A 59691-nucleotide genomic window follows, 5' to 3' on the forward strand; every position below is an offset into this window, starting at 1 on the left:
CAGGGCACGAGGCCCGGGGCTCAGCTGGTCGGACCTCGCCCTCGGCCCCGCTCGCCCCTCACGGGTGTGCTCCCGGGAGCCGGCTCCAGTGCCCCCCACACAGACGGCTGTCCGCTGTTGCAGGGAGACGGACCACAGACGGCGGAGCAGCCGGGGCAGCAGCGGCGGCGAGGCCCCGCGTACAAGGAGCAGCCTCGGGGAACACGGAGCAGCCCCGGGGAACGCGGAGCATCCCCGGGGAACACGGAGCAGCCCCGGGGAACGCGGAGCAGCTGCAGGGAACACGGAGCAGCCCCGGGGAACGCGGAGCCGCTGGCACGCACCTGGGCCGGCCCCGCCCTCGAGGTCCCCCCTGAAGGCAAACTCGGCGTCGTCCACCCCCGAGGGGAGACACCCAGACGCTCAGCCTGCTTTGGACGAGAGTGGGACAGGGACGCCACGGCCACCTGGGAGGGCCCCTGTCACCTCGGGGGCAGCCCACTCAGGGGCGCCAGCCTGGGCTCTTGTCCCACTTGTCCCACACAGCCGCTCAGGCTGCTCCAGGGGGGCAGCCAGGGGGGGCCCCTCTCCGGAGACCACGGTGCCTGTCGCTCCACAGCTGGACCCTCCCCCAGGGCCACGCCCACAGCCCTGTCCGGGTCCCTGTGCTCCACCGCCTTTCCTCACGTTCAGGGGTGCTAGAGCAGGACCCCCGAAGTGGGGCCCACGCAGGGTTCTAGCCGCATCTTCCCTGCCCCCTGGGAGGAGTCGGAGTGTGCCTCTGACCCGCCCGTTCTCCTCCGTAAGGAAAACCATGTGCTCCCGGCTCCTGCCAGAGTTACGACAGCTGACGCGCTGCCAGTGCCGGCTGTGAGTGCTGGGCACGGGGTCCACGCGTCTCCCTGACGCCTGTTTACGTTCCTGCAGTCTGTGCTCAGACACCCCTCACGCGCCTGCAGGGCGCACGGGGCCCCAGGGCGTGCTGATCAGGGGGGTGGGGGCCGGGCCCCTGCTGTGGACACCTGTAGCCCCCCACCCCGGGAGCCGCTGCGCCCTCTCTGCTCTGCTTCCCGCCGGCCCCGGAGCCCGGCTGGTGGGGACCCCGCCGCCAGTGAACTCCCACCTCGACGCCCCTGAACTTGGCCCCCGACACCGACAGGGAAAGTGGATGCCCCAGAGAGCTGCCCTGGCGGGGAGTCAGTCCCCGCCCCTGAGGGTCCAGCGAACCGCCCCCACGGCCCCTGGCAAGCAGGTTCTCAGGCTGGTGAGCACTCGGCCAGCCTCTGCTGGGACACCGCCGACAGATGGGTGCCAGTCCTGCTGCTCCGCACGCTCACACACGTGTGCACGCACACACGCACACGTGACCCCGTCCGCACCACACACTTGGCAGCTGAACCAAAACTGTGCTCCCTGCCCCCACCCCCCGCCCAGGGCATCGCTCCACACCCTCCATACACCCCCCTCCCCACGAGCCCTGAGCAGCAGCCCCACTCACCGGCCCCCCTTCGAGGGAAGATCCTCTTCTGCAAACTCATCCCGGGGGCCTTGGGAGACAGAGGAGGAGTCCTCACGAGCCGGGTCCAGACGCCAGGGGATCGGTGGCAGCTTCTAGGGCGGACAGGATCGGAAAGCGAGTTAGAACGACCAAGACACTCTCCGTTAGGACTGCTTTCCCTCAGCAGGCGGGCGGGCGGGCGGGCAGGCGGGGAGGGAGGGGAAAAACTCCCTGCCCCGCTGCCAGCAAGTCTCCGAGGCCCAGGGCAGCCGCCTCCAGCTCCTGCCCGGCTCGCGCAGCAGCGTGCCTGGAAGCGGTGTGACTCCGCCGCGTGCGCCCTCAGACCCCGAGCCTCCCCCCGCGCCGCAGACAGACGGGCAGAGCCACACGCTGTCCCCCGGACCCGGAGTCCCTCAAGAGCGAGCGGGCCGGGCACAGCCCTGTCTGAGGTCCCTGGGAGGTGTGGGGGGGAGTGCCCGAGCCCTGGACCGTGCCCTTGGCTCCCCACCCCGCCCTCCTCCTCCTCAGCGCGTCCCCGTGTGTCTGTGCAATCTGTGCAGGAAACACACACAGCACCTCAGATCCTTGCCCGACACCGAGGTGATTCATTCTCTCCTCCACACACGCGCACACACAGCGCCTGTGTAGTCCGAGTGAAAACGCCTTTCACACGGCCCGCGCGGCGCTGGGGCCGAGGACTCGTGAATGCAGCCTGTGTCCCCAGAAAGGGCGGCCGGGCTCGGGCGAGTGCGGGCTGGCGTCCACCAAGACAAACAGGCCCCCCGCCCGCCCGCCCGCGTCCGGACCGGGAGGGCCCAGAGCTTGGTGGCTGCCGGCCCGGCCAGAGTGGCGGGGCTCCGAGGTCGGTTCAGCCTCGTCCACCCCAGCTCCCCATGCGCCTGCTCCTGCCGGGAGAGTCTATTTTTAGACTTGGACAGACGGACTATTATTTTAAACGACCAATTTGATTGCCGGGTTAAATAAATCCTTGGATTCCCCACCAAAAGACCAAAAAAACAAACAAACAAAACAAAAAACAATGAGTGGGCAGAGAGTCAGAGCTGGAAACTGGGGAAGCACAGGGAGGGTTTGGGGACGCGACCACGTGAGACCGGGCGGGCGGGCAAGCCTGGCAGGTGAGAGAATGGCACCAGGGAAGCGAGAGACAGCCAGGCCCTGAGTCGTCCGATTCTGTGCATGTGCGAGGGGCAACGGCAACACACACGCAGCCCCCTGTCCCCGCCCACGGCTGCCCCGGGCGCCCGGACACCCCACGGGGCCTCCCAGAGCCGCGGGCTTCACGCCCTGCCACCGTGCTGTGCTCAGACCAGGTCCGGTCACCGTGACCCCTCTCCCCACCCCGCTCACCCAGCACATCTGCAGGGGTCACGTTCCCTGCGGCAGCACCGCCGGTTGCCAGGAAACGCCTGCTGTCAGCAGCTGGAGTCAGAACAGCTCCCTACCCCCAGTGCCTCCCCCGGGGGAGGTGGCTGTGGAGCCCCAGCAGCTTGACCTTGCTCTGAGACACCCTATCGTCCAGCCCCGCGACTGCAGGTGTGCACGAGGCCGCAGCTGTGCCCAGCATGGGCCCCAGCCACGACAGCCGGTGACTCCGAGGAGACCCCCCTCAGGCGGGGGGGCCGGGGGGGCGGAAGAGGGGGCTGCTTCACGGAAATTAAAGTGACTGACCATCCCGGGATGGGGTGTGTGTGTGTTACACTGGGAGATGAATTAACCTGGTCACACGCTCAGGGGGTACGGGGTGAGCCACAGACACGAAAGGAAGTTTAGAGAAGGCACGCTGAGCCGCCGGAGAGCCACCCGCGCGCCCCCCCCCCCCCCCCCGGCGTCAGCCCACACACAGCTCAAGGACGGCCTTCGCTCTCAGTCCACACCCTGAAGAGGATGACGGGAAAAGTCAACTTGAAGTCCCATCCTTGCCGCTGGGGCTCCCGGGCAGACCTTGTGAAGTCAGTAGCAAAGGCTGGAGGTTTGAAAGTCGCGGCCTCTGACCCTGTGAACCGAGCTTTGACGAAGGAATGATTATTTGCAGTAGCGGGCGGAATACTGCCCCCCCCCCCCGATGTCCACCCCTGTTCTGGGAGCCGTGAGTATGTGACCTGACTCGGCGGGAGGGGTGCCAACAACCGTCCACCCGTGGGAACTGTTCTGGACTCGCTGGCCCCACGTCCGCGGAAGCCACGCGGCCCCCTCGGACGGTGAACCCGGCCGTGGCCAGGGCTGCAGGTGCTTCTGCGGCCGGGAACTCAAGGGCGTGGATCCCCCGCCCGCCAGCCCCGCACAGAGGAAGGTTAGCTCTGCCAGCACCTGGGTTTTTCCCAGGTGAGACCCACTTGGGACTTTTTTTGTGTAAACGGCCTATCAGCTACCTGTCCAAATGTGTGTAAAGGTTACCTGGCCAATGGATGGTGAGTGTTTATTTCTTTTCCTCTGATTTTCCTCACTTGTTCTTTGCCCCCAAAAGGGGCAGGTGTGACTCTCAGGGAAGAAAGAAGGTGGGGACGTGTGTGCAGGACGCTGTCGTCCTGGAGGGGCCACAGCGTGTCCCCCACTCAGAGCCGCACCTTCCGCATTCTTCTGCTGCGTGCGTGACGGAGGGGACCTTTCTGTCCCCTGGGGTCTGCAGCAAAGGATGGGAGACGACCCGCCGAGACCACCCACACTGCCCTGCGCCCTCCAGGCCTCTGCCCTGCCCCCACAGCAGTGCCCCTCCCCCGGCCCTCCAGGGCGGGGGTCCCAGGGCTGTGTACTTGTTGGACTCCCCACCCCGCACTCAGCCGGCCCCCCTGGGTGGCACTCACCTCAGAGGGCTATATCACCTGCCCTGGCTGGTCCTTGCGTGCCCCCACCCCCCGGGGTTACAGACAGACACCCCCATCCCGAGCCAATTCTGACCAGGCAGCCAGGATGCCAGGGGCTCAGGGAGTCTGGCCGGCACGCCCACGATGCCCCTCACCGCAGTGGGTGTGGGGTTTGCATGCCTGGGTCAAGCCCTGCGCGTCCTGTTCCCAGGGACGGGCCTGGCTGGCCAAGCCCGCTCCCTGCCCCACGGACGGGCCCATCTGCACCCCGCCGGACCTGCGCCTGCCTGGGCCGTGTCCCACGGAGCGTTGGCCCCCTCCCGGGCACTGGGCCGTGCCGCCAGCCCTGCTCCCTCCTCCCCAAGCGCGAGCGGCTGCCCAACCGGGCTCCAGCACAGGCTGCCCCCGGGACGGACCGCCCCGCGCACGTCCAGCTCCCCGAGGGCCCGTGCTGTCCTGGGGTCCGCCCCACGGTGGGCGGCCCAGGGAACACTGCCTACCGCTCTTGCTGACGTCCGCACGTCGTATCGAGCATTCGGGAGCCGTCTGAGCCGCCGCCAGGGCCACCGACCTCAGAGGCTTCTCTCCCCCTCCCCTGGGGCCCCGTGCGGCCGGCGGCCTCCGCCACGGTCTTGGACCCTGGCCACTTCCCGCACACTCTCACAGACGCAGCTGCCACGTGGCTCGGAGGGACGAGGGACAGCCTGCATGATGGTGACCCCAAAGGAGCTGAGTGGGGGTGCTCAGGGAACACTAGTGGACTGTTTTCCAGCCTAATGGGTCATCGTTAACCTGAACGCCTTCATCCTGTGGATGGCAGATGCAGCTAGAAATCAGTTTTCTTACTCAACGCGCCCCTTCGTTTCTAAATACCGTCTGCCTGTAAAATTCGCTTTCGCACTCCAGGTTACAGACAGCCTGGGAGGCCAACGTATGGCACTTAGGATGCTTCAAGGTTTTCCGGGCGCTCCTCTAAAGGACACGTGGAGCCTCCTGCCGCGTTCACAGACAGGCGTCAGCACGGGCGGCCATCCCCCCCGCCCCACAGCCCTGAAACTCGGGCCGTCTCTGGCGGCCCTGGAAGCCACAGACACTGCGGAACCACTGACCACCCGCCGGTGAGGGTCGGTTCTCGCCCTGGACCTGTCAACGAGGACCTCTCCCCAGTCACCATTTCATCCACACCGTGTCACAGTGTCTCGGTCAGGAACCGCACATGGAAATACGTGGGTCTGAAGGGCCTGCCCGACGTGCCCCCAGGCGGGAAGACAGCCATCCGCACTGCTCACTCCAAGCCCCAGGCGAGCGCAGTCTCGGAGCCGTGGAGTCAGAGCCGGGATGGCTTGGGGTGGGCTTTCCCACGTGGTCTGCAAATGGCTAGCCTGACCCGAGGCCCCCGGCCCACGTCCTCCCTGCAACGTCAACAGGTGGGCCCACCGGCGTGAGGCTGTTCGGGCTGAAGGCAGCGTGGCGCACCTGCCCCCCGGCCCCAGCCCCTGCGTCTCCACGCCCCCTCAGCACCCCCCGGAGCTCAGCTGAGCACCTCCGGGAGCCCCGTCCTCTGAGCGTGCGCATGGGGGGGCTGAAGACGAGACGGAGAAATGACGTGCTCAGAGACAAAGGCTCCCAGAAACGGCGAGCGGCCTAAAGGCCCCCAGGACCACCCCCGTCTGCCACGGGGTCCCCTGCAACCAGCCCCTAGCGACCAGCCCGCAGCGCACTGAGACGCCCGAGCAGGGGGACACACGCTGCCCCCAACATGGCAGACGGACAGGACTGGCTTTACCGGCCTTTCACACGCTTCATACTGTTTTGAAAACACATTCACAAGGATCTCATGGTTTTGATTTATGGTGAAATATTTTCTGTAGACCTAGAGGCACAAGGGTTTATTCTGAAATCCTGTCATTGTTTCATTGCAAAGGTTGTGCGTTATGTTCGTACATACGTGTTTCACAGACGTACACACAGACACACAGACACACACACACACGTTTTCCATTACTTACCCACGGCCACTACGCAAAATGCCACAAACCCTGAGCTGACTGTGTGTGAGCGCCCACGAGCAACCCACAGCGAGCACGGGCCATGGGGGCACCCGACGCCGGGTGTCAGCAACTCGGTTTCAGCAACGAGGGCTCCCGGGCACCTGCACTGAGCTGGGCACCAGGTGGCCCACGGACCCGCCCTCCGGTGTCACCCTCTTCTGCCCCACAGGTCGGCCCCGTGCCCCTGCTCGCTGTGACGGGGACCTCTCCACGGATTCTGGCTCCTGGGGCTGCCTCGGAGCCCACCCTCCCACGGAGCTTCCCAGCGCCCTGTGACCACATGTCCATCTGTCCACTGGGAGGGCAGCGAGGACGCTGAGGGCAGGAACCATCAGCCCTGTGTCCCCTCACGCGCTCAGCGCCTGCCACGCAGCACAGACCCCGAGTGTTCCGAGCTCTCGGAACGACGACGAGGGCGGCTGGAGACGAACCTGCGGCTGCTGGAACAGAGCCCGCAGGGGGAGTGGCTGGAGCGGGGTGGGGGAGCAGTGGGAGGGGGCGGGGCTCGGGCATAAGGAGTCGGGGCATCCGCTGGGCCCCAGAGGGCAGAGACGCCCGGCGGGCGGGCACGCAAGTGGAGACACCGGACGTCAGGAGAGGGGTCTGGGTGGGCACAGACGCCGGGGTGTCGGCAGCGCGTAGAAGAAGCCGCCACTCGAGACCAAGGGTTCAGGCAGAAGACGACCCGGGAGGGCAGTGAGGTCTGTGGCTCAGGATGAGGCCTCAGGGAACCCCAACGTGCAAGGGGCAGGCGACGGAGGAGACGGGCAGCGTCGGGGCGGAGAAGAGGACAGCGAGAGAGAGAAGGAAAGCCACCCCAGCATAGAAGCCGGCACAGAAGGGAGGGAGGCACCACACCGCACCGTGGTTAGGTCTTCTCTGGCTTCGGGACAAAACCCGTGAGCCCCAGGAACCTTTGGCAATCATCTGGCCTCCCATCTTTCTTGGAGAAAAACCTAGCGTCCAGCACCCCTGGGATTCAGCAGCTGTCATTCCTAGGGTGCTGAGAGAGGGATGGGCGGGGGACAGACAGACGGCCGTAACGGAGGATCTGGTCAGCAATTCAACCGATTTCTCAAGCCCTGTGCTGACTCGTACGGCCCACAGCCCTCTTCCCATAAACCGACATCCCTGTGCATCTGAGTGAAAATGTAACCCATGTGTTCGTGCTTCATTGGCTCTTCATGTAACCAAATGCCGAGCTGTCGCTGTCTGGTGTCCAGGAGCCCATCTGAGGAGCCTCTGCAGCCAGAAGTCATGAGGTGCCAAGGAAATGAAAAGGAGGCAGGCCTCGCGCGGCCAGCCCCACCCGCAGTCCCAGGTGGTCGGCAGGGGTGACAAGGTGCCGCGCGGGAGACAGAGGCCTCCCATCTGCCCCTTCCAGGGTCAGACCCACACCCTGAGCCCCAGGCCGCATCTGACACTCAAGCAGATGCCCCAGCAAAGAGGCGGTGCCTGGGCAGCACGGTCACTTATGAAACCACTCGGTTGCTGTCGGACACTCAGATTACTGGCAGTTGGATGTCACGACCAAAGTTAACACAGTTACCTCTGCCCCTAAATTCTGCCTCCACCTCTGACCACTGCTGAGGGCATGTTTCCAGAAACAGAAATGCTGGACAGAACGGATAACCGTGCTGGCAGGCTGCGCTCTGGGATAACTGCACGCCGTCACCCTTTGCACCTGCCCCTCCCAGGCATCGCTCACCACCAGTGAACTGATCCAAGGGAACGGCAGGAAGCTGTCAGAGGCACGCTTGCGAGGCGTCCTTCGTATAATGTGGGAGGCTAGTCACTTCACAGATTTAAAACTGTGCCATCGAACAGCCGTCGTACACAAGCACACACTCAGTTTCACTCAGACTACGAGAGAGGCGTGATGTGCGTCACACCGGGCGGAAGAGCAGGTGCAGCTGGGAGACAAGGATCCGAGCCCAACAGGAGGCTATGGCTCTCCCAGGCACGCAGTCTGACGCCCGTCGGGCCACGCTGGGGGTGGCCCCTTCCAGGGGGTGACTCAGGGTCCGGGCCGTTTCCCGGGGAGACGACCTGCAGTCCCACCCGCTGGCGGCACCCAGCTCGCACGCACCCAGCCTGGGGTTCTCTCGGTCCTGACGACGACCACCCTCCGTGAGCAGGTCTCAGCAGGGTTCTCCTCCGAGGGCCCGGAGGTGCGCATGCCGCAGGGACTCGGCCCGGCTGCGGCGGGCCCTCGGAGGGTCCCGGGCGTGCGCACGAGGGCGGGCCTGGCTGCGCTCCCGCCGAACCCCGTTTCCAGCAGTGGGAGTGACTCTGGGAACACTGTTTCATTTTCCCCAATGTTTTTACACTAAGTATGCACTACTTTTCCACCACAAGCAAACTACAAATATGTCGACAGGCAGCTGCTTAATAATTCAACTGACTTTCTTCTTTGAAACCTGTGTTCTTTTCCTCAATCCCACTCAGGTGTGCAGACCCTTCCTTCCGCTGGGCTGGGCGGGCCGGGCTGAGTCCGCCTCGCCCACAAGCACCCAGCAACCCTCCCCCCGTCCATCCTCCCACACTCCCGTTTCCAGCGGTGACGCGTGACTAGGAGAGCCGTGTTTTAAAGTGTGTTACAGTGTGCGTTTCCGTTTCCACCCCGTCACTAGGCAGCCTGAGGCACGCGGCCCTGCCGGGGGTGGGAAGGGCAAGCAGAGACCCACACGGGGGGCGGGGGGGGGGGGGGGCGGAGCAGGTCCTTCAGCCCCAGCACATCATCACCTGGGACTCCGGGACCTCCAGCCACCCGGTGGCCTCTCGAGCTGGATTTGTCACAGGAGGGGGATTTCTCAACAGACTGTCCCCCCCACTCGTCCCCAGACTATCAGGTCTGGGTGCTCAAGTTCTTCGTTTGCTCCGCAGCACGGGGAACACGGCTCTGGGCCGTGAGGGAAACTTCGGTCTAAGACACCGCCCTGGGCGCAGAGGGGTGGCGAAGAGGCAGAGAAATTAGGGCCCACGCCATGGGTCCCGATGGAGAGTGGACGGGGGAGAGGCTGGCGACGGGAGGGAGACGGAGTGTGGCCCACGGGCCCTGCTGTTTCAGGCAGGTCCAGGGGAAGGCTCCTGCCCGGCTCCAGCTGGACTCTGCTCTCAGGTGCAGCCTTAAGGAGATGACAGCCTGTGCCACCCGGAGGGAGAGCCCGTCACGGCACACCAGGTGCAGCCGGGCAGGGGCCTGGGGCCGTGCCCGTGGTGGGGAAGCCCCGGTCGGTCCGAGGGGATGGGAGCAGGCAGCTGCAGGCCTGGCCACCGAGCTCCCCTGCGGCAGGGACGGGGCGTCCAGCCTGAAGGCACTGGGACAGCCACAGTGCCACTGGGAACGGGGGTGAGGCTGGGTCAGTCCAGAAGGGCCATGACATCCTGACCAGGACAAAGGACAGACTAGGTCGCTGACCGCTGCAGCCAGAGCCTCGTCAGCGCCCACCGCGTGCCGGGGAGCAGCAGACGGTCAGCGCCCAGCGGCCACAGCGCTCCGGGCAGAGCTCGGGGAGGGCAGAGCGCGGAGACTCGGCAGCTGCAGGTGAAGGCGGGGAGCGCAGGAAAGGCAGAGACAGTGGGCTGATGGAGCAGCGTCCCTGCCCAGCCCTCAACTGGGACCTTTTCTCCCCACGCCCACCCGTGCCCCCAAGGGCTCCCCGGCCAGGCCAGCACCGGGTCCCTCGCCGGGGGACGTCCCGGGCCCCTGCCAGCAGCCGAGGTCTTGCCCCCCCCTGCAGGGCAGAGGGGCTCGGGCACACCCCTCTCCCCATCGCCAGCTGTGACCTCCCTCTCCCTCTGTTAACCGTCCCTGCAGGCTGTCCCTTCCCGGGGAGAGGGGCGGGTGTACACCCGAGAGGCTTCTCCCGCCGCCCTCCCAGCCCCCGCCCCCACCCCCCCGCCGAGGGGCAGCGTCCCGGGGTGTCGGCTCACCGGCCCTGGCACCCCAGCCCAGGGCGGTGCTGCTTCCGGCCGTCTGTCTGGGAGCACAGCACAGTCAGAAGACGCGAGCAGATGTCTGGCTCCCGCCCAGCCCCGGCCCGTCGGCCAACAGTTACAGGGCACAGAGCCGTCTGCTGCAGGGAGGCAGGAAGGGTGGGGCTCTGGCCCAGCAGCTGGGACAGCCTTAGGAGGCATCCTCCAGAAGACCCAGGGCCCAGGGCAGGAGGGTGCTCCTGGGCGACTGTCTTACGGCGTCAGTGCCCCAGACCGGGCAGGTCAGCTCCCCAGACGGAGCCCACAGCCCCGCGCCAGGTGGCCTGGCTGCCCGGGGAGGCCTGGGGGAGCTGCAGGAATTCCAGCCAGTCAGAAAGGGCAGGGCCGGGCCCGCTGGCTCACCCGTGGCCCACGGCCTCCCCCACACACGCGGGGGCGTCTCCACCACTCCCCCCACGGAGACTGCACGTGTCTGCACACCTCGCTCAGCACAGGGCTCCAGAGCCTCGACACGTGAGCAGGGCTGGTGCCGGAGACAACCCCACGCACCCTCCCTCTCGGCTCATGGGCGTGCGGGGTGGCCGGGTCTCCCCATGGGCCCAGGCAGCCTGTGGTGTCGGGGCTCCGGGACTGCCTCCCGCAGGGAGGAGCTGCCTGTGCCCCCAGTCCCTCTCCCTCCACCAGGCCAGGCTTCTCCCAGGCCGAGAGGCCCCCTGACGCCCCCTATTCCCTGCATGTGGCCCTGCCCTGCAAGCTGGGCTCTCCTGCCCTGGGGCCGCAGGTGCGAGCCCAGGCCTGCCCGTCCCCACGATGCACTGCAGTGCAGCTCCACCTCTGAGCTCACTGGTTCACTGCAACGCCACGAACCCACAGAGGCCTCCACCGCAGACAGGGCAGCACCGAGGGGCACTGCGTGTCCTGGCCCGCACCCAGGCCGCCTGGCGCCCTGACGGAGGCCTCAACACTGGCTACATCACCTTCCTGTGCCTCCACCTCCCCTCCTACCAGACCCAAAGGACCATGGCACCGCCTCACAGCTTACACGTGCAGACCTGACCGGCTAATTCGTTAGAAGTGCTTGGAACAGGGCCTGGCTTGGGCAAGGACCCCCAAAACGCCAGCTGTGTCGAAGACACTCTCACAGTGGGGACACGACTCCCAGGAGGCACCCCCGCCCTGGACGGAGACACGGGGACAGACCCCTGCCCCGAGGATTCGTCCGTGACGTGGGGAGGAGGGCGCGCCAGTGCTCCGTAGCAGGAGCCCTGAGGACGGTCCTGTTGCTCCCGGTGCTGGGCTCGCAGCAGCCCGTGGGGGGCGTCTCAGCTCCCCTTTAGCCTGGGACCAGACGCAGCTTCAGTGAGGCCCAGTGGCTTCCAGGCCCCAGCTGGGGAGGGGCCAGTGCCCACCCTGACCCCACGCCCCCTCCTCACACGTGTCCCATGCCTCTCCCCGGTGCGTCTCCTCACTCCGTGGGACCGTCAGACAGCTCGGAGAGGAAGCCCCTGAGGCCGAGGAGGAAACGGACGCGTGGGCTTGGAGATGGGCTTGGGCAAGGCTGGGAGGCAGCCGCTTGGACACGCTGCCGCTGTCCCTCGGAGTCCCCAGGCCTGGGCTCGCAGTCGTTTCCAGGGGCGAGCTGCAGGCTTCAGACGGGAAGTCGGTACAGAGCCCCAGCGGGGGCTGCAGTCCCACTCCCCCCACCTCCCCCGCCGCCAACCCCCGAGGGCAGAGCCCCTCCGAGGGCTGCCAGAGCAGCTCTTACACACGCCGGACCCCTCTGCCTTTTACAAGGGAGAACCAACGGACACCCTGGCCACAGCGCTCCCAGGGCTCCCCCTGCACCTCCTCCAACGCACGTGAGAAAACTGGAAACTCCCTCGCCTTCTGCTGGGAACTTCAGCCGTTGAGAGGGCAACGGAGTTAGGGTTTTTAACAGTGACATCTTGTGGCCACTTTGAGAAGTGCAAGGCCAAGCCCAAGAGAGAAGCCTGGGCGCTTCCAGGTTGGACGCCCCGTCAGGGCCCCTCTCCTAGGGGCCTGGCCCGTCCTGTGGGCAGCCGCTGACGTCCGGGGGGAGGGGGGGCTGCTCTGAGCCCGGCCTCTGTCTTCCGGGCAGCTGGGCTCCGCCCCTTCTCTGACCTGGGCCCCACCCCCACCCCACCCCCTGCGTCTGTGAGTGAGCAGGAGGCCGCGCCACCTTGCCTTCCCGGCGGAGAGAGACCACCGCCCCGCTGCCTCCACGCGGACAGGCCCTGCCGTGCGCGCCGGACACACGGACTCTCCCCGGTGCGTCTGGCGCTCAAACCTCTCTTTCCTCACCGTTCTCACGGCCTCCCCCCGAGCCACACGTCCGTCCGCGTCACCCACGGCCCCCCCCAGGAACTCAACGGGCGAGCGCCAGGCTCCCCCTAGACCACACGTGCACGGGACTCGGCCGACAGGGAGGTACCGTCAAGTCTATGAGCCGGCCCACGGATTATCATCACATAATGACTGCTGCTGTTTAATGATTAAAGTGGGTCTAATTATATTACATTAATAATTATATTTAATAATAGGTCCGATTATATGACATTAATAGTAACTGTATTTAATAATAGCGGGTCTAATTATTATGCAATACAATAATGACATTTAATGATTAAACAGGTTGACAGAATTGCTGTCAAATCTGTGAACAGGTCTGTGCTGCCTTCACACCAGGTCTGAAGCGTCAGCAGTGTGTGCACACACACACTCACATGCACTCACATGCACAGACACTTACACGTGTCTTATGTGTGACTTACACCTGCAAACGTCGCTCTCTCACGCTGAGTGAACTCGCACGCGCACTGCACCCTGAGCAGCAGACAGGTAGCACCCTGAGCAGCAGACAGCACACATGGACGCCCCAGACAGGTGGGCGCAAGGGCACACGCAGCAGCTGCAGGCTCCCCCCCGCCCACCTCGGCGCCCCCCCCCACCATGCGCCCCACGCTGCAGACCGCCGCTCGGGCCGTGCCCACCGGCCAGGGCGTGTGGGCACACAGCCGCCTTATCCCCGGGGGCCAGTCTGCCCAAACTACCAGGTTCCCTCCAACACCCAGATGGGAAAAGCAAATAAACTGTCAGGGCCCCTGGACCCCTGGAAGCTCCCTCAGAAACACCACCAACTCTGTACTCCTCGGGGAAATGGAAACAGGGAGGGCGAACCCCCCGCCCAGGGTGGCACACACACAAATCTGAGGGACCGAGCCGCGTCCAGAGACAGTGTGGTTGTCACAGACAGAGGTGTGCCACGGTCCCCAGCAGGCGGGCAGGCGGGCGGGCAGCCGAGGTGCTGCAGACATCTCATGACACGTGGGACAGCGCCCCCGCCAGCGAGCCGCCTGGACCCACGAAGCTGAGAGCAGGCTGAGGCCCGGACGCCGTGGCTCGGAAGGAGGTCTAGAAAGTGAGCCGTCCTGCCCAGTGCCACTGGGCATGAGCTGTGGGGCCCTGGGCCACCACTGGACTCTACGGCCCGGGAAGGGCCCACTGAGGGAAGCCTTCCTGACAGGAGGACCCCCCACCCCGCCCCCGCAGCTCCCAGCCCCAGCTGCAGGACAGAGCTGCCCAGCACCCAGGCTGCACCCCAGAGCAGTGAACGGGACCCTCTGTGGGCTCATGCCAGGCCCACCCAAACTCGGAAGCCCCTGTCCCGCCTGCAGCAGCACTTGATGGCTGGCACCCGCCCCCCCCCCCCCCCCCGCCCGAGGAAGGTCACCCAGGGCCCTGCAGCCGCATCTGCTTACAGTGCACCCACACCACCTCCAGTGCACTTTCTGCCTCTCTGAGCAGGTGTGCGGGAGCAGCCTGCGAGCTCACCTCTACCTGCGGGGTGGGGTCTCGCCGTCCCGTCAGGACACCTCCCCCACAAAGGAGCAGATGGGCAGACAGGTGGAGCCCTCCCACCAAGCGGCTGCCGCCACTGCTGTGCCGGTTGCAGAGACGAGGCGGCAGTAACAGAGAGACTCGGCTGTGCACACACCACCACGAAGGAACACGCGACTGCTCGGGAGAGGGCCCGACCCTCCTCAGCCAGAGGCAGAAACGAGGTCACAAGGGGAATCACTGACCTCTGAGGTGAGGCCATGGCCCGCAGGACGCACGGGTGGCCTCTCGGAACCCTGCCCTGAGCGGCGAGGGACTGGGGGGCCATGGCTCAGAGCGGCCCACGAGCTTTATTACACACACATGGCTTCCCCCGGCCCCCCACAGCCCGCGGATGCTGCTGCTGCGACACGGGACCCACACAGGATGCCGAGGTCTTCGGGGTCTTGTCGTCAGCAAGAGGATTCGCCTGTCCCGTGTGAATGCCGCTTCTGAGCAGTCCCCGGGACCGACGTGTGTGTGTCCCCGCCCACCCCCCGCCCCACCCCCGCACTAAGTCAGTGACCCTCGCACAGCCGTCTCTCAGGACACCGTCAGGGAGCTCTGCGCCTTAAAAGCAGCTCAAGACGTGGCCATGGGAACCGGTGTCTCGAGGAGCCACGCGCGGTGCGTCACTGGGCCCCCGGGCAGGCCGCCGGCCCCAGGGCAGGGGTGGCCCGCGCGGGCAGCGGGTGCACATCCAACATGGTGCTCGAGTGCTTCCTGGGGCTGCCCGTCACCAGCACCCAGTGGTTCCTGGGCTTCTCCGCCCTGTGCACGTCCAGGTGGGTGTGGGCAGCGACCTCCACCTCCTTCCCGAAGTAGGTCCTGGCGCGGGGCAGAGGGGGCGGGTGGAGCCGCCGCGCTCTGCACGCAGCCCGTGTGCCCGGAAGCCTCACCCCGGGGCACCCTGCGGGGAGGGCGGGGGCCGGCCATGGCGGCCGACAGCCCCTCACGCTGCAGGGACCTGAGCAACGGAGGGGGCTCCGACTGGGCCTCTGACGCCGGGCAGGTCCTGGGCCCAGCACTCCGCCGTCAAAGGGCTGCTGGTGGGGCCGCCGCACTTTCAGCGGAGCCCCCCTGCTGAGCCTCGAGGCCCACCCCCGCCCCAGGGCGGCCTTTTGCGGGACCCTGCACCACGGTACCTTAAAAAAAGGTGCCGGTGAGCCGCCAGCCCTCGGTTCGTGTGGCAGTGATTGATGAGAATTTTGCTGTTTGCCTTAAAGATAAGGAAGAGTGTTATTTGCACTACGAGGTCAGGCCTCCGATTTCCTAGAAGCAAACAACTGTGAATGCATCACACATTCACCTCAGTTCACTTAAACACACACACGGAACAGCCCAGGGGGCACACCACTGCAGACGCACGCGTGACGGAGCATCACGCAGGCACCTCGTCTTCCTGGACGCAGTCTCCGACCACGCGGTGTGGTCAGAGGCGTGGTCACGCCGGTGCAGTGAGAACACCCCTGGCTTCAGTGCTCACAAATGCCCTCGGGCACGCACCGTCATCACCCCCGCCTCCACACGGGAGGAAACGAGGCACCCACAAGCCGACTCGCGGAAACACGAGGCAACCCCACAGAGAGCGCGGCTGGGCCAGGGCCAGCCGAACGGGGGAGTGTGTGAAGCGTGTGTTGCCGTGGACCATGAGTGCACTGTCCACGTGTGAGACGGAACCTTGTGATCTGGGTCCAGGGTAGAGCTTCGGGGCAGCACACTGTGTCTGGGGGCTTCAGAGCGGTGGGAGGGGGGGCCTTCCTGGACAGCACTTCAGCGGGCCAATCCTGTGTCCTGGCACTCTCTCCCAGGGACTCCTGACGACTCTGCCCTCGGGATGCCCCCCGGCCTGGGCACCACTCTGTGCCCGCCAGCCAGCCCTGCCTCTCACCAGGCCCGCAGCGCGGCCCCTCCTGCAGGGGCCGGGGTCCTCAGAAGACGCCCCACAGTGAGGACAGAGAGACGCTGCCCACGGGACTGCCGTGCTCACCTGCACGGACGCCCCACTCTCCCGTCACCTGCCCACCATGTCCCAGTGTCTTTAAAACTGAGGACACAGTGCCAGCATCCTTGTGGCCTTGGGTCAGAGTTCTCAGCCCGTTCTCAGGGCCGGGGCCCCGGGGTTTTCACACAGCCCTGCAGATGACTCCACGGTGCAGGGAGAGGTGAGAAGCACCGGTGCAGAACGCCGCCACAGGGCAGGGCTGTGCCCTCCCAGCTCGAGACACAACCACAGCGACGGAGAGAGAGAGAGAGAGAGGGGCAATGTAGGCACAAGAGGTCTCGAAGCCACCACGAGCCTCCTCCGTTTGGCAGAAGGCAGGAAGCACTCCCACCCCGCACAGCGTGGTGCACCCCGCTGCCCTCCCAGCCGGCCGTGCTCACCGGGATGGGGAAGCCTTCGTGCTCCAGGCGCAGCTGGGGGTCGGGGAAGGCCGCCTGCCAGCAGTTCAGGTAGGAGACGTCGTCTGTCAGGTACACCTCCTGCAGCCAGGACCTCTTGGACGACTTCAGCAGGGTCCTGTGGTCACTTGATAAATACAGCTGCAAAGGACAGCAAGCAGATGGACATGCTCCACTGTTCGAAAATCTGGGACATACGAAGCCATCAGCTGGCTGATGGCAAGTGTGCCAAAAACGATTCTCAAAATCCCTGTTCTCAACGACCATACGAGGAGGGCCGTCTTCCCTCCACCTTCGAAAGGTCACCCTGGGTCCTGTTCACCTCGACCTGCTGTCTCCTCCTTGGGGTGCTGCACTCAGTGCCCTCTCCGTCCTCACTCCCCCGTCCCCACCCCACCCCCCTCAGGGCACTGGGCCTCAGTGTGTGTGTGTGTGTGTGTGTGTGTGTGTATTACAAAGAATGTTGCATGGAGCTCGCTGTGGAAGTGAAGTGATGAAACTTTATTTATCAATAAGTACAAATTTTAAACTAAATCAATCCCAAACAGACCAAAGAATAAACTTAAGGAAAAGTTAAGTTTCAGACAGCTAGCAGTTAAAACAAGTTTTTCTTCTCATTGCACCTCTGGCACAGAGCTGAAAGGCCCTGGGCAGTGGAAGGAACGACAGCGGAGAGCACCGACAGGTTTTACTCAGAAACACAGCGGGAACGGCTACAACTTGGAAGCCACGTACCGAGTGGGAGGATGCGTCAGCCACAGACCCGGAGGAATGTGACGATCCGCAGACGAGCAGATGTGTGAGACAAAAGGGATGGGCAAGCAGAGAGCGGGTGGTTTACAGCAGGGATGAGGAGGGAGAGAAGGAAGGCATAAAGGAGGAAAAAAAAACAAGGAGAAAAAAGATATCTAATATTGTAGTGCCTGTAATTTTTCCTATGTTTGAAATCTGCTCTCCCCTCTACAAAAGAAAATGAGCCAGAATGTTAAGGTGCTGATCTCCGGGTAAGAAAGACAACACGGGTTTACTGCCCTCTCTGGACAACTTGGTAACTCTGCTCATTTCTAACATGTAACATCAGGCAGCAGGTGGCCCTGGCCAGTGTGGCTCAGCTGGTTGGAGCGCCGTCCCTTCACCCAAGGGCCGCAGTTCAATTCCTGGCCAGGGCACGTGCCTGGGTATGGGTCTGGTCCCCCATCTGGGCTCACGTCCCCAGTCCGGGCATATGAGATCCTTGGTCCAGACGCACACGGACGGCAACCAGTCAATGCCTCTCTCCCCCTCGATGTTTCTCTCTCCCCTTTGTCTCTCTCTAAAAGCAATGAAATCCTCAGATGAGGATGAAAAATTAAAAAAATAAAAATCAAATCAAATCAGGCAGCAGCTCAGCAAAAACATTATGGTACCAGCTCTGTCACTTTGTAACGGAGTGATGCGGAGCAAAATCCTTAACCTCCTTGTGCCTTGGTTGCTCCAGCAACAAAAGAGGGGTGAAGGTGTCTCCATCGGAGACTTGTCGGGAGGAATAAACGAGTTCCCATACATGAAGCACCTTGGCATGTGATAAGGTGTAATCACCCCCACTTTTACAGATGAGAGAGACTCAAAAAGGTCAATACCTTACCAGAGTCCCGTCCCATAGGTACATGCCTCAGCCGTAATTCAAGCCCAAATTTACCTGGTTCTGTCCCTCCCCTCACCCCTCAGGCAGAAACACAGGTTGAGGACTCATGCTGACTCATGCAAACCTAGGCAAACCTAGGCATCTCCTACTGTCCTCCTCTCGTCAGACAGCAGTCTGACACTGAAAGGTCAAGAACGTCGTCAGACCCAGCACTGGGGACGTCAGACGGCTGTCAGGTCATCATCATCATCATCACATAATCTAGTCACTCAGTTCTCAGGTGAAAGCAGTATAAATTCTTACTTCTTGCCAGCTGCACTGAAAATAAGGTTTGCTCCGCTTTAAGGGTGTGTTTCTGAAGTTTCCCACGTGAGCAGGAGGAGTGCGCCCAGAGCTGCCTGTGCAGAGATGGGGCCCACGCCTGAGGTTCTCTGTCCACTGCGGCAGGTGACCGCCAGCCCACACAGAAACACGCAACCGGTGCCAAGTGCACGCGAGACGGGACGACTCACCATGAGGTCTTCACATCCCCTCGTGATCCCGAGGCGGAAGTTCTGCCCGAATCTGAGGACGTCCCCGGTGGCCGCCGGCTCTGCACTGTCCGAGAAGAGCAAGTCTGGTGTCATCTCTCCGAGTGAGAACCCGTCCTCAGCTCCATTCTTCACGTGCGCAGTTTTGTTCATGACTTTCTTGGTAAAGCACATTCAAGTGCCACACCTGAATCACCTCATTCAACCAAAGGCCTTTTGGTCTTCAAGTCCAGCCAGCACCGGACCCCCTGCCTCCCAACACGGCCGGTACACGGGCCACCCCACACGGTCAGCCTCAAGGGCACTGCGCACGTCACCCTGGCCCACAACTGAGGAACTGGGTCGGGCACTCATGTCAAAGAGAAACAAGGTAACACTTTCGGAAAAATTTAATACAGTCCTCCCTCTTAATCCTCCAGGAAACAGAAGTTGTCTTCATGTAAATTACCTGTATTCAAAATAAGTCTAAATTAAAGATTTAAAGAGAATGGGCCCTGGCTGGTGTGGTTCAGTGGATTGAGCGCTGGCCTGCAAACCAAAAGGTTGCTAGTTTGATTCCCAGTCACGGAGCATGCATGGGTTGCAGGCCAGGTCCCCACTACGGGGCATGCAAAAGGCAACCACACATTGATGTTTCTCTCTCTCTCTCCCTCTAAAAACAAATAAATAAAATATTTTTTAAAAAATAAAGACTTTGAGGACTGGCTATATTCCTCTAATATAAACATGGCTAACACAACTTAGTAACTAAGTGAAAGCAATGCTTTTCATTGTAATTTTCGAAATCTCAAGTACATTTATAGTGAACAATGAATTTTTAAATAATAATTCCCCACATTACGTGCGCTTGCATTAAACAATGTGTTTCTGGTGTAAAAATAACATGGCAACATCAAAAACGATGGGAGCCCTCAAATGAGCTCCAGGCACTCAGATGTGTTATTAGGAAAACCCACTTTGCTTCTAAGGGAATATGAGATTAGTTCCCTGGATTCAACATCTTTGAATTAAGCATTTTGAACCAAACACAAATTTCAAATTCCTGATCTTCACAGTAAAGGGACGGTGCAGGCCATCACCAGGGTGAAGGAATCACCCTGGACAGTGATTCCCAGGGTGACACAGCGAGAATATTCACAGAACTGCCTCCAAGTCAGCCCGGCCCCAATCCCAGGCCATCCTTAAGTTATAAGCGCAAACAGACATTTCTGACAAAATTTTAAATACCATTACCTCAAAATGATGAAAGTGTTTCTGCCCACTGGGATATCGGTTGGTGCCGCACTCAGGCCACAGGGCACCTCGGGTGTGTCGCTCAGATGGGCTCCGATCTCATCGGGGGCCAAACACAGGCTCAGGTCCCCCCTGAGAAACACATCGGCTTCTGTCTCGGGATGATCGGGGTTCACCAGCATCACGCTGTCGCCGTGGTGAACATATCCGTCCTCAGATATGGAGAGCTGCATCTACAGTGGAGTCAGAAGTGTTTCTGTTCAACGTGCGGATCCTGAACGGCCAGCGCCCAGGCTGTCTCTGACCGACTCCTCTCCTCCTTAGAGTTGGACCAGCTCAACAGGCCACTCACCGGACCCCCTCGAATCCCAGTCTTCCTCTTCCCGCCACCGACCTGCTCCCAACGTGCCAAACGGGAACCCCCAACGACCCAAATGAAGTACAATGAAACCGATGAAAAATCACACAGGCCAAGTCCATTGTTCATTTATTCAACATTGACTGAAAACGTCTTCAGTGCCCACTGAGGGGCATTTCGTTTTACTAATCCATGTATTGATGTAATTATTTCTTAGTGCAGGTTAACATAATTAACAGCAACCTTCTCTTATGTTTCTGAAATCCTTGGTAATTTTAAACATTGTGGTTTTCCAGTCTAAAAGAGAAAAACTGGTATTTCCCAAACAACTCATTTACGGAATTCTCACTTGTTTAATATACACTCACACTTGATTTAACAGAATTTTGAAAACAGTATTTGGAGTTAAAATTACCGGTCTCAGAAGGCTCTCTTTCAGTCGTATGCTTCTCTGTATGAGAAGCTGTCCCTTATCCCTCTTCTCTAAGAAGTCTTTCATGAGCTCCTGGGGAAAAACCAAAACAAAACACCAGTGAAACACAAACAGTCCTAGATAACACAGGTACTGAGAACAGAAAGAGAAATGTGAGCATCTTGGGAAGGGTGAAAATTTCTGTGGCATTACTTTAACATTTTAATTTCCTTACACAGTGTGTAGAAAAATGACAAAGACATGAAAGGAAGAGTCGCCTGTAATAACAGCTAGCGCCAGTCAGGGGCACCACTTGGAGGCACGTGCCCTCCCCTGAGGTCCCCAGGTGGTTTGATGCTTGACACCGAATGTCCCTTCCCCACCAAGCCTGCTGCAGGGATGGCCCAGGGCCCCCCGCAGTCAGTGGAAGGTCGGGAACAGAGACACCACAGAGACATTTGGGACAGCGGGTGTGACAAGGCAGGGCGCGGGAGAGGGGCAGTACTTCTGTTTAGAACCGGCCTCCTCACCTGGACTGCAGCCTCTGGGACTCTAGGTCTCCGGGGAACAAAGCCTCTAGGGAACAAAGGGAGCCTGCAGAGGGGCTCCAGACTAAGGGGGAGGCACAGGTGGGAGGCTGCGGGGTTGGGGGGGCTCGAGGGTCAAGGTAGCAAGTCTGAGGGGCCGAGCCTTAAAGAACCTAAGGAACGAGTAGAAGAGCAGAGGCCCAGGTTAGCGAGACCTCAAGTGATCCCTGGACCGTCAGTGAGGGGCACCGAGGAGTGCTAGGGGAGAAAGGGACCCTGGGTGCTCCACGTCCATTCACACTGAGGGTAGGCCCGGAGGTCCCGCAGCAGGAGGGTCGCCGCCCAGCCGCAGCCTCACCTCTTCCAGGTAGACGTCCTCATTCCAGTTGCCCACCCGGACCCCGGGGCCGTAGGAGCTCTCCGCCATCCCCTTCCCGGGATGAGGCTGTTAGCGTCCCCGTCGCCATGACGACACGGCTTGCTGCGATTGGTCCAGGCACGGGCCCTGTCAGCCAATGAGAGACAGCACATGAGTTGCGCAGGTCCCACCCCCGGAGCTACCGCTCCCCACCTGCCCTATTTGCGTTTCCGTCCAGCAGGCTAGAGGAGAACGGGAGCCTGGCGACCTCGTTGTCCTAGATGCTCTCTGGAGAGGAAGGTGAAACTGCTTTTCTTCCAGACGCTGAATGAGGACTGTCGTACTGGAAAGGTGTCCCTACTCCTTACGGCCGCAGAGGAACAGTTACAGGACGCCAAGGCTCATTTGCAGCCTGTTTATAACCCGCGGCAGCACCAATTCCACCCTAATAGGGGAATAATACGGGCTCCGTGTGAAACCCGTGTAAAACCCAAAAGAGCATAGGACGCGTGGGGGAAAGGTGTTAACTCAGAGTCTCACTGCCTCAAACGAAAGAAATGTATCACATTATTAGCATATTCCTTATTTACGTGTTTGTGAGGTGGTTCATATTTTTATGGACTCCACAGCATTTTTTCTCCCTCCCCTGCTCTCCAAGTACGAGGACAAGCCTGCGATGTGCAAGAACTCGTGATAAAACCAGAATGCGCAGGAGCCAGCACTTGTGAAAATACTGTTTTATGAAGAGAAGGAATGAACAGTTTCCGCAGAAGGACCTGGAGCCGGGGCGGTGCTGGCTGAGTGCATGCCGTGTCCGCTCGGCCAGGGCAGAGATGCAGATGAGGGAGCCTTTCTCGTCGGAGAAAAGAGGTCTTTCCGGAAGGCGGAAGAATGGCCCTCGTGCAGGCAAAGAAGGGCCATGGGGTGAAGGAAAGACTCCACTCTGCCTCTGCCTCAGGGGGTGGAGACAGAATCGGGAGGTGCACGGGGGTGGTTCAGGGAGGGACTTTTCAGCTGAACTTGAAGGGCACGAGTTTGGAGACATTCTCACACCCGTGGGTCCACCAGCTCCGTCAGGGCAGCGCCACATCATCCTAGGGCTACCTGCCTCCAACCTGAAGAAGCCCCTTCGGTTTTCTTGTAAAGCGGGTCTACTAGCAACACCTTCTCACGGTTTTTACTTACCTGCTTATTGCACCTTCACTTTTTAACACACTTTTACCAGGTACTAAGACTTCCGGTTACAGTTTTTTCTTTCAACACGTTAATTTAAATACGCCACTCTACTGCCTCCTGGCTTCCTCTCCTCTAATGAGAACTCAACTCTTACCCGAGCACCGGGGTCACCTTGGGGGTCTGCTGAGTGTCTCACACAGGCCCTTGCTGCTTCCAAGACGTCCTCTGCCCTTGGCTTTCACCGCTCTGACTGTGGTCTGGGAGACGATCTCTGGGCATTTAGCCTACTCGGACTCTGTTGAGCCTCTTGGAGATATGGACCACTGGTTTTATTTTCATCAGATTTGGGATTTGCCATTATTTCCTTGAATATTTTCTTCTGTTCCTCTCCATCTCTCCTCTCCTTCTGGGGCTCATATTACATGTATGTTAGTATGGTTAATAGTGTCCTCATTTCTCTAAGGCTGTATTCATTTTTCTTTCTTCCTTTCTTTCTCTGGCCTTCGGATTGCATGATGTCCATCAGCTTATCTTCCAATGTGCTCACTTCCTCTTCTGCCAAGTCCAGTCCAGTACTCCGTCTGCCTAGTAAACTTTTCATTCTGGTTATTCAACTTTTCCACTCCCGAATTTCCCCTGGGTTCTTTTATCATTTTATTCTTGATATCCTATACTTGCTGAGACACAGTCACCATTGTCTTCCTTAAATTCTTTAATCGTGGTTTCCCTCAGTTCTTTGGACTATTTATAATAACTGCCCTGAGGTCTCTGTCTGCTGTGTTCAACAGCTGGGCCTTCTCAAAGCCCATCTTTCCCTCTGTGTAAGGGCCACATTCTCCTGTTTCTTGGCCGGTCTTGAGTTTTTGTGTGAAAACTGAATGTTGTGGATAGTACAGTGTACGGGCTGGATGTATGGAGTCCCCACCCCAACACCTGTTGTTCGCTCGTCTGCTCAGGCCTCTGCTGTTCCGTGACCTGGGCCGAACCAGCTGAGTGAGAGGCCTGCTCCCCGGCAGTGCACGGCCCTCTGACACCACCACGCAGGGTGCAGCAGGAGCGCCCAGAGTCCCCCGACCCCCTAAATGAGTCTCCTGATGCACAAAATAACAACGCAGGGAAGGATCTCACAACAAACAGCACAGGTGCACTTCAAATCCAGGTGATAATAACGAAACTGTAAACAAACATTTAGGGAGTTGTTTTAAACCACAGTTTACAAATCTTTAGTTTTATTTTTGAAAAAATATACAATGGTTATTCGTTGTCAGTACAGAAAATTGTAGATCCACGTTCCTCAGAAGCCCTCCCCGCTAAGATGAAAACAGACGTGCACCCTGGTGCTGAGAGTCACCGAGTGACCCACGCAGCTCTCCTTTAGCAAAGAAGATCTCCAGCTCGGGCCACCGGCCCTCCCCGCGCAGTCGTGAGTTTTACACAACCCAGGTGCACACCGGAAGACTCACTTGCTTTTTTTTTTTTCATGATTGCATGAGGCTGTTGGAAAAATTTAACTGGAGCCTTTTGTTACTTACTTGTGAAACATCTGGCAAGAGAAGCCAAAGAAATACTTGGACAGCATCATTTTCAGAAAGGAGAAGTGGGACAAAGTTCAGATATTGGGAAAGAGAAATGAATGAGGTTATTAACTTTCGACACGAGTAGCTTTCATGGTGCTGAAAATAAGTTTTTACGTCGTCAGTGGGCGACACATGTGGTCAGTCCTCAGGGTGCAGCAAAGGAAATACGGGACTGAAGGTCCTTCCCCTCAGCTCAGGCAGGCGAGCCTGCCTCTGAGCCTCACATCTTCGCTGACAGAAGTGGGGTAAGGACGACTTCACTGGTAGCTCTTCAGGAAGCATTTCCAAAGCAGTCTGCAGTGTATTAATCAATATGCAGAGGGAGAGAGTTCTGCCGTCAGTACCTCTGAGAAGTGCTGGGGTAGATGCGCTTCCCCTGAAGACTCCACTGCAGAGGCACACACAGCAGAGGCACACACAGCAGACCTCCACAGCCGTGACAGCGCACACGGCGTCGGCCCCGCTGCATTCACCACGGAACCCTGTCCTCAGAGACCCACCCTGTAAGAGCAGTGTTTTAGGGAGCACTCATGCAGACACTCTGTGGGCCCAAGTGACAGAACCTTTTGAAAAGTGGGTAGGATTTGTACATGCAGTAAAGGAACCGAGGTAAGCACTTCCCGGGTGGAGGAAGCAAGGTGAGGCCGGGCCAGGAAGTAAAGATGCCAGGAGCACCTCGAGGGCCCAAAGGAAGACTGGGGCATTGCGACAGCGGGGAGGAGACGGTGAGGGGCCTGTGCCGCGGTGAGAACCGTGCACTTTCCTCTGTAAGGAGCAGAGCCACGACAGTTCCTGAAGAGGAAGCTGACAGCCGGCAGAGGAGCTGTGGGAAGGCTGCGGGGGCTACCGGCAGTGGCCTGACCGTCAGGCAGACGGGCAGGGTGGGGGCCGGGGGCCCAGCCAAGAGACAGCCTGGGGAGAGGTGGTGGGCGCTTGAGGACAGCAGGGGACATGGAGGAAAGAACCAAAGTCAACACGGTCAGCACCTGAAACGTGACTGTCCTGTTGTCCATTCACCCAAACCCGTGGTGCATCGGGCAACAGCTCTGCACACGTCAAGACACGTGTGAGGCACGGTGCCACAGGGGCAGTGTGGGGCGCCCCCGAGAGGGTGTTAGCACACATGGTCCCTGGCAGGACCGCACAGTCCTTTTGTGAGTGCTGCCTCCGTCCCTGTCCTCTCCAGAGACCACAGGCTGGTATCTCACCAGAAAAGGGCCTTCTGGTCTTTTTGGCCTCCATGTGCTTTCCCTTCTGGTTGCACCAGACCCCTGGGACAGAAGACCACCACCAATGCACTTCTGACTTGCCCCGGCCCGGCACATCGCCAGAGCCCAGCACTCGGCCCTGGACAGACTGAGGGCGGCCCTCCCCACCCCTCCTCACTGCCCTCGGCAGCCATGCAGCCCGTCGTCAGGCCCCTCCACCACAGTGTACCTCCTGGGTCACGGGCTCGCACAGAAGTCCTGAGAGCAGAGGACATTCCTCTCTACTCACAACCCCCACTGCCATCTGGGGGGGCGCTCCCTGCAGAGCCTGCCTGTCTCACTTGGCTCCCTGGTGGGTTGGGGGTGCCCAGGCGGGCCCAAGGTGGGGTTTGGCAGCAGGAGCTAGAGAGAGCCCAGTGGCCTGCCTGAGAGCGAGCAGAAAGCATGGGTCCCATCAGGCGCTGCCCCCTGGAGAAGCAATGGGCTCCCAGTGGTGGGGTGACTGGGATGACAGGAGCTTCCCGGGGAGGACACTGAACTCCCCACAGCGTGCAGACAGGGCTTCCAGCCATCACCCCAGACAGACCTCCAACAGCAGGAGGGTTTCGGGTGCTCAGATTGCGAGAGGAAGTCACCAGACATCATTTCAAACTGTTTTTCCTTTCAGTAAGGGAGCCCCTTCTCCAACAGCAGCAAGACAGAACTCAATCACATAAAACAAACAGATAAAAGTGGGTGGTCTTACAGCTGGCAGAAACAGTGAGCCCCCAAATGCCCACCATCCCCCGGAGGACCCTACGCATCTGCAGAGGGCAGTGTGGAAACCGCTGGTGGAGTTTTACAGGAAAGGAAATCGAGGCTCCCAGAGCGGCAGTCAGTTCTGAGGGCAATGGGCTCTGCGTGGGGGGAGAACAGGGCTGGAGTCAACGCCGCTGCCTCTCAGCCCAAGGTTTGGCTTGCCGGCCCTCCCTGGTCCACACCTGGGCACCAGGGAGACTTCTCACCTGCTCACCACCGACTGTTAACCTTGTCATCTGGTCAGGAGAAAGTTCTGGCCTTTATGGCCTCAGAAAGACATAAACAGAAGCATCTCACACATCGAGGACAAGCCTGGAAATGCAGCAAGGGTGAGCCCATTTGGGTGCACTTTTCCTGTTCTTCCACCACAGGAAAGCCAGCAGTCACAGAAGTGTCTGGAAGCAAGACAATGCACCCCAACCCTTACAGTACAATGGGACAAGACGACGGGCCGGTTCCAGGAAATTCCCAAGATACCGGGTGGATGTGCCCAGAAGTGTATCAGCACAGAGACACACTTCCCCAAACCATCAGCTTTTCGAGTTCCTTCAGCGTGCTGGGAAAAGACAGCGTGTCCCTTCATTTCGAAAGCGAGGAAACAGAAGCACAGAGAGGTCATGGGAGACGCCCAAGTTGGCATGGCAGCCAGAACTGAGTGCACCGCTGGGACACAGGAGGAGGAGGAAGGAGAAAGGACACTGAGGAACTGGGCCTTGTGCTTCACAGCGTTCGCAGGGCCCAGGGCACTTGCACACGCCATTTCATTAAGGTGGCGCTGTGACAACAGACCGGTAAACAATTCCACGTTCCACGGCTAGCTCTGTGATTGACAACACAGACTCTGGGGTCAGACGTTCCCAGTGCAAATCCCAGAACTAACCACCTGTAGGCTGTGCAGCCCTTGGTCAATGTCATGACTACCCTGTGGCTTAGTTCCTCCATCTGTGGAATGACGAAATAATAATAATAATACATACTTCCTGTTGTTACTATGATGCACAGGTGCGGTGATGCGTGTTAACACCTGGGCACGTGGCCTAGGACACAGCAAGCACGTGGCAGGTGCTCCTGCCTGTCATTCTGCAAGGACAGACACCAAGAACAGCTTAGCCAAGTAGGCTTCTGTTTGCAAGACTCACAGGTGGAAAAGCAAAGACCTGACCGGGGGAGAGGAGAGGCTAAGGTCGGCCAGCTAGCGTCGTCGGAGCAGGAGACAAACCCCAGGACTCCTGGTCACATCTGATCACCAGGTTCCCAGTGAGAAGCTGGAAGATGAAGCATGTCCTCAACACGTAACTCGCCAGTAAGGCACTAAAGTGTCCTTTGGCACAAAGAAAAACGCCACAGGGGAAGCTGACCATCTACAGAGGCACACTCCTGCTCTCTCTGAGAGAGAGACCTGTGGCCCAGAGCAGGGGATGAGCTGCGCTGCCCAGAAAGCTGATGCTGGTGCCGCTCTGACCCCAAGCCCACAGGTTCCTGCGTCCCCCCACTGTGGCACTCTCCAGGGACTGGATAAAATGACACCCACGGCAGTCCCTGAGTTACGGAGCCTCTCCTTCAAGCACCCTCCTGGGGACGCCTGGGAGCCCCACTCAGCTGGAGCCTCAGTTAGGGTGGGGCGAGTCTGCTTACCAGAGTCTGATTGAGACCCGGGGGGACACCTGGGAAGCCCCGAGCCTGCGGCCGCCAAGACACGGAGAACAGGGCAGTGGCTCTGGGAACAGTGCTGCCTCGCCTCACCGGCGCCCTGAAACAAGACGGCTCCAAGTTCCATACAGAGGATATTATACCAAGGAGATATTTACTTTAATAGGAAAAAACTACCAATAACCCCCCCAAACCCCAAATATCCAATAATAATGGTTGCTTTGGTCAATGACAGAGAATTTGTACTCTGGATGGCTAGGTAGCTATTAAGAGCCACGATATATGAGCGATACCTAATGATTTGGGAAAATCTCACAGTACACTGAATTGAAACTGCAAGAGTTTATCATGTAAGATGTCGATTTCACATGTAAAACATGTACTTAAAAAATATATACTTAAAATGTACACTTAAAAGTGTGTATTCATAAGGGAAAACAATGCAGTTTAAAAACACATGTGATGATGATGTGCACATGTGTAATGTGCACGAGCACATGTCATGTATGATCTACATAATCTACCTGTGTGATCTACACACACGTGACACGTATTCATGTAGCTGACGGGGAGTGAGGTCAGGTTTTCCGCGACGAGCGGGCAGTGTTCCCCTCACTGTGAGGAAGGCAGACCGGGGGAGGACAGTCCGGCCCGAGGCAGCCCCACCCAAGCTGCAGCTCCAGCCGTGCTGCCACGGCGAGGAGAGGAGAGAGCGTGTCCCCGGGGTTCCGGAACTCCGGACCAAGACTGGGAGCCACTCTTCTGCTCAGACTCCTCCAGGCGCCTCAGCTGGCAAGCGTCTGAAGGTTTAACATAATCGTGTGGGGACGTTTCTCAGGCTCTTTTCTGGTTTGCCGTCCTGAAAGAGTTCTGGAGGATCAGGTGTTTCCTCGTCTCTCCTTGGGAGAGTTTGAGTCCATAGTTGGGCAAGTGCGCCCCCGTGTGGCAGGTTGTGGGCACAGCTTTTCGCCCGTAATGGGGAAGAGAACAGTGCAGTGACGGCGGACTCGCAGTACCAAGAGAGGACCCCGGTGTCCAACACGGCTGCAGCAGGCGGCCCAGGATGGCCCAACACAAAACTAAATTTACTGAAAACATTATGAGATTTTTTCTGTGATTACATGTAACAATGTACTTAATGTGTGGCCCAAGACAACTCTTCTTCCAGTGTGGGCCAGAGACACCCAAAGGTTACACACCCCTGGGTGGGTCTGGGCAGGAGACCCAGCATGTAAGCGGTCCCTGTTCCCAAAGGGAACTGTGGCGTGGGGCTCCTAGAATTTCACGCACCATCCCTCTCAATAACAAACACTGACGTTCAGAGCCAGTCAAATGTCAAAATTCCACTGAATCATTGTCTACTTGTAACAGCCTCGGCCTCCTCTCCTGTAAATAGTGCTGGTTCACATTATGTTCTACGAGAACCCAATTATTTGAGGTTTCCCACGACAACGCTTTTATTGCCCTTGATGCTTCCTCTACTTGAATTTCCTTACTCAGGACACTTCTCCGGGTGATTTCTACTCATTCATCAAGACCTCCCCAGCGGCCGCCTCCCTCAGCAGCACCCCCGGACCGGAGCGAGCCAGCAGCCTCTCCCCTGGTTCTCATGGAACTTTGTATCTGCTCTGAAAATCCTTCCACCTCACACGGAGACCCACTGAGTCCTCTCTAGCTCATGACTTGGGGGAACAGAGAAATAATTCCTCTCAGTATGCTGTAACTTTCCCAAACTTCTGGACTGGAAATGTGAGGCTTAGTACAGGACGTGTGGGAAGCACTCCCTGCCCTCCCTCAGCGTGTGTCCTCCAAAGGCCATCGGTACAGAGTGCTCCCCAGAGGGCGGGAAGCAGGCCTTGTCACTCGTGGGTGCTGCATCCCCTGGGCGCAGCCAGGGCCCCCTGGTGGGAGAGAACACCTTCCCCGTAGCTCCCACCTTCCCTCTCTGTGTCCTTCCGTGTCCCGAGACCTCACTGTCCACGGCTGAGCCACCTGACCTTGTACCTTCCCCGCCCCCAGGGCAAGAGGCAGGACCAGCCCCACTGTCCACGACTGCCGTCTGACCCCGTGCCCCAGCTGGCAGGGGAGTCATGAGTTGGGAGCAGGACGAAGCCCAACCCCCCAGCCTGCTGGCAACAGCAGCATTTCCAGAAAAGGCTGGAGTCAGCCACCCTCCAGACCCACGCACAACCTCACCCGCTACTTCCCTCTCTCAGCTCGTCCAGCAACTCCACGTCCAGACACACGCACCGTCCCCGTCAGTCCTCATGAACGAGCAGGCACCCACCACCTCTCCCGGAACGGGGCTCAGCTCGGCCTGGCCAGCGTCTCTGTCCCTCTGTTCAGTTTGCCAGATGTCCACCCCTCCCCTGCGGGTAACAAGTCGTGGGTCTGCCTTACTGTGTGGTGGCCTCGAACGTCACCTCACCCCACCTCCTCCACCAAGGGTTCTGAACCCCACCTGCCTCCGCACAGCCAGTGAGACCTGGGTCCGCAGAGCCGTGCCTCCGCCACGCCCGCCAACACGGCCGCCCGCCAGCCAGGCCCACAGCATCAGTTGGGGGAGAGCCGGGGAGGAAGTTGGCGGAGAGCTCCTGCCTACAGACACCCTGTAGGCACAGACAAGCCAGTCCCCACTTTTCATGCCGGACCCCACTGCGGTCTGCTCTTCAGAAAAGTCCCCGACTTGTGACCGTCTGCCCATTCCTCACGACCGGACCAGAACTGGACAACCGACCCCACCCCTTCTCAGCTCTGTGCCTAGGAGCAGGCCTGTGACGCCTCTCCCTCTCGTCCGTGCGACCGGGGCGGTCGGGCGGCCACTCTGCCCACGCCCTGCGATGCGCAAGTGAGTCCGTGGGCCTGAGCGGCGCTGGGCCTACGCTAAGCAGCCGACCAGCGTTGCCCGTCAGACCTCTGCCATCAGCAGCAGCAGCAGCAGCACCGGACACAGCCCCCTGCCCCTCCTCCAGCCCCCAGTCCTGCGGCGGACTGAGAGACCCGCCCTCCCACCGCAGCGCCTCCCGAGGGTCTGTCTGGCGAACTCGCAGTAACCCCTCTCTTCTCCACCCTCAGGATGCCCAAGCCTGGAGCCCTTCCTCGCTGCAGTCAGTTCCTTACATCGAGTCTTCTCTTCTAAACTAAGACCCGAGGTAAGGACCCAGCGCCAACTGGGTTTGTTGCCATCACCTGCCAGCCCACCTCTCGGTCTGCGAGCCAGGCCAGCGCCCCTTTAGGCTGGCCTGCCAAAGCCGCCAGCCTGCCTTCCCCACAAGCTACCCAAATGTCGGTAGAATGTCCGAGAGCCAGGTCGGTGCTGGGTTTCTGGAACACTGGGTGCGGACGCCTGCTGCGAGAGGGCCGCTGCGGGGACTCACCGGGAGGACTTGGCCGCGGCCCTGGCCCAGCTCCCTCTCAGGCTCACCCCTCACCCCGCGGCTCCCGTGCCAAGATCGTGGTCACCCTTTTCCTGGTCCTCCCCGCACGCGAGCGGCCTGAGCACCATCCCTGTTTATGCCAAATGCTTCCGCGCTTCTTGGCACCGCGTTCCGAACAGTTTGGCTGCCATGTGATAGCGCCGCTTTCTGGCTCTGTCCTAGGGTGTGATTCGGCAACAACTGAGTGCCAGCCTCAGCGGAACGCGCACATGGCACCGCCCCCCCCCCCCCAATGCACCCTCGCAGCCTCGCACTTCACCCGCTTCACCCGGAGGAGAGCAGGGCACAGCGAGCCGCGGGGCAGCGAGGTCAGCCGGCCAGGCTCACACTTGCACTCCTGAGGAAGAAGCGATCACCACCTGTCCCTGCTGAGCTCCGGGAGGACGCCGCTGCTGCCCTAACGGGCTGCCATGGCAAAGCACCCCACCCAGGAGGGCACCGATGGAGAACCTGGGGACGGGGCGGAGGAATCGCCCGTGACGCCACAGGCCGGGCCAGCACTCGCGCGGCTGCTCTGGTTTCGCTGTGCTGATGCGCTCGCGCGCTGCCGGGCAAACAGCTCTCGCCCCACGATGGCTTCCCCAGCCCTCCCTCCCAGGTCCCCCAGACGTCAACCCACGACCGCCATCATTCATGAACGAAAGATAAACATCGGGCACAAGAGGAGCACGCCTTGGCACCTGAACCCCCTGCCTCCGCTTCCTTCTGACTGATCAGGGCCGGCTGTTGAATATTCTGGCTGCCAGCCCTGGCCGGATCCACTCACGAAAGGAAGGCTGAGCTGGTGAGAAGTTTGATACGGAAACTCTGAGGCAGCATTATGAAGAACAAAGCACAAAAGACGTGAAGATTCTCTAAACTCTCCCCTGGAGCCCACCAAGCAGGTGCCCACCCCCCGTATTAGCGGCACAGGCTCCATGGGCCAGCCCTCCCCCCGGGAGCGGAGGGAAGGCACTGCGCACACTCAGGAGGGCACGCCGGCTGGGAACCACGGACGCCACCAATGCCACTTGGGGGGAAATCCCACGCCAAGCTGAGACTCCTCTTGTTAAGAATGAGAATTCCTCAGGGGTTGGAAAGTGGAGACTTTTCTTAAATATCAGGGATAGAGGAAGATGCCTGTAGTCACTGAGGCATCCATGCCTATAAGCCTCACAGGCGAAGGAAGCCAGTGAGCTGACCCACCCACCTGATGGACCGATGCCCCGCTGAGAGGCCTGCACAGCAAGACCTCAAAACCCAGCAGGCAGTTGCTCACGACTGAGAGCAATGGAAAGACGTTTTAAAGTCTCCATCCGCCCTGAATATGTCTAACACTTTTACTTTAAAATACTATGCAGTTGGCACTATTTTTAAAACATCCAAAAAATATGGCACTGGGCTGCAAATCAAGTTAAACAACTCAATCATGGGGAGGCTGCATTATAAAAGGACTTGTTACATAAACACAGAAAAAGCACATACAAGCATAGACATAACATAAAATGACAAAACATAAAACGAAGGTGAAATAATTATTGTGACTGGAGTGACAAAATAATGCACTGCCAAATGATTCTCGAAGAAAAAGAGCAGTGAGCATCAAACGTCAATGATCGCAGGCTAGTGTCAGTGATGTCATGATCACTGTACAGTGACAGGTGTGTAGTAGACTTATTACAGGGGTCACTTTGCAAGGTATATACATGTCTAATCTCTATGCCGTGCACCTGAAACTAATATTGTATGCAGCTGTAATTAAAAATAAATTTTTGAAAATCCTAGGCCATACTGAAAATGTGGGAGGCAAACGGAGGTGAAAGACATTCAAAATGGAAATTTTCTCTTCTTATGAAGACTTTTACTGAGTATTTGCAAACTGTTTTAAGAGCTTTACCTGTATTGTCTTATTTAATTCTCACACATCTATGAGCTAAAGATTACTCGCTGAGAAGTTGATTATTTGTGTAAATAAAAGGGAAAAAACCTTTAGAAATATGACAGACATGAGGAGGAAGACAGGATTTTTGCACAACCTTATCTCTAATAAGACAGCTTTTAAAAACAAGGCTTAGGAAAACTGAAATGATATCATTAATGAGCCTGCCTATATTTGGCCTCTCTGGCGATCAGTTTCCTGCTCCATAAAAGGGGTGGGACTTCCTTCCTGCGCGGTGTTCTGTGTGTGGTGAGAGGGTGCTTCCTCTCAGCAAGCCGCCCTGCAGGTCTCGGCTATTTGTGGAGCCCCTGGAATTTCCAGGGCCCGGCTCTGAGGCCGACGTGCTCGTCCCAGAACTCTGGACTCCGTCGGCAGCAAGGGCCAAAATCCCCCTTCTCGCTCCTCCAGTTCCGTCCCCCGCAGCCCACTGGGGGGGCCGTCGGGGCCTCCCCCGAGGGTCCCAGGTCAATGCTGGAGGTCTGGCAGGCGGAATCCTTCAGTAACACCCAAGTGGGCATTGTCCTCAGCCGGTGACCCTCACTCTCCCTGCTCCGGCTGACTCGGTCCCTTGGGGGCAAAGCACTGGGCGGGGCTCCTCTCTGGTCGTCTGCTTCTGGAGATAAGTGTCGATGACTCTGTGCAGCCTCCCGCTCAGAAGATAAATTTCCTATTTGGGAGGAAATCACACCCCCTCCTCCCCAGCAGAGTGGCTGTCTCCCCGCCTCCCAAACGGTGGGAAGCGACCACACCCACTCTTCCCACCCCGGGGGGATTCCAGCGTTTGAAAGTTCAGAGCTGGAAAGATAAACATCGCTGCTTATCCTTCCCTCCCTCATTGTTCCTCTTCAGGAACAGAAAAAGGACAGGGAACCAACTGCCCGGATGTCCATCCTTCTGCAGGTGTTGTCAAGGGAAACTGAGGCCTTAAATTACACCCACAGCCCCTCCCTTTCCTCCTCACTGCAGCCCCCACCCACCTCTTGAGGAAAACAAAACCAAATTCTGATTCTCACTTCCCAGGCGATCGGCCCCAGCCCGGGCCCCAGCCCCGGCCCCAGCCCCAGCCCCGTGGACCCCTCACCCTGTACTTCCAGAGACGAGACCCAACGCAGCGAAACAGCTCCAGACTTGGGAGGGCAGAACTGGTTTTCTCAGCTCCAGGCTGCCCCCTGAGAATGAGCTATTCACAGGCTCGCTCTGAAGCCGGAGCACCTGACCCATGACTGGGAGTCGCCGTTTCTCCTCTGCCTGAATCACAGGGTGGTCGAACAAAAGAAAATCCTGAACCCAAACCCTGTTTCTAAGTAACAAGTACGTGTCACTGTAAAAGAAGACCCTTGGACCCCACTGCCTCCTTCATGCAGCTTACCTGCCAACTGACCTCGAGTCCTAATGTTCTGACCCACGTGGAGGGCAATTTGCTTTTTCCTAACTAAGTCGTTGTGCAAGCCGTCCCTCCGTCAGAAATCACCTTCCTCCTTGACCTCGGCCTTCAAAGTCCAGTCAGAATTCCCTTCCTTCCAAGAAGCCTCCTGTTCCGATGTCCTTCTCCAGAGTCGCTCTCTCTTTGGACCTGCTCCGGCCCTTCTCTGCCCGACTTCAGACGGAGCTCTCACCTTCCAGGGCTTGTCCGCCCACTCATCTCCCCAGCAGACGGACCGCACCCCCAGAGCCCGGACCGGGAACTCGGCAGAGGTGATGGGACGGAAGGGGCCTCAGGCATCTGTGTTGTGCGTGCGTGGGTGTGCACACAGGCTCGCTGAAAGGAAAGTTATGCCTGTTTCCCGAAGAGCCAGGGGAAAGTCTAGAAACTGACCACAACTCAAAGGAGGACAATTTGGGGGAAGAGAGAACAGTGTGCTTCCAGCACCAGGATGAGCTGTTTACTCCGGTGAGGGCTGGACGTGTCTCCAAGTTTCCTGGATGGAGGGGAACACGCTGGCTGGTCCGCTCCTCGCTGGACAAACACTCTGGAATCAGGCTGGACAGGGAAACTCTTCCTGGCACCAGGTTCAAGGAGACATTTATCAAGGGCGTCCTTATGCGACAGGCATGAGCTAGCGCACCGAGCAGCATCTCCAGCCAGTCTGCTGCGAAGGGACACACGCGTCTCCAGACGGGCGACTCCTGCAAGGAGACTAGACGGCAGGCCCGCGTCCAGAGCCGTCTCTGCACTTGCAGGGGTCTGGAGAGCCCCGAAGGAAGAAGAGTTGGTGAGTCTGTGTAACACGCAAACTCCAAGGCCACGTGACCCACTTCAAGGACCTCGGAGGCAAGCAGTGAGCCAGGCGCCACAGCAGGCCGCTGTGCCGGGGCCCACTGCTCATCGGGAGGCCATGCCCAGGTCCAGTTAGCCCAAAAGGAGACTCAAGAAAAATGTGGGAGCCTCACAGATGTCACGACAGGTGGCAAAACAGACTGGGGGAAAGACAGAGCCCATGGCAGAAATACCAAGCCCCAGACCCAAGGGAACAGCAGGTGCTGGGGTGCCCAAGATGGCCGACAAGGCGGGGCTGCACCAGAGTGTGGGAGCCTCGGGGTGTCTACCTGAGTTTCAGGGGCACGAAAGAAAGGTGGGCCTGAGCACCTCCACTCCCTCCTCATGATGGGAAGAGCTGAGGCCCAAAAAACTTAAGCCCCAGGGCTTGAAGGTCAAGTTCGCACGCTCTTCAGTCCTGCGTTCTGTCTCCGCACACGAAGGAGAGCCCTGCCTCCCGGGGCCGCCCAGATGCAGCCTCCCCGAGAGTCGAGCACTGAGCTGCCTCCAGGGTTTTCACCCGAGGGCTGGACGTGCAGCAGGAACTGCCTCTCCCTTCTCTTTCCTTCTGCACCCACAGTTGCTGCAGCTCCTCTGGAGACGCCAGCTCACCTGGCTCCTCTCCGAGGTGTCTCTAGGTGAGGAGAAGGGCCAGACCCTCAGTCTGTGTGACTCCAGTGAGACCTCAGGATGAAGAACCCCTGGTCACCTCGGCCACCACAGACCTCCTGTTGTCCTTGTCAGTAGGTGCCACCACACAGGAGCGCTCGGAAAGAGGGCATGGAGAGACCCACAGGGGGGACAGGGCGCCAGGGAGGAGGAGTGCTCTGAGCCCCCTCCCGCACGGGCTGCACGCAGCCCTGCTCCGAGACCTCCGGCGCGGGCAGCCATGGCCTCACCGGGGGAGCCCACGAGGCACGTCCTCCGGGTTCTGCTCCACCGCGTCCAGACGGTAAGACGGGAAACTTGCTGCGAGCTGGGCTCCCAGTGAGGGCGTCAGACAGACTGCACCTGAGCGTCACCGGGCAGCCGGGAGGGTACAGGCTCTGTCCGGTCCCACAGGGAGTGACCCTGGAACCTGGCGCAACCTCCACCGGGCGTTACTGCATTATTACTACCACCAACAGCAACAGTGATGACAGTGGCGTTCTGGGCATGATTCATCCTCGGTCAAGAGCAAAATTGCAACATGTAGTTTTACCAAAAGAAATCAGATAGATTTTCATTCAGCTGAACAGTCAAGAGCCTCAAATTAAATAATTAAGTGGCCTTTTAAAAATCCTTAATAAGCTGTCCTACTTAATAGCCATCATCTCCGGCACCCACTCCGTGCCCGCCGCCGCACCAGGCACCCTGTGTGTGACGTTGTACTTGGTCTGCACAGCTCGGGGAGCACGTTTGTCTTCAGAGCAGACAAACGGCACGAGGGCTTGGGTGCCACGGGGCCAGGGGGAGGCAGCTCCTGGAAGCTGCTGGCCGCCACTGTGCAGTCAACCAGAAAGGAAGGGTGCAGCCAGGTACACCCCTATCCTGCTCTCCACAGGCAAACCTACAGCAGGACTGGGAAAATACGGGGGTGGGGGGGGAGAGCCACCCTTGCAGCAGCTTCAGGAGCCCAGACCCACCACCAAGCGAGACTCCCAGAGGCAGAATCACCCAAGACCAGCCAGACCAGACAGCGCCTACGAGGGGTCCCGACCGGGCCTGCAGCAGCTGCCCGAGCCCCTCCAGGGTGCTCCCTCACCACGCCAGTCTGGTCAGAGCTCTCGGTTTTGCCGAGAGAGCAAACGAGGCAGCGATGACTAGGTGAACGACTCAAGACCCTGGGTGATCTGCCTGCGACACAGCTGGGCAGGCAGCCCCGCCCCGGCTCCTGCTCCTGGCAGCGCCCACTCCTGGCAGCACCCAGAGGCAGGCAGGCAGGCTACAGAAGCACAGACGTGCCTTGGAGATGCTGCGGGCTCAGTCTCGAAACTCCGCAACACGGTGAGCACTGCAAGACAGCGAGGCACACGGACTTTTCAGTCTCTCGGGGCACGTGAAAGCCATGTTTACACTGTACTACAGTCCCTTCAGTGTACAATGGCACTACGTCTACGACATGTGCAGACTCACACAAGAAACGCTTCCCTGCTGAAACACGCTAGCCACCATCCTGCTGGGGGCAGATCTCGCCTCCGTGCTGACGGACACGCAGAGCGTGTGACGCGCCACCAGTCACGCTCTGCCTGGACCTGATGAGGAAGACCCTAACTCCGCTTTCTGGAGCTGTTTCAAAAACAAGGCTGCGCTGCTCACATTGGGGAAGCCACTGGGGACACGCAGAGAGACACTGGGGGGTAAGGACAGGCTGACTGGGTCTTCCACTCAGGTTGTTTCTCCTCACTTGTTCCTGCCCCCTTCTTCCCTCCTCGCCCGCTTTTGCCCCATGTTCCTCCTCTTTCTGAACTCTGCGTCTCCTTGTCTAACAGGGCCAGGGTCTCTGTGAGACTAGAACGCCGGCTCCTTCCTCCAGGCTGGGGGTCATCTGGAGCTCATGTGACCCGCTTTAACTCCGAGAGCATCTGCAGGGGTAGGGTGGAGGGAGAAGTGAGCTCACCGGGGCTGGGAAAGGAACGGCCTTGATCTCAGCTGCAGCCTGGTTCTAATTTTAGCAACAACAGAGAGATGGACTTCCCGGAGGTATCGGATTGCCCAGCTCTCCCTCCCGCTCTGCGCTGGGCTGACATCAGACATGTGGAAGAGATTCAGATCACAAGAATCACCAAGTCAGGTCACGCCCACAGCTCATCCGGCCAGCCCCGTCTCAGAACGTGGGGACAGGGAGTCTCGGGCTCTCCGACCTGGGCCTCGCCTCGGCAAACTCCTCAGTTGGCAGACGAGGGCCGTGGCAGAGAGGGAGATGATCACCACAGGAACGGGCCCCCAGAGCGGGGCCAGGGCACAGTCCCTGTGGCACCCAGTCTTTCACGTTACCTGTCACGCCGCCCTCTCAAGGTTAGGGCTGCGGCCTGAGCACGTCCTCTCTCCCTTCTGAGATGTGAGCCGTACAAGAATATTTCAGAAGGAACTTCCCTGCTATTTCTGTATTTTTTATTTACTATTTTAAAGTTTACATGCACTGAAATGCACATAGCCTAGGTGTACAATCTGATGGATTTTGAAAAATGTGTACACCTCCATCGAGATCAAGAACCCGTCCATCATCCCTAGGAAATTCCTTCATGTCCCCCTGCCAGCCAAGCCCCCACTGCACACCACAGGCAACCACAGCTCTGATTTCTAGCATCTTGGATAGTCTGGCTGGCTCTTAACTTCAACTGGAGAGAATCCTGGCATCTGTGAGAGTGAAAATTCTAACCCTCAGCTTCACATGGGCCCCTCGCCAGGTGGTTCCAGGTACACTGCTCTGGTCCAAGCCCCTTCCTGCCAGGCTGAGTGGAAAGGGGCCCTGGAGCTGGGCCTGCACCCCGAGCCCATTCACGAGCACAGTGGTCCCCGTTAGACGGTCTAACCACAGCAACACCCGCCACAGCAATGCCCGCACCCTGGACAGCCCCGAGTCCATCGCCCAGCGCCCCTGGGACGACATCTCCAGTCCTTTCCATCCCTCAGTAACGACGCTCCTTCCCACGGTTAACACAGACACGCTTCTCCTTAGAACACAAGCCCACCCTTTCATGCTCCCTCCCCACCGACGCTGCTGAGCAGTTGGTCGACGAGGCAGTAACTCGGTGAGAAAGCTCCATAAATATCACGTTGTGACCCTGCTGGGCAGGGGCCTTCCACATCCATTCTGAAACACTGCCTGCCGAATGGCTACCTACTTACTTGGGTCTGACTTAGAACTCCACCAGTGAGTAGTCCTGTTCTTGAGCCTTGTCACTGCATGTCCTTGGAGACTCAGTTGTCCCCAGTGAAAAACGTGTGTGCATCAGCAAGCACGACCTCCTTTGGGGCGCCTCTCACCTGGCTGGACCTAGCGTCACCCATGCTCTCTCTCTCCTAAAGCACAACGAATCTGGTCTTACCTCTCTTGCACATAGCTCATGCGAAGATGTCACAGAACACTCACAGATGTGCTCGAGGGTTTCCTCTTTCTAAGGATTCTATGTATTCATTTTTAGAGAGAGGGGAGGGGAAAGAGAGAGGGAAAGAAACATCAGTGTGTAGTTGCCTCTCTCGTGCCCCCTACAGGGGACCTGGCTCGAAACCCAGGCATGTGCCCTAGACTGGGAATTGAACCAGTAACCCTTTGGTTCACAGGCCAGCACTTAATCCACCGAGCCACACCAACCAAGGCTCAAGGGTTTCTTGAAGCACTCTTCATTCCTGTATCTCCAGCATGCAGCATCAGGTCTGGCATAGAAAGACCGATGAGTAAATTAACCAATAAATGGCACTGACTCAGTCTGGGCAAGAGTGGGAAGCAGGTTCCCCTGAAGCACTGGCTCCTCCGCTTCCATGAACCAGGGTCCGTCCTCCCTGATCCTTGGCCAGGGTAGACCCACGAAGACGACCCATGATCATAACCTGCCCTAACCCTAAATATCTCGTCCCAGGGCAAAGGCTGGAGAAACAGAGGAACAAAGGTCACCCACTGAATTTCAGCATCACTTCACCGTTGGCTACCCCAGACACCCCTTGACCCTCTGACCTCATCTGGGTCCCCACCTCTGTGTAATCAGGACTGCACTCTCCCTGAGCCCCCCTCTGCCAGCTTTTCTGCTGCCTCCACCAGGAGCTTACTTCGGGTGCCCAGCTCACTGGACTATATTGAACACAAACTGTAGGAACAGGCGATTCCTCAAAGAAAGTCTTCCATTTTCTTTGAGCTCTGTAGCCACAATCCAGTCTCAGTTTCGCTGAGTTCTCAGCCTTTAACACCTTTCCCTTGGCCTCCCTGAACTTGTACTGGTGGCTTTCTGGGTGCCCTTCAGCAAAAGAAGGAGGATCCCTTCCCCAGAGGTCTCATGCTCTGACGTGATTTCAAACTGTTTACTGTCCAGACAACCACTGTCCCTGCCGCGGCCCCTATTCATGGACGGTGTCTGCTTGACAAGGGCCCTTCTTCCCCTTTACACTTTCAGAGACGAGAACCTCAGTCGGCAGGTGTCTCCTTGGCAGGCCTCCTGGCCAACCCAGTTTGTTAGGACCATGGGGTGGGGGCGGGGGGACACAGAGGGCAGGACAGACCCAGCACTGAGATCACGGCGCCTCCACTCCAGCTCCAAGACATACACCTTCCCAGCTGCTCCATCTGCACCGATATGCTCCCTGGCCCTCTGGCTTCCTGCTGGGTTTGGCCAACGGGAGGCCCAGCAGGAGGCGGGGAGAAGAGTGAGGTCAGGGTGTTTGTCCTCCAGGAGTCTCTCCATGAGCGTGCCTACAAGTGACTGTCTCTCTCGACCAGGAGTCATCGCTCCTCTCAAAGCCTCTTCTCTGCGAGACTCTCCACCTCCAGACCCCTACAGCCAGTGCCTCCCCTTGGCCCCCTGAGCCACACAGACTCCAGATTGTGGCACCGCTCCACTAGCCTCCACACCTTTATAAACGCTCCTTTTTCAAACCCTCCTCCTGTTATCCAAGTGTGAGTCTGCTTAGTAAGTATTTATACAAATACCTGAAGGGGTGATTATCTCTAGACTTTATACGTACAGGGCAAACACATGTGTTGAAAATGGCACGGCCCACTCTATAAACTGAAAACTACAGAAAATATAGATGCCTATATCCAAGTGCCCACACACGTGTCTACCCAGGAAGGAAATGGTGGAACCTGTAAGCAGCGCGGGAAGAGGAGGGACTCCGGTCCAACTGTAGATCCACGACTGCCTGTGTGTCCCACACCACCCATCCCACGAGACCTGCAACCACCTTCTCGCTCCAGGAAGCTTATTACGGACTCTCAGTCTGGGCTTCTGTGCTGCTCGGCTGTGTCTGGTTAAGCTTGTTGGTTCTACAGGCTCTGCGCCCTTGCAGTGCACACTTCATGACGTGATGCTGGCTTCGCAGCAAAGGAACAGGCTGCGTGGTGCCACAGGGGCGGGAGGGGCCCTCCAACTGCCTTCTGACAGGGCCGCCCTCTACCAGGTCAGGCTGGTGGTAGCTGCCCCCTCTCACACTTGCTGTGTGACGTGGCTGTCTATGGCTGAGACCACTCACACTGGAGGCCCCTGTCAGTTATGGCTTTTAGAAACACACGGTGTTCTGCCAGCTTGGAGGTGAGCCCCCAAATCCAGACAAGCAGTTTACAAGACTGTGTTAGAAGAAAGGGATTCAAAACCTCGGGGCACGTGGTCCTGAAAGGAGTGAGTCTGGACTCTAATCTGGCTCAGCCCTCGACCTACTGCTCTGCAGCCTGTGGGAAGTCACTGGCCTCCCGGGGCCTCCGTGTTCCCATGTGAACAAGAATGTCTCTTAAGTCTCCCAGCCTCAGTGCGCAAAGGTCTGGTGTGAGTGCTGAGGAGGACCAGGTTCTGCTCTTCCAGGAGTGGTAGCCGGTGCAGTGCTCCGGCCTCGGCCAGGAGATGGTGGGACAGACCCACGTGGTCAGGCAAGCCCACCTCCACCCCACAGTTCCATGTCATTTACCCGATGGACCACATCAGTCCTAAGGGAGTGACTGGGTGTCAGTCTGTTAGACTTTTTGTGTCCCCCAACATGTTAATCCCTGGTTGACTTTCAGAGAAAGCTGTGACTCTCTTTAGCTCATGAATTTTTACTGTCGAAGCTGCCAGAGAAACATTTAGACGAGAGCACGAATTCCTCATAGTGACTTCTCTGTTCTGCATCAATGTGGAGAGGCCACCTTCCCCAGGAGTGCGCCACCCAGGATGCTGGATCTGGTGTGACGGGGAGAGGACCGCCCGAGTCCCCAGTGCAGAAGGCGTTGCATCACTGCCGGCTGGAAAACAAGGGCTCTGGAGCGCCGGGATAGGCAAATCTGCCTCCCTCTGCAGGAAATGGGTGAAGCCCAGCTCGAAATTATTACTCAGACGTTTTGTGCTGTGAAGGAAATGTCTTCTGATAGCACAAAGCTATTGGTTTCCTGTTGTGAACAGAGAGTTTCTGGCCTGCCCAAGAATGGACAGGAAAGGAAAGGGTGGTTGTCCCTTGGAAGTCCTTGTTTAATGAAAACGCCAGCCCGAGGGCTTCCAGGACACTCCAAATGCCCAGGAGGGAGGTTGGGGAGAGGTCACGTTGGGAAGGGAGGCGAGCGCGGGGATCGGCTGTGGCTCTGCACACGCTCGCCGAGCAGTCCTGTCTGTGGGCGCCATGCTGTGTGCTGGGTACACCAGATGGCTGCGGCAGTTGTCTCCCTCCAAGTAACAGTTTTGGTGGTGGGGACTGATACAGAAATAGTTTCTGAATAATTTGGTAACAGCTAATACGGAGCTATCCTAGGATAGCACTGCCTTCTATCGCTGTACCTTGGACCAATCTTTCCACCTTCGTGGCTGTTCCCTTTTGTTTACGAGGGAATGGATGAGGGGCTGAGCTTTCCGAGGTATTTCCGAGACACGAGTAACAGCTGTTGAGCACAAAACATGCCCTGAGTGGTGGCTTTGCGTTTGCTCCTCCAACTCTCACAACAGCCCAGTCATGTGGGTCCTGTGAGGTGCGGAGAGAATGACATACTGCAGGCCACAGCTCAAAGTGGCAGAGCTGTATTCCAGAACTCTCTTTCCACCCCTACCCACATCCTAGAGACCCCCTCCTTCAGTGTCCTGGGGGCCATGGGTTTGCTGGGAGCCCCACCCACGTCTGATCCTGAGCCACACCCTTGCGGCAGCACCCGCTGCCCCGTCTGTGCTGCTGGTACCGTGCTGTCTTCACCGCTGGCCCAGCCCCAGCATGCTCAGGGTTATGTGTCCACATAGTGCCGCTACTGCCCTGCTGGCCTCACGGGGGTGATGTGGGAGAGCAAAGCCTCCCCGGTCCAACCCACAGCCCCCACCACCACCACCACCACCTCACAAGGCTGCACTGGGAGGCTCATCTTACTGAGGAGCCTTAGTAACTAAAGGGAATTAAACATAGAAGAAATTTCCAGTGGTTCACAATACAAAAACCTTCCCACCAGGCAAGTAAAAATTCTCTCCCAGGAAGTGGAAACCCATTGAGAGTGACGGTGTGGGGCACACCCCCTCTCTGAGGCTGGCTCCCCTCCCTGGGTTTGCTCTGCCTTGTCCTGCATGCTTCTTGTCCTCCCACACTGCCTGACAGGATTGTGCATTTGCCCCCTCTCCCCTCCCACCAACAGGACTCTCCCACTGGGAAGAAGGGCAGAGAACGGACCTGGAGCTCAACACTGACTACGGCTGCTCTGCACCCACACAGCAGGGACCCTGCCACTGGGCACCAGAGTGCTGCACCGGGCAGCTGACAGGGAAATGGCTTCTCTGTCTGATCAAAGAACGGACAGCTCTTAAAACACTGTTTCTTAAGCCCTGGTATACTGCATACATGTGTTCGTTCATTTATTTACAGGTTTCAAGCAAGTGCTGACCGAAGGCCAAATACTATGCTAGACACTAGGGATTTGAGACAAAACTTAATAGATCACTTCAACCTTCCGGGAGCAGGTCCTCAGCCTGAGGGAAGCACCGTCCATGGCTGACAAGGTAGTCTCACTGGCCCAGCACCTCATTCCAACCCTCTCTCCCTTCACCTCCTCTGCGATAGAGCTCAGGAGCTGCGTACTTGTTCATCCGCCCTCCCTTCCCGCTAGGAATGGCTATGTCTATGGCGCAGGTCAACGCAACACACATAACAGTCTGTTGGAAGGTGTTCCGGAAAAGCTTTTCCTCTGAATGCGAAGAAGGACAGGTGCAGGCAGGACTTTCTTGCTTCCTGTCTGGAGTGTGGCACATGTGGCGCAGCAGCCGTCTCGGGATGTCGAGGGCACGAGCCAGACCGTATGGGGGGCGGGGGGCAATGGAGAAAGTCTCTGTGCTGCTGACGGTGGTGTTGAGTGCCTTTCCCAGCTATGAACTGCCTGCTTTCATGTGTTATCGTGCAAACAGTAACCCCGCCTTGTTTAACTCGCCGTCCGTAGTCAACACTCTTATCACTGTAAGACGCCCCTAAAATATACCTACAAGTGTCACAGCGGCTGTGCAAGAAGGGCCACACTCAGAGGCCAGAAAAGTCCCGGCGGCAAAGAGGTGCGCTCCCAGGAAGAGGCAGTGTTTGCACGAAGCGCGCTGGGGCAGCGGGAGCCCTGCAGATGCGGAGGAAGGCACGGCGGGGGCTTGATGCGGGAGGAGCACCACGCACGAAGGTGCAGCCCCAGGAAAAACGCACTGTGGCACAGAAACCACCCAAGGCTGGGGGTGCAGGTAAGAGTGACAGAGAGACGGTCCAGGGAGGAAAAGAAAAGGGCGAAACGAGACATCGGCGTGGGCCTTCTCTTTGGAGTGACAGAGGAGTCTTCCAAAGCTTCCGGGCTGGAAGGAAGGGGAGGTCACAGGTTGGAGAGAGAAATGGGCCAGGAGAACACACGACGGGTGAGAGGAAGGTGAGAGGAAGGAGAGAGGAGGCTGTGCATGACTCTGGGAGACAGCTAAGAGCCTGGAGGTGAGAACTGAGGCCCGAAGTGAGGCAAAGGAAGGGAATAGTTTGCAAAATAAAAGTTGGAATCCAATCTGAAATTGCAAAAAGCAGCACGCACACAAACACACGCAAACGCTGGTGGAAACATGAACAATTCTGCAGCCTGGTGAACAGCCCCCGCACCGGTGCCGAGGGCCTGGTTGTGTGTGGCACCACCACCGTGTTAGCTGTCTCCACCCGCTGAGGGGACCCAGGAGGGGGCACACAGGAGTTCGTTTATGATTCTAGCGGCTTCCTGCGAATCTACAATCACTTCCAAATAAAAAACCTGGAAGACTTTTAAAGTTTTTTTAATTTCTATAAAAATCTAGGCTTTTAAAAGAAAACAAATTACGTGGAGAAGAACAGAAGTCATGCTGGTCCCCACAAAGCCAGATGCCAAGCAGACAGGAGCGTGGCATTTACAGAATTTTGAGAATGAATCAAGATGAGGGTCTCAGGGCTGGGGAAGACAAGGCTTGAAAATACTAAACATGAGCAATGAAATCATTTACACATTAGTTGTCTTTTGAGACTGACTTATATAAAGATGTTTTGCACATGTAAAATTACAGTTCTTTAAAGACAAGATGCGTGTTCTAAAAATAGCTATTACATTCATGCATAAATAAATAAGGGTCGGATCGCTCCTCCTTTGCTGCTGGGACCACACACACTTCCTTCAGTCGGTGGCCTTCGCGTGCCTTTTCCGAGAGCGAACGCGGTCTTGGCCCTCAGCTTCCAGGACCGCGCGCGCGTGAGCTCACCCTGGCCTAGCAGCCGGAGGCCACCAGAGCCGCGGTCTCCCGTGGTCCCGCCAGAGCTCCAGAGCCGCCCCGAGGACTGGCGGCGCCCCTGCGTTCTGCCTGTCCGAGCGCTCCGCCTGCACTGACCCGCAGCCCCCGACCCAGGCCCCACACAACTGCCGACCGCACCCCACCCCCTCAGCTGCTCCCGCCCGGGCCTGCTCTCCCACTGCCGACCCTGCGGACGGAGTGAACGGTCCCCCAGCCACCGAGGAGGGGCGGGGGCGGGACGACACACCCGGCCTGCGGCTGCGGACGGGGGAAGGAATAATTTTAGGACAGCATGCCCCACACTCTGGTTCCTAAACCACCGGCATCCCGTGCGATATTAATAGGCGGCCTCAAAGAGAAGCTCCCCTACCCGACCGGGCAGGCGAAGTTAAGCGGGGCTGTCGTCACTGTAAATCGTCGCAGGGCTTCTGAGAAGCGGACGTTTGCTGTGACTCCCGTGCCCCGAGCCGACTGCAGGCCCCTCGCTGGCGGGAACCCCCGTTCCACGGCGCGGCGCTCGGCCTCCCTTCCCCGAGCCTGGCCGGTGGTATGGGATGGAGGGCCGGCTGCGTCCCAGGACCGCGAGTCCAGTCCCTTCGGGCAGGAGGCGGAGGCGGAGGCGCGGGCCGCAGGGAGGTCAGGCAGGAGGGCGGAGGGACACAGAGGTCAAGGCTGCGGGTGGGGGGGGGGCGCCCCTCAAACACACAACCCTCCGGCTAGAGGCGCCTCCGCGGAACAAACGTCCCGGGTACTTTACAGCCGAGCGTGACGCGGGCGGGCAGCACAGACAGCCCGACACGGGGCGAGAGGGAGGGCCGCGCGGACGGACGCCGCCCGGTCGTTCTCCACGCCCCGCCCGGCCCCGACGAGACCTCACCTAGCTGACATGTGGCGTCTGCCTTGAAACGCGTCAGAAAAACAAGGACACTCGTTCCAGCGGTCGGTCGAACCGAGGCCACGGGAGTTCATCGCCCCGCGCCCCCCAACCCCGGGTCCAAGATGGCGCCGCCTCGCCCTCCCGCCCTCCTGCCCTCCTCGCCCCCCGCGGGCGGACAGCAGCGCTCGAGCTCTGGCTCCGGCTCCCGCGCGGCACCCGGGGGCTGAGCGACAGCGACAGCGACAGCGCCACCGCCGCCCCCCCCCACAGGGGCAGAGACTCAACAGAGACGCGGGGGCGGCGGAGCCGCGGCGGCCTGAGGGGCTGTGGCACCGCGGCCGGCGCCTCCACAGCTGCACAGGGCGGCGGGAGCCCTCCGGGGCCGCGGCCTACCTGCCAGGTCCCCGCGGGGCAGGGCCGTCCCAGCTCCAGCGTCCCGAGCCCCCGGCCTCGAACAGGGCGACCGCCAGGGACGGCAGGGCGCCACCTCACGCACCCGCCTCCCGGGGCCGGCTCGTGCCCGGGCGTCAGAGCGCGCGCGCCGTCACGTAGAGCGCATGCCCGACGCCGTGAACACGTGCCCTGTCCAGGGAGAGCGGGTGCCACGTGCCGCGAGCCGCGAGCCGTGAGCACGTGCCTGCATGTGTGGAGCGCATGCTCGGCACCAGGAGCACCTGCCCTGGACAGGGAGCGCGCGTGCGCAGCTCCGTGGGCCTTCTGGACACTATCAGACACCGCCGGATCCATGGAGCCTACAGGTGCCGCTCTTGGTGCCACACATCAGACAGCGACACCGTGGAGAAGGCTGGGTGGGGACGAGCCTCAGCGCCACCGTCCACCCCCTCCACCTGCTGGGACCGGCCTGCCTGCCAGGTCACCGCAGCAGGTTTCTGAGACCGTGCCGAGCCCGATTCCGCCTGGACAGAGGCAGCGAGCCTGGTCCATAGCGTCGAGTTCCCCGCCTGCCCGCCCCACTGCCGCCGCGCGGGCTCTGCGGCCCCTGCGGCCCGGACCCGGCTGCCTAGGGGTCGGCTGGGCCCTGCCAGCCCTCAGACCACCCAGCGCAGGCTTTCCACGCAGAGCCTCTGCTTCTATGGCAGCCCACGTTTCCAAGGCTGGGAGAAACAGCTGTTTTGTCTAATTCTTTTCAACAAACAGAAAGTCACATGAAATGAAAAGACGGAGGATTATCTCTTAAGTGAAAGAACAAGAAAAATACCTGGGGCGGGGCGGAGCGGGGGGGAACCCAAGGAAACAGAAATGAGTAATTTGCCTGATGTGGAAATCAAATTTAGTCATAAGGATTCTCGTCAAACTCAGGAGTAGAATAGAGGAACTTAGGGAGAACCTCACTCGAGTGTTAGGAAGTGCAATGAAGAACCAGGCGCCAACAAAATTAATAGACAACCTACGGAATGGGACAAGATATTCACAAATGATACCTCTGATGAAGCGTTAACATGCAAAATGTATAAGGAACTCATACAACTTAACCAATAAAATAAGCAATCCAATTGCCTTGTATAAAAAAAACAGGCAGATGACCTGGATAGGTATTTCTCCAAAGAGGACATACAGACGGCCAACAGAGACATGAAAAGATGCTCAACTTTACCAATCATAGGGAAATGCAAGTTAAAACCACAGTGAGATGTCACCTCGTACCTGTCAGAGTGACCATCATAAATGCGTCAGCAAACACGTGTTAGCGAAGATGTGGAGAAAAGGGAACCCTCTCACACTGTTGCTGGGAAGATAGACTGGTGCAGCCAACTAGGGAAAAATAGTAAGGAAGTTGCTCAAAAAATTAAAAATAGAACTACCATGTGTACCAGCACTTGCACTTCTGGGTATTTAGTGCAAGAAATCCAAAACACTAATGTGAAAAGATATATGTGCTCCTGGGTTCATTGCAGCGTTACTTACAACAGCCAAGATACGGAAGCCACCCAAGGGCCCACCAGTAGGCGAGTGGATAAGGAAAATGTGGTGCATATATACAATGGAATATTACTTGGCCATTCAAAAGAATAAAATCTTGCTCTTGGCGACAACATGCATGGACCTAGAGGACATCGTGCTGAGTGAAATAAGTCAAAGAAAGATGAATACTATATGATTTCGCTTATATGCAGAATCTAAAGATACAAAATAAGTGAACAAACAAAACAAAAACAAACCCACAGATACAGAGAATAAGCCAATGGATACCACAGGTGGGGGTATGGGAAAAAACAATAATAAAATAAGAGCTTCCCTGGTAAGAAAGTGAACCAGTCCAACAGGGCCTTCACCTCACTGCGGGAGGAGGCACGCTTAGCACTCAGCATTCTTAGAAGTTACAAAATAAACCAAAGTTCATAAACTAAAAAAGAAAAAAGGAAACAAAGCCAAAGAAACAAAGCTCAAGTACGCATGAGGCCTTAGTGTTGCCAGTAGGACGTTAAAGTTCAAAGTCACGATAAGCAACCAGGCCTGCAGAGCCAGCAGCAAGGCCTCGGGAGGGAGGGTGAGACATTGCCTCGAACGCTGTGTTCCCAAAGGCCCAGCACCACCGTGTTCAGCTTTCTGTGTCAGAAGTGTAGATAATCGCTGCCAACGCACCCCCCTGAAATCATTGGAAGCGTTAATTATTCAGGGTTCTTTCAGGCCTTTTTGGTTTTGTGAATTTAAAACCATACGTGTTGAATCTTTTGTTTCATTGTATTGCTAGCCACTGGCAGGAGGAACCAGTCACTTTTAAAAATTTTTCTAATAAAAATATACTGTTCAAAGTTCACAAATTCAGTCAGTGCAAGTGAAATTTATAGAATTACATTTTTAAATAACCTCCTTGGTTAGTTTAATTCATACTCCCACACTGCAGCTTCAGCCTGCACGGAGGCTGCTGGAGCACGGTGCCACGCACATCTCAACTATGATCAGATGTGAGCACGTCACCGGCTGTGGGGGGCTGGGGGTGGACCTCCCTCACAGGGAGGGCTTGGAATTCGATTTTCCCATGTCAGGCTCTGGAATTCTCAAGAATCTGCCTGCTTCTTACCCGGCCCTCTCTCTAGCCTTATTCAAGGATCACACCCTACTGGCGTTGGGGGTGGGGAGGGGGCGGACACTCTGTCGGGACCACCCAACTTCACCGTTTTGCCCATCTTTCTCCGCTCTGAGTATCGGAGGGCTTTCTGCACCCAATTTCTACGTGACAGTAACTTCCCACCCTTCCTTCCTGCCCCATGAAACACTCTGTATCTGTTGTATGTGTCCTCTCCTTCCCCTTGGCTGACGAGCCTCAGCTTCTGCCTTGCGGTACACAGACTACAGGGAAGAGAAAACACAGGACAATCAACAAGAGGGAACTAGGCTCTTTTCGGGTAACGCAGCTTCCTTTCGCCACTTCCACACGGGTGTCCTTCAAGCCTAAGAGGACAGTCCTTCCCACCCCCCGGTCCCAGCGGGCCTAAAGTCCTGCAGCCCATCCTGGCCGAGAGGGGCACTTCGGATTTGGGGGGTCTAGGGCAGCAACTAAGTGGCCCCCACCTCCACATGTGGAGAGATGCTAACTCGTGCACACCCTCTGCCCCGTCCTCTCCCTCCTCCAAGGGCTGCTCTGCTGGGTGTGGAGCCAGGAAATGAGCTGAGCTTGGACATGAAGAGGGGTGGTGTCATGGTGAAGAGTGGGGTTTTCAGAGCTAGACAGACCAGGCGGTGGACCCTGAGGCTGCAGCCCACGTCCTCAACTGCAAACACTTTAGGTTGGGATGGGCGTGGGCCTGCATCCTCCGCGCAGCACAGTGACTGGCACCTGGCAAGCCCTCCATCAAAATAAGCTAATTTCCAAGTATGTGTAGACTCCCAATAATATCTACTTTATTTCCCAGTTGTCCATAAGCCCTCAACGTGATATACTCTCCTGCAAAATGTGTCAAAGAGTTTCTGGATTTCCCCCCTTTTTTCTGCCTTTATTCAAAGAACTCGGGGCAATGTTGACAGGTTCCAGTTTCCTGGCGGACTCCTCCTGTCCCCACTGCCCCCAGTTTCTGGAAGGTTGCTAACAGTGCTCCTGCTTTCACAGCTGCACTTCCTCCAGGGCTGCTGGAATTCAATTCATCCGAGCTCCAAGACTTGAGTCCAATTAACGTAGTTAGACACCCTCTTCCTTCCCCACCAAGTACGTTTATTCATTCATTGCACAAATATTCTGAAGCCACAGCTCTTTGCCAGGGCAAGGTTAGTTAGCTGCTGGCAAGACAAAGCTCACAGCTTAATGTCTTAAACATCAGTTCCCTTTGCATGCCATCTGTCATCCTTCTCAGTTGGATTGAAGATGATGATTCCCTCACTGTGAAGAATGGAATCAAAGCCAGCACTGAGTGGTTTTGCTTCCTCTTCGTCCCCTGGCAATTTTACATAATTTCCTCCAAGCAATGGCCTTTTCCTTGTCTTGTTCTTCTTCTCCTGATGAGTTCAGCATTTCCCCCCAGCCTCTGCTCCTCTGGGCTCTGTTTCTGCACGTAGCCCTGCCTCCATTTTTTTCCTATAGGATCTGCATCTCGCCAGGGGTCTAGAGCTTCTGTGCAGCCCCACTGGTCTCCTCACACGCCTCTCACTGGGGAGGATGTCGGTCGGGACAAGCCAGTTTTTTGCTGCAGTAACAACCACCACCCATGTCTTAAAGCAACAATGGTCTCCTTCTTGCCCGCTCAGCCTTGGGTGACTCAGCAAAGCCAGCTGACAAAGGCATGACCTGCACTGCACCAATGAACACTTGCCACTGACACTCACAAAGAAATGGCCAGAACTCGCCACGTGGCTCCAGCTAACTGCACGGCGGGTGAGGAAGTGAGTTCCGGAAGGAGAGGCACAGATATGAGTGAGCACAAGTTCATACCACAGGCTGAGTCACAATCACACAGTTAGAAGTGCAGTGTCCAGGCCCTCCCAGGTCTTACCGAGCACGGAGCCTTTGAGGTCCTGTGACCCTGGGGTCACACCTATTTCTTGCTGAGTCTCCTTTTCTGAAATTTGAGCTCTCTGTCCAGTCACTCCCAGCCTCTCTCCTCCTCACTCCTCGTCCTCATTGGTGAGAAACTCTAGTCACTCTGACTTTATCCCCGAATACCCTTTTTGAGCAACCAGAGGGAAATGGGATTTGAGCAAGACGGCCCCGCTGGGGGTGATCAGAGGACGGGGATGTTGGGGTCGAGGAGAAGTGGAGCAGATGGCGAAGCAGCGAGCTGCTGCTGAGAGCCTGGGAGACAGGGAGCAGACGAGGAAAGGGCGGGGTCGCACAAGGGCCTCAGCCCGATGCTCAAAGAGGGGTCCCTGTGCCAGAGGCCCCACGTCACCTGGCTCTCGGTCCCACCCCAGCATCAGAATCTGCATTTTAACCGGATCTCCCGTTTTCGAAGGCCTGCATCGGAGCACTTCGGAACACGTCTGTGGGGAGGGAACACTTGGACAGGCGAGACGTTGTGGACAGAATCCAGCCGCCCCACACCTTGAAGGCAGAGAGGTATGAAACAGTCCCACACAGGGTATGAGACTGAGCCAGCAGTGGTGTTTCTATGGGCTTCCAGCAGCAAAACACAAGGATTTTAAAAGCACGTTGGTTAAAACTGAGGAGGAAAGAGATGCTTTTACCGAGTTGGAATAAGAAACAAGATTTACTTATATAATAGAACACCTACTATCACTAATACAAGGTGCACTAAATGTTATCGATATTCTCCTAATTCAGTATGTCATTTTAGTAAAAGTGCAAATGTCAGATTAATTTCCCAAGACCTACTTGTACCCTTGGCCCTTACACACTCTGTTTCCTAAGTATTGAACCCACTGATTGAAGGACCCGTTTGATCAAGTATTGATCAAACACTGTGTCTTGCCCCTGCCGATTCAGGGTGCAGAGACGGCAGCGTCTGGCTCTGTCACCTCCAGTCCCCTGACTGTCTCAGGGCTGGCTCCCCGAGGCTCTCCTAGCCTGTACCAGCAGCCCTGTCTGCATATCATGCTCCTTCTACATTCACACGAACCCCAAATTCAGACTGTTCTCACCCTTTCCCTGGGGACAAATCCCGAAGGGAATTTGGGGTTCATATAAATGAAGTAGCACTGGAGAGGCATCTGAGCCTCGGTAACTTGGGGACAAATCCCAAAGGGGAAGGAGAGATGCGAAGTGATTTCACTCCAGGGAAGAGCTGTTCCCTGCACTTCGGACACACAGGCTTGGGTCGCTCTTGATCTGATGGATGACTCTATGCTGTCACACATACAGAGATAGATAGATAGATAGATAGATAGATAGATAGATGGATGGATGATAGGTACTCGACTACAGACAGGGATGTAGGAATCTGTTCAGTTACTCATGCGTGGACACAGAACACCGGTCTCCCACCACGTGGACTCGAAGTGGTGGCCGTGTTTCTCACCACAGGGAACAGTCCGGGGCTCAGTGACAAGGACACCAACTCACCAAAAGGTGCAGAAAGACGGAAAGCACATTCCCTAAGCGGTAAGGCTCCCAGATGCGACCCTTCCTGAGGCCGGGCTACCACCCCTCTGCTTTTTGACTCGTGTTTTCAGAGGCCATGAGCTAGCCCCCTTCTTCAGAAGCCAGGTCAAGACAGGTTTCTGTTGCCTGAACTGAGAGACAAAAGCTGCCCCCAACGGCCTCGCCTCTGCGGGCTGGGCCAGGGCCTAACTGCATTATTCGGTCGCACTGGAGAGGAGGAGTGGCCCCTTGCATCCGTGTTACCACACTACTAGTGTCACTGCCCCCTCTGTAGGTTCAGAGACCTCCTCCAAGCCCACTCCCAGACAAGCTGGCTGGGGCGCAGGTGGGCGTAAGGAACAGTGAAAACGCACGCCTTAGGAAGACGTGCAAAAGCGCGTCCCCAGGATCTCATTCCCCAGCGCTGCCAGCGGAGGCGTTTCCCTGCTTCCGGGGGGGTGCGGCGGGAAGACGCAGGGACGCTGTCGGAGAATCTGCGTGTCCAGGCTCTGCGCGTTGTCTCCACTGGCCATCGGTCGGCCTCCCTGAACCATGGCACTGACAGAGGAGGAAATGGACTTCAGAGGCAAAGCCACCAGGTCGGACGTGGCAGAGGTGAGATTTGAACTCGGGTCTGTCAGACTCCAGAGCCCCTCCCTTCTCCCAGAGCTGCGCCACTCAGACTGCGCCCTGCACACAAGTCGCCCGGGATCCAGCCTGGGCTCCAGGGGAGGGGCTGAGAGTCCACACTCCCGACAAGCTCTCAGGTGGCTCTCCCACCTTGGGAACGCAGCCAACATGTTACACGGCCCTGAGGGCTTGCGTTCCTGGAGAATTAGCAGCAGTCCTGGGGAGGGATTTGACTTTTATGTACCAGGGAATTGGTGGAGGTTTGGGCTAATTTTACACAGCTCTTGTGGGGCAGGGGCCTCCCGCTAACATCTGGGCTGCATAAGTATTCAGTTGTACAGAACACGACCCTTTTTTTTTTCTAACATGCAAAGGAGTTTGAAAATTCCCTTGTTGTGCTGCAAGCAAAAGTTTCCCTGGAGGAAGAAGACACCTCCTGCGGGGCCCTGCTCTTCCGGAGCGAGCTCCGCATCATCGCCCAGCTCCTCGTGCAGCCCGGCCCCCTGCGGGCACCGAGCAGGCAGCGGCCGGCTAGCTGCGGCAAGAACTGCTGTGGTCCTCGAACCCCTCCCTCTCCCCGTGCTTTCCCAGACACTGAAAGCACAGCCATTGTGCAAACTGCCGTGAGAGATGGGACTTGGAGAAATGGAGGAGTGCAGTGGCGCATATGTCATAGGCCCGGGGGAAAGTCCAACTTTTCAGGGAAAACAAAATAAGGGGAAAAATTTTTTTTTGCAAAAATTCCAGAAGGGGGAGGGGGCAAAGAAACTTGGCCCGGGGATCCTCCCAGCTGAGAGTCTAGGAAACCTTAAGTGACTGCCGGCGGTTCTGGGCCGGGGTGGCGTGGGGCGTGGTCCCCTCTCGTGACAGCTCACATGCACTGCTCCAGGACCAGCGTGGCTCTGGCTGCATCTCAGAGGCCACTGAGATGCCACCCAGCTTCCGTTCAGGACTTGGGCTCACCCCTCATCTGTCGACAGCTGCGGCTGTCACCCCACCTCCCGACTTCTTTCACGGCTGCCACTGAAAATTCCCCTCTTGAAATCCAGCACGGCGGCTCCATCCGTGCGCGTGCGTGCGCCGGAGACCCTGGTCCCCCCCCGCCCCACCCCCGCCCGCGCGCCGAAGCCGGGTCCCTGACTGCTCCCGGCTGGGAACATCTCAAAGGCCCTCCCGCAGTAGACCGAATAAACGAACTGGGCTCAGGTCACAGAGCGAGAGAGAGATCGGGAGTGCCTGAGCTATAGCTGTAGGCAACAAAGTGGATGGATTTCACCACTACTGAACGAAAGGCAGAGTAATCTAAGGTTGGGAAGTCAGAATGGTGGTCTCGGCAGAAGGGGCGGGGCGGGGCCCCCAGCGGGAAGGGCGTCCGGGTGCTGGTCACACGAGTGTGTTCCCTGGGTGAAGATTCAGCAAGGTTCCAACTCACGATTTGGGCACGTTTCATGTACATAGGTTATACTGGGATTTAAAAGTTTACTTAAGAGAAAAAAGGTTTAACAGCCCCCTCTAAATCGTGCCTTTCCCTGATTTCGGAGCAGCATCCAGAAGGTGTGGGCGTCCCGATTCTCGGGCTCCAGCGGCCTGCTCGGTGCAGCCCCCTGTGTGACTGACTCTCTGCTCCACAGCCGCCCCCGGGCCGGCCCCCAGCCGCAGCCTCAGACCCTCCGGCCAGCGACCAGCGAGGAACGAGATGGCTCCTCGCTGGGCTCCCTGCTTTCTGTCCCTCCTTCCAGCAACTTCCAGAACAATCGTTCTACGCCCCTGCTTTTGTCGTGACCTCCGTTTTCGAACCGGCAAACCACACGCCGCCACGGGCACCGAGCACAGGATCCCACCCAACTGCTCTCTGCGTGGCCCCCAAGTTCCCTTTCAGTAAATCAGGCCACAGGATCCCTTTCCACGCAACTGGCACCAGGCTCCCTAATGAACCCGTTCTCCGGCCAAAGGGTCCCTCTCTGTCGTGGCCCCTGCCGGGTCTGCTGCCTGCATCCTGCGTGTGCAGGAGGGGAAGCCCAGGTCCCCTCAGTCCCATTCATTCTTCCCGGAAGGGCGCACTCAGATGTCCCCGGCCCTCAGCACGTCCTTGCTCAAACCATGTGGGTGCACCCATCGCCGTGGAAACGGCGCCAGTGGTCCTAACGAGAGACTGAGCTCCTTTGCAGAGACAACAGGCCAAAATTCTCGCCCCCCCTCCCTCCACCCCAGAACCAAGGACAGGACAGGACCAGAACTTGAACGCTGGGGCCTTTCAGAGTGAAGGGTCCACTGTCCGGGAGGACCCGGTGGTGAAGCCACTTTGCAGGAAACGGCCAAGCTCCCAAGTCCTCCGAGGAAAGCCGGGCCCCCCAGCGCTTCTGCGGACCTGTCCCCCCCGAACCCCGAAGCCCGCCCTGAACCCTGCACGGAGGAGTTGACAGGTGCCCCCTGCCTCCTGTGTGCTGACCGAGCGTGAAACCAACAGCTCTTTCTTTTCCCACACACCGGTGCCCTAGTTTGGGCCTCTGCACTTACGGCAGCAGGCCCTGGTGCAGGAACATGCCCCTTGAAAGGAGCAGGAGAGAGAAGAGTTTCTGGACGTTTCTCCCCCTGGCACCCACCCGTCTGGCCCTGGCACTTCGGAAACACGCCGGGAGTGCGCACGGCAGGGAGAAAACCGCCCCCTGACTACCGGAGGTGGGGCAGCGCGTCTTACTCTGGCTCCGCCACAGGGCCGCTGACTCACATGTGCAACTCACTGCATGACAGGGACCGAGATCACAGGGCTGTAAGGTCAGCTGCAGCTCGGGTGCTGTAGTTCCCCTTCCTCTCCGGCCACGCCTCTCTGAGAAAACCCTGCTTGTTCAGAGACCCAAGGCAGGCGTTCCTGGCCCGAGGACCGGGGCTGGGTGCTTCTCGGCCCTCCCCGGTCGGGCGGCGGGAGGACAGGAGACACAGTGAGGTGAGGCTGGCCCGGCAGCTGCCCAGGCAGGCAACGACACCCTGGCCCGGTTGCATCGCAGCAGAGCCTGCAGGGGCGCCGGTCGGCAGAAGCAAGCAGGGCCTCACAGGCGAACAGCAGGAGTCAGCACCGAGTGTCCGACCCGGCCCAGCTGACCTCCCCAGGAACGGGACTGCAGCGGTCCTCAGCAAGCCAGGACAAGGCCAGCGTGAGTGCTGGCTCCCAGACCCCTCCGAGAGGGTGCGAGTTCTGGCTCTGGCGTTTATGGGCCGTGTGACCTTGGACAGGTCGCCCACCGTCTCTGAGGCTCTGACCCCGCATTTGTGAGAGGGCGCTGGCAGAGCGCGTGTGTCGCAGGGGGGGAGCACGTGACCCGAGAGTGCAGGTGCAGTGCCTGTCACGGGGCCAGCGCTCCGGGGAGAGCTGCTCTGTCCTGGCAGCGTGGGGGAACCCTGCTGCTTCAGGCTAACCCCCGAGGTACCAAACCTCCCTGCATTGTTTGCTTCCCCCGACCTGTGGTTTTGCAAACAGGGACGCCCCTGAGAAAACCGGGAGGCGAAGGTGAGGGTGTCGTCCAGAGCCAGAGCAGAGCTGGCCCAAGGTCGGGGTCAGGATTAGTCTGTCCCTGAACCTCTCTCCCTTGACACTGTCTCCCTGAAATGCTGCCCTGGCCGGGTGGCTCAGTCTCTTGGCGTGTCACTCTCTGCGCCAAAAGGTTGTGGGCTCGATCTGGGGTCAGGGGGTGTACAGGAAGTGACCGGCTGATGTTTCTCTCTCAAATCAATATATTTCTCTCCCTCTCTCTCTCAAATTAATTGGGGGGAAAAGGAAAGAAAGGGAAAAAAAGCAATTGAGAAACCTAGGGCAAAGGACACTGAGTTACAAGGAAGATGACATGTAACATGATTTCCAAACTCGAGGCCTGCCCAGTGTCCCTGTCCAGCCACAGCCCGGCCGTCCGCATTCCCATAATCCTGTGCTGGCGACACAGGCCAGGGTTCCCCCACAGCAGACCTGCCGCAGCTGGGGGACAGGAACGGGGGGATGGGGCGTCCTGGGAGTCTAGCACACACCCCACAGGTACAGTGCACTTGAGGCCGCAAACCACCAGCCTGACCAGTGGTTTTGTGGACAGAGGCTTCATCTGGCTTGTCCTAAAGCACGCCCATGAAACAGAACTGCAGGAGCAGGGAGATGCAAGGCTGTGACTAGAAAAAAGTGCACTGTGGTCGGGGGAAGAAGGGACTGTTACTTTATACACAGGGCGCCTGAGATTGGGGCTCTGATTAGGACAGCCACCCTTCCAAAGGAATCTCACACAATGGCATTATTATACCTTGACCTCAGCCTTCGGAGTCAAAAGACAAGAATTAGCTTGTTTTGCTTTTCTTGGACAGCGCTTTCTCTGGGGCAACACCCTAAAGCGGTTGCTGCCTCCTCTCCGAGCTTCCAGCTCCTCATCTGTAAAGCAGGGATAAAGACACTCACCTGGCAGAGCTTTGGAAGGTGCAAATGAAGCAATGTGTGCAGCGAGTTTGCAGACACCTCACGCGCAGCGGGTGAGACTCACGCTGGGACCACTAATGTTTACTTCCAGTGCCAAGTACATAAAAGGGTCCCCGTTAACAAGCTCCTCCTTCTAAAAGCTCTTCATTTCTCAGCTCCTCTTTGCTATAAGCCTTGGACTCTGCTCTTTCAATAATTTGGTTTGAAAAAAAAATTGGTTTGTACAATGCTGCCGTCCTAGAGTGGACGCGGGGCCACCTCGGTGCCCTCCAGCACATCCCACAGAAACTGTCCCAGATCGCTGGATGTAATTAGGCACCTAAAAAAGGCAAGTGCACACTCATGCCTACCCACGCCCTTCGGGTACGTCAGGAGCACGGAAAGGCACCACTAGAAGTGACCTAATCCAATGACCTCATTCGAGATGGGAATGCCAAGGCCTGGAGAGGACAGTGTGCCCAAGGTCACACAGCAAGCGAAGACAGGCCTACAGGAGAGCCCTGGCCTCTGACTCCCCCAAGCACTCAGAGGTGACAGTGGTTCTCCTTCTCTGAGAGACAGGAGCTGTTCGAGTTTCCCTCTCATTCCCCACCTAGACCCTAGGCCACTCAGAGACAGGACCTGAGTTTAATCATTCCCCCACCAGTGCCTGGTGCTCAGGATCCAGGTCACGCTGAGTGTGGGGACAGCTTCTGTATAATAACCAACACCTTAAAAGAAAACTGTTCCTTTGTTTCTAGAACTCTATCCCAGTAAGTGATCAGCTATGTGGGAAGAACCCTGGCTGGGTAGCTCAGTTGGTTAGAGCATCATCCTGATACCCCAAGGTTGAGGGTTCAATCCCCCATCAGGGCATGTACAAGAGGCAACCAGGAGGGCATAGACAGGTGAAACAACAAGTCACTGTCTCTCACTCTCAAATTAGTAAATAAAAATTAAAGCAAAAAGAACTGTGGAGCAAAAAAGGTCACTCATAAAGAGTCTGGAGAACTAGTCCTTATCCTAGTAAACACTGACAAAACAACCAGACCTCAGACTACGAGGGAATGGCCGATTAGACTGCAGTATGCCCATGCCATAGGGTTGAAACGGCATTTTAATTACATTTTAATTAACTTGCTTTTTAGCAAAAGGGAAACATGTTAAGTGTGAGAAAGCCGGTTTGTCACAGGCGTGCTTCTGGTCCCCAGCCAGCGTA

The 59691-nt window shown here is 58.1% G+C and overlaps 1 protein-coding gene across 2 annotated transcripts; it reads right to left on the reverse strand.

Moving 5' to 3' along the window:
- Positions 1 to 14477: 14477 nt before the first annotated feature.
- On the reverse strand, positions 14478 to 21777 carry CFAP161 (cilia and flagella associated protein 161). Of its 2 annotated transcripts, XM_028502230.2 has the most exons (7): positions 21632 to 21774; positions 20750 to 20839; positions 19977 to 20209; positions 18726 to 18810; positions 16572 to 16730; positions 15332 to 15405; positions 14478 to 15014 (listed from the first exon to the last, which is right to left on the reverse strand). In XM_028502230.2, exons 1-7 carry the CDS (start codon positions 21698 to 21700, stop codon positions 14819 to 14821), a joined length of 906 nt encoding a protein of 301 aa, XP_028358031.1. In that variant the 5' UTR covers positions 21701 to 21774; the 3' UTR covers positions 14478 to 14818. The 2 variants fall into 2 exon arrangements, with proteins under 2 accessions (XP_028358031.1, XP_035869073.1); XM_036013180.1 differs by lacking the exon at positions 20750 to 20839 and having other exon boundaries at positions 14792 to 15014; positions 21632 to 21777.
- Positions 21778 to 59691: the final 37914 nt, after the last annotated feature.

The sequence above is a fragment of the Phyllostomus discolor genome, chromosome 12 (assembly GCF_004126475.2).
Source record: "Phyllostomus discolor isolate MPI-MPIP mPhyDis1 chromosome 12, mPhyDis1.pri.v3, whole genome shotgun sequence".
NCBI lineage: Eukaryota > Metazoa > Chordata > Mammalia > Chiroptera > Phyllostomidae > Phyllostomus > Phyllostomus discolor.

What these genes read in the sequence shown, in the direction of transcription:
- CFAP161 (XM_028502230.2), bottom strand. Translation starts at nt 21,700, where the DNA reads ATGGCGGAGAGCTCCTACGGCCCCGGGGTCCGGGTGGGCAACTGGAAT. An exon ending in AGGACGTCTACCTGGAAGAG is followed by an intron (nt 20,840 to 21,631) that starts GTGAGGCTGCGG and finishes GTTTTTCCCCAG; the next exon opens with GAGCTCATGAAAGACTTCTT. An exon ending in ACGAAGGCTTCCCCATCCCG is followed by an intron (nt 15,406 to 16,571) that starts GTGAGCACGGCC and finishes CTTATCTTTAAG; the next exon opens with GCAAACAGCAAAATTCTCAT.